The sequence below is a fragment of the Ahaetulla prasina genome, chromosome 16 (assembly GCF_028640845.1).
Source record: "Ahaetulla prasina isolate Xishuangbanna chromosome 16, ASM2864084v1, whole genome shotgun sequence".
NCBI lineage: Eukaryota > Metazoa > Chordata > Lepidosauria > Squamata > Colubridae > Ahaetulla > Ahaetulla prasina.
The window spans coordinates 6670107-6741650 of NC_080554.1; the positions used below are offsets into that span (position 1 = coordinate 6670107).

The 71544-nt window shown below is 44.7% G+C and overlaps 1 protein-coding gene and 2 long non-coding RNA genes across 3 annotated transcripts; all 3 read left to right on the plus strand.

The window, feature by feature from the left end:
• Window positions 1–8177: 8177 nt before the first annotated feature.
• LOC131186284 (uncharacterized) lies at window positions 8178–9120 on the plus strand. The gene is made up of 3 exons (XR_009152334.1): window positions 8178–8230; window positions 8397–8441; window positions 9069–9120. It is a non-coding gene; the product is annotated as an uncharacterized LOC131186284 (long non-coding RNA).
• A 13898-nt stretch (window positions 9121–23018) lies between these two features.
• Window positions 23019–39113, plus strand: COL27A1 (collagen type XXVII alpha 1 chain). Its single transcript, XM_058159566.1, has 17 exons — window positions 23019–23036; window positions 24387–24431; window positions 25645–25752; window positions 27514–27567; window positions 28291–28344; window positions 28890–28943; window positions 30048–30155; window positions 30336–30389; window positions 31655–31762; window positions 33574–33627; window positions 34722–34775; window positions 34972–35079; window positions 37109–37162; window positions 37343–37396; window positions 38211–38264; window positions 38476–38579; window positions 39056–39113. The coding sequence occupies exons 1-17, from the start codon at window positions 23019–23021 to the stop codon at window positions 39111–39113; spliced, it is 1143 nt and encodes a 380-aa protein (XP_058015549.1).
• Window positions 39114–41102: 1989 nt separating this feature from the next.
• LOC131186285 (uncharacterized) lies at window positions 41103–42531 on the plus strand. The gene is made up of 3 exons (XR_009152335.1): window positions 41103–41153; window positions 41947–42000; window positions 42487–42531. It is a non-coding gene; the product is annotated as an uncharacterized LOC131186285 (long non-coding RNA).
• Window positions 42532–71544: the final 29013 nt, after the last annotated feature.

Below are 71544 nucleotides of genomic sequence, written 5' to 3' on the forward strand. Positions count from 1 at the left end.
TATTGGGAGTTTTAAGCTGCCATTGTGGATCCATTTCTCATAGTGGATTATGGGCATTTGAGGGTGGACGGATGATTTTAGTACTAGGCCCTGTCCTTCCTTCCTTCCTACGTTCCTTCCTTCCTTCCTTCCTTCCGTCCCCTCTCCTCTCCTCTCCTCTCCTTTCCTCTCTCCTTCCTTCCTTCCTTCCTTCCTTCTCCTCTCCTCTCCTCTCCTCTCCTCTCCCCTCCCCTTTCTTTCCTCCTCTCCTCTCCTCTCCTCTCCTCTCCTCTCCTCTCCTCTCCTCTCCTCTCCTCTCCTCTCATCTCTTGTCCCCTCTCCTTTCTTCCTCCTCCTCTCCTCTCCCCTCCCCTCCTCTCTCCTTCCTTCCTTCCTTCCTTCCTTCCTTCCTTCCTTCCTTCCTTCCTCCCTCCCTCCCTCCCTCCCTCCCTTCCTTTCTTCTATAGCTGCCCAACTCAACCAAGTGACTCTTGATGAAAGGCAAAACAAGACATCCCTATCATTCCAGAAGGGTAATGAGCTTCAAAATTGCTCTGACTTAAAACCAACAACACTTCCAAAATGATCCTAAAGGGTGTGTGTGGGTGTGGGTTTGTGTTTGATGACTCTGTGCCGTAGGGTCAATGTCAACTCTTTTATCAGTCACGTCAATCCATTTTCTTCATGGGGGAATGAATGAATGAATGATACTAACATTCAAATACATTCCAATGAATGATCTACCTCTACATCTGATCCCAGAAAGGCAGAAGATTAAACAGTCAATGATAAGCAAGAGTTGAAGAGGTTCTACAAACGACACCTTGTAAAACCAGCGCAGCGGGGAGAGGGGGGTCAAATTATCCTCACATCGGGTCTCACCATTGAAAAGGCTGTATTTGCTGTGGTCTGCCAGCAGCCTGCTGAGCTGGCAGTGGAGTCGGACAGTGATGAGGCTGAGGTTGGGCCAGGGCCATCAGGGAGTGAGGTGCAGACTCCAGAGCCTCCAGAGACTGAGAGTAGTGAGGCAGAGGAACAGGAGGAGCCTGTTCCTAATGCACGCATGAGAAGAGCTGCCAGAAGGCAAGAGCAGCTCAAGCAAAAAGGACAACTCGGGAGTAGGGCCAAGAGATGATTGGCCCCTCCCATAAGACTTAAAACAGACCAGCAACGGCATTTGGGCTCTTTGCTGGAAAACAACGTTGATAGCTTCCTCTTCTTGCATTTATTTTGTATCGGCATCTTCTGAACTTTTGCCAAGAAAGGCCTTTGGCAGTTTGCCTAATTGGACCAAGGTTTGCGATAGGACTGAGAAATTTGTGTTGAGAGGAATTTCCTTTAATTTAGTTGAACTACGCTGAGAATGAAATAATTCTCAGCTGTACAAATAATGTTTGTTTGTTTTTACACTGACTGAATTTCCTACTATGTACTTGGGCCTGGCTCACAACAGTATTTCCAGCATCTACCAGAGGGTTCTTGATGGAACTCCATAGGGAAAGAGAATCTCAGCAGACTTCTCTCCCTGTAGGAGGCAGGGTTGGTGGAATGACTCATTACTCATTACTCATTACTATAATGGTTTATTGTTCTCCAGGGCGTGAAAGGAGAAACTGGACTTCCTGGACTCCTTGGCATTATAGTAAGTTAGTTAACCACATCACTTTTTAGTCACCTAAACCATTTTGCAGAGAGCTTAGGTGATGGTGTGTCATCTGAGGACCGAATTGGGAAGAGTATATATTAATACTTGAAACAGGTTATCATTATTATGGTCCTCGTCTTCTACAAAAATATACCGTTTTGTTGACATTTGTGGTTGTTAGTTGCGAAGTCGTGTCCGACCCATTGTGACCCCATGGACAACTTTCCTCCAGGCTTTCCTGTCGTCTACCATCCCTCAGAGTCCATTTCATTGCGTGCCGACTGCTTCGGTGACTCCATCCAGCCACCTCGTTCTCTGCCGTCCCCTTCTTCTTTTGCCCTCAATCTTTCCCAGCATGAGGTTCTTCTCCAGGGAGTCCTTCCTTCTCATTAGGTGGCCAAAGGATTTGAGTTTCCTCTGCAGGATCTGGCCTTCTAAAGAGCAGTCAGGGTTGATCTTCTCTAGGACTGACCGGTTTGATTACCTTGCAGTCCAAGGGACTCACAGGAGTCTTCTCCAGCATCAGAGTTCAAAGGCCTCCATTCTTTGGCGCTCAGCCTTCCTTATGGCCCAACTTTCACAGCCATCCATTGCAACTGGGAAAACCAGAGCCTTGACTATACGCACTTTTGTTGGCAGGGTGATGTCTCTTGTTGTCATGGCTCTACATTAACCCTGAATGCTTTCATAAATCTGGTTGTGTTAGACCTGCCACAACTTGAACCTCCAAATAAAAATGGAGGCTCCATTGTTGAAAAAGGTATAGTTTTATTGCGAATCAAGTGTATTGCAGTATTGCGTAGCCAGAACTGAGAACTGCATGCCAGAATCCCCACTTTTCCACCCCGTAACTGTCCCTCACTGCCCACCCCACTGTAACTGATCAAGTCAATGCAAGATGTTTTCAAAACAGTCAGTCCCAGCACAGATTGATAGGTAGCTCCCTTCTTCTTCCAGCCGGGTGACCTTGAGGCATGGTCTCGAGGTGGTACAGCCTATACTTTCAATTTCCCAAGCCTCGCCTTCCTCATCCCCTTCCCTACAGGGTCACAGCAGTCTATCACTGCGTAACAGCGAAACACAGCAAGCGTACAGTGACAGCTGACAGGGTGATTGCTGAAAGTTAATTGCTATTTATGAGCCATCATCGTTACTGGAAGCACCAGCTCCTAAAATAATAATTACTATCATCACTTCTAAGAGAAACATTTCAGGTTGCTTCTAGCAGGAAATCTCACGGCAATGCTGGTTGTGTTTTACTAGGGAGTCATGGGTGCCAAAGGCCTTCTTGGCGTCCCAGGTTCTCCAGGGCGCATGGTAAGTAGTTCCTCATTCATCTCGGTACTTCAGGAAGGACAACACCTGGGATTATCTTGATAACTGCCCCTTTCAGTTGGCCCTTGAGTATCTTACAACAGGGTTCCTGGAAAGAGAGAAGTAAGTGCTTTGCATTTAGCTCAGGTTGGGCAGGGTTTTCATGGTGCCGGTTCGTTCCCAAGGACCGAAGAATCAAAAAGTACTGATAGAAGAGAATATTTGTAGCTGGAGGTTGAGGTCCTTGATTCTCTCTGAACTTGGTGGTTTTCTTGCAGATATTTCATTACCCAACTAGGTAATATCAGCAGTTCTGATGGTGTTACCTAGCTTGGGTAATGAGACATCTGTAAGAAAACCACCAAGGTGAGGAAGCACCAAGGACCCCACAGTCCTTCTCCTCCTCCTCCTCCTCCTCCCTTTTAGCACTGAGGATGTTACCTAGATGAAAAACGAAATGTCTACAAGAAAACCACCAAGTTCAGAGAGCACCGCGGACCCCCACAGTCCTCCTCCTCTCCTCCTCCTCCCTTCTAGCATTGATGTTACCAAATAGGGTCATGAAACATCTGCAAGGAAACCACCAAGGTCAGAGAGCACCAAGGACGCCACAGTCCTCCTCCTCCTCCTTTCTAGCACTGATGAGTTGGGTATTGAATCATCTGCAAGGAAACCACCAAACTCAGAGGCCACCAAGGGTTCCACAGGATAGAAAAGTCATGGTGTCAATTCAATATTGCTCTCTCTCTCCTGTAGGGAGAACATGGATTTCGTGGCCATCCGGGACCTGCTGGACCCGTGGTAAGAATGTTATAATTTCTTCAGTCTCTCTCCAAATTGCATCTGCTCCTTGTCCAGCAGCGATTTACACAAACCTATGAACTCTGGAGTCGGATCAACCCAGACCATCCTCTTGATGGCAGAGGTGTTTCCGATTAGTAAGTCATTCTGGGTGCAGAATGGCCAGCTATAATAATTATAAGTGGCACAGTGGTTAAGATTGCAGTACTGCGGGCTACTTCTGCTGATCACCGGCTGCCAGCTGTTTGGCAGTTCGAATCTCACCAAGGCTCAAGGTTGGACTCATCCTTCCGTCCTTCCGAGGTGGGTAAAATGAGGATCCAGAGTGTTGAGGGCAAGAGGCTGTCATTTGCACCTCTATAACTGTCTGGTTCGGTTCTGCAACCCAACAAGAAAAACACAGACTTCAGAGGATAATTAGAACTGCAGAAAAAACCATGGCTACCAACCTGCCTTCCATTGAGGACCTGTATACTGCACGAATCAAGAAGAGGGCCGTGAAAATATTTGCAGACCCCTCGCATCCTGGACATAAACTGTTTCAACTCCTACCCTCAAAATGATGCTATAGAGCACTGCACACCAGAACAACTAGACACAAGAACAGTTTTTTCCCGAAGGCCATCACTCTGCTAAACAAATAATTCCCTCAACACTGTCAGACTATTTACTGAATCTGCACTACTATTAGTCTTCTCATCGTTCCCATCACCAATCTCTTTCCACTTATGACTGTATGACTATAACTTGTTGCTGGCAATCCTTATGATTTATATTGATATATTGACCATCAATTGTGTTGTAAATGTTGTACCTTGATGAACCTATCTTTTCTTTTATGTACACTGAGAGCATATGCACCAAGACAAATTCCTTGTGTGTCCAATCACACTTGGCCAATAAAATTCTATTCTATTCTATTCTATTCTATTCTAAACTGCTTAGACAGGGCTGTAAAGCACTGTGATGCGATATATAAGTCTAAGTGCTATTGCTATAAGCCAGTGGTAGTCAACCTGGTCCCTACCGGTCACTAGTGGGCGTTCCAGCTTTCATGGTGGGCGGTAGGGGTTTTCAGGGATACTGAAGCACTTTCCTTTTTTTAAATTTAATTGACTTTTAAAAAAATTTCATAGCATTATTTTAAAACATTTTCATTAGGTTTTCATAAAATTCCCCGGGACAATTTAAATTTCTGAAAATATACTATTTGTATTGCCCGCGCATAAGTTTAGTTCGTGTTACATAAGTGAAACTAAATGGCACTCTAGTGCGACTGCAAACAAAAGAGCCTCGTCTCAGAATAGCTCGTGCATCTCCCCCCCACACCACCCAGCTGTAACAGACAAGCAGAGCGGGTAGCCGGCACCCTCCGCCCCAAACCCAATCCACGATGTGCGAGAAACATGCGCAGATGATGATACACGGCGCATTACTGTGGAACAGGTGGGCGGTTAGAAAATTTTACTACTAACAGAGATACAAAAGTGGGTTGTAGGTATAAAAAGGTTGACTACCCCTGCTATAAACTATAGTAATTACTGTATTATTTTCATGTGCTTTAGGGCAAGCAAGGACCACGTGGTGTGGCTGGATTGCAAGGACCCAAAGGGCTTCAGGTGAGATGAGATGTCTTCAGAAAAAGGGCTGGGGGTTCAAAGCTATGGAGTGGGCTTCTTCTAAATTCCTCGGGGATCATGGAGGCCGGGTGGAGACAGCCCCCATGTTGCTAAACCGCCAGGGAGGTGCAGGCAGAAATATAAAATTAAAGGCTCTTTTGAGTGACACTCAACTTAAGGCAAATTTATGGATGGTCTGTTCTACAGGGCTACAGAGTGTTCACAACTTACAGCAGTTCGTTTAGTGAACTGTATTCAAAGTTAACACAAAAAGTCAGGGTTCTGAGGGATGCCCTAATTAAATCATGAGACTCGAGCCAAGCTTCAAAAGAAATCCAGTTATTTATTAGGCGCTTCATGTCAGCACATTCCAGGTGAAGCCATCTCTGTAATTTACGACCCAGTCTTGACCCTTTTTCCCCCCTCCCCCCAGGCTGTGTCATCAGTCACATTCTTGTTTTAAACAGTCACTTGTTTTAATCTTGTTTTTAATGTGTATTTTGTGTATTTTAAATGGCTGAGTCCTTCGGGAGAAGGGCGGTATAAAAATCGAATAAAATAAAAAATAAAATAAATTCACCAATAAAGCAATTTCGCGGGTGGTAGAAATCACTCCCCTCCGGCCACTGTGGGTAACCTTTGGAGACAGCCTTGAGAGAGATATGTCTGGAATGTGCTTTTGTTTTTGGATGCTGTGTTGCTTCACTGTTTTTCCCATCCCCCTTGCCTATGGCAACTCGAGAGCTGGCCAGGGATGCTTGACGAGTTGACACAAGACTGAAGAAAAGTGACACATGACTGTTTTTTTCACACTTAGCAGCATCCCCACGGTCACGCGATCATAATTCGGCTGTGTGGCCACCGACTCACGTTTATGATGGTGGCAGTGTCCCTGTGAGGGAGTTAACAAGGGTGGCAAGAAAAGTCATAAAAAAGGGGCAAAATTCACTTAAATGTCTCGCTTAGCAACAGAAATATTGAGCTCAGTTGTGCACATTAAATCGAGGACTACCTGTATTATAGAAATGGTTTGCTATTGCCGCTTCCCCCCTCGTTCCATCCAGCCTACATCCTAGTTTCAAATCTAAATGCTAAGCGAATCTAATTCAGTGGATCTCCCTAGTTCAGGCAGGTAATAACATATACAGTACATGGCACCAAATAGCTCTTGAGACACTAAATAAGGAAATAAGAATTGCCAATTTCAGATATATCCTTTTTCTTTTTATTTGTTTAGGGTGAAAAGGGCCCCCCAGGCCTGCCAGGCATCCCAGGGCCTCAGGTATCTCCTCCTTCTCCTCTCCCTTCCTTGCCTTCCTCCTCCTCCTCTCCAGGGGTGAAATCCAGCAGGTTCTGACAGGTTCTGGAGAACTGGTCGCGGAAATTTTGAGTCGTTTGGAGAACCGGCAAATACCACCTCTAGTTGGCCCCAGAGTGGAGTGGGAATGGAGATTTTGCAGTATCCTTCCCCTGCCACGCCCTCCAAGCCACACCCACTAAGCAACACCACACCCACCAAGCCACACTCACAGAACTGGTAGTAAAAATATTTGGATTTCACCAGTGCTCCTCTCCCTTCCTCCTCTTCCTCCTCCTCCTCCTCCCTCCAGAAGAATCTTGATTGTCGGTTTCCCATTGACGCTAATCAGCACAAAGAAATAGTGATTGCTCTCTTTTTCCATTGGTTCTGTCAACACAAAAGGGGTTGAATTTAAAAAAAAGACTAAGAAGCAAATGACTGAAGGATTTCTGCCGCAACATTTCTTACATGTTTTTGCTGAGAGCTCCTTCCTTCCTTCCTTCCTTCCTTCCTCCCTCCCTCCCTCCGTCCCCATCTTGCTTTCTTATGTGGCATTTCTCCCCCCTTAGGGACCACAAGGTTTGGAAGGAAGCTATGGATTCCCAGGTCTTCCAGGTGTGCAGGTGAGTTTCTCAAAGATGTTGATGGCCACACGGAGTTTAATTCATCGGAACTGTCTGTCACCCTGTATCTCTTTGAACCAGTATCTTATCCGTCTAGGGCCCAACTGGGAAGAAAGGATTCCCTGGAGCCAAAGGAGAACCAGTAAGAATATTTCCCTCACCCTTCCTTTCTAAAGCAAACGATTGTGACTTTCAGATGGAATGGTGTTGGGTCTGCCCTGAAGTTGACTTTGATGTTTTGATGCTAGGAATGGGTGACTCATGTTTTGGAAACCTAGTTTGAACTTAATGAAACATTTCAGTGCTCTGGTGTCTTTTGTATGCTTGTACGGTGGCTCAGTGGCTAAGACGCTGAGCTTGTTGATCGAAAGGTTGGCAGTTCAGCGGTTCGAATCCCTAGCGCCACGTAACGGGCTGAGCTCCCATTACTTGTCTGCCAACCTAGCAGTTCAAAAGCAGGTAAAAAAATGCAAGTAGAAAAATAGGGACCACCTTTGGTGGGAAGGGAACAGCGTTTCCGTGCGCCTTTGGCATTGAGTCATGCCGGTCACATGACCACGGAGATGTCTTCGGACAGCGCTGGCTCTTTGGCTTTGAAACAGAGGCGAGCACCGCCCCCTAAAGTTGGGAATGATTAGCACATATGTGCAAGGAGAACCTTAACCTTTACCTTTAGGCCGTACCTGCAAAGGCATTTAACTCATTGTGATTAATTCAGGGAGCCTGTTGGTTCAGGCAAGACAAAACTATACTCAACTGCAAACGTATAAATTTTTCAACCTTACTTATTTAGATTGCTTGTCTCCTTTATTGATTTGACACAGTTGACCTTGTCCAATGCCAGTTGTGGCTTTTGTGTGATCCCTTTTTTCCTCTCTTCCCCCCTCCCCACCAGGGAGCAAGTGGATCTTTTGGTTTACGAGGGGCACATGGACCAGCAGGCCCAAAGGTATGCATTGAAATCTACAGAGAAAACAGAAATAATTTCAAGACGGGAACTTTCTAGATTCCAAGTGTTCCATTGCAACCTTGTTGGAAGCACCACGAAAGAACAAGTTATTCCCGTATTCTGGGCAGGGGCTCTTTCTAATCCTTTTCTCTTTCTCCAATCCAAGGGGGTGACTGGGATTCCAGGATCTCAAGGACTGCCTGGGAACCAAGTAAGTTACTGGGTTTCTACAGATGATCAGTTGGATGACACCTTTCCTAGAAAATAAGAAAAAACAGTTGTAGGCTCTCCAAACCTTCCAGAGATAACTGAGGATCCAGCTATGGCCAGGGATGGGCTGCTGGGGGTTCGTGGGATTCGGGAGAACATCTAGCTAAGATTCTGTGCAGTTCGGAGAACCCCCAAATCCCACTCCTGGCTGGCCCCTCCCTCCCCTCCCCTCCCTCCCCTCCAAGGAGTCCCCACGCAGCCTGTTTTGGATGCAGGTAACTAAGTGGAGGCCCAGGGAGGGCAAAAAACGGACCTACCGGAAGTTCAGGAAGGCTGGAAACAGCCCCATTTCAGGTCTCCAGAAGGCCTCCGGAGCCTGGGGAGGTCGTTTTTGCCCTCCTAGAGGCTCAAGGAAAGCCTCCGGAACCAGGGGAGGGCAAAAACATCCCCCCCCACTGTGGTGCAGGAGGCCAACTAGGGCACACCCACCATGGCCACGCCCACTCAGAAACCGAGCAGAGAACCCCTGGCTAAAAATTTTGAAGCCCACCCCTGGTTCGACTGGATCAGTGTCTTTTCTTCTTCATAGCCTTCGTCCTTTCTTTTTTTTCCTCTCTACCTTTTTTAGGGCGGCCGAGGCTTAAAAGGTGCCAAAGGAGATGCTGGAAGCAAAGGTGAACAGGTAAGAGTTATCATGCCATGTATCAGAGATGATAGCAGGCATCCCAGTGTCAGTTTTCACTCTTAAAATCTCTTTCAAGCAGCAAGAAATTCCAGACATAGGATGGGATTGAAAAATTTCAGCCACCGGTTCGCTGCCCGGTTGCTGGGTGGGCGTGGCCATGGGGGCATAGCTTACACTGCCTCCTGCACCATTGCTGGAGCCTGGGAAAGCCATTTCCCCCCTCCCCAGGCTCCAGAGGCTTTCCTGGAGCTTTCAGGAGGGTGGAAACGGCCTTTCCCGGGCACCGGAGGCCTTCCAGGGGCCAGAAACAGGCCCGTTTCCGGACTTCTGGTACTTCCGGTAGGCCTGTTTTCCCCCTTCCCCATGACATGCCATGCCGTGTACTTACCTGGCATCCAAAATGGGCCACGTGGGGACTCCTGGGAGGGGAGGGTCAGGTTAATTAAAATTAACATCCGGTTCACCCGAACCGGCTGAATCCCACCCCTGGATCTACAAGACCTATTTTCTTCTTTAGAGAAGACAAAGTCTGCAGGTATCAAAGACCACAGTCGGAAGATCAGCCGGTTCCACTTTCTTTTACAGGGTGCCCTTGGTCTCCAAGGGATAAGAGGACCGCCAGGTTTTCATGGACCTTCTGGTTTCCAAGGTTTTCCAGGCCATAAAGGACTACCTGGTTTTCCCGGATCTTCAGTAAGGCCGGTTTGTTTGTTTGTTTTTCCAAATTTAAGAATTAGTTGACTCTTCATTCTGAAGTTTCAAGAGGGGAGTTTAGCGTAAGTAAACTGGGGGGTCCCTGAGAAGCAGTAGAATGAGACCTTGGATGATCCTTTATTAGAGTTTACAAATCGCATTTACACATTTGCATTTTACAAATTTGCCAGGATTTACAAAATTGCTGTATTATTTCAGGTTTCCTGTTTGGAAACATTTAAGATGAAATCTTTTATCTCTTCAGGGAGAAGAAGGTCTAATTGGTTTCTCTGGTCAGAATGGCACCAAAGGAGTTAAGGTTGTCTTGTTTTTTTGTTTTTTTAAAAAAAATAAATTTTATTAAATATACAATTTAAAAACATTAGACATGGTGCGACGTGTCTGGTACATAACTTTTCTAACGCTTTTTCTTTCATGTAAATTACAATATAACATCATCCATATTTCATATATACTTTTTGTACATTCAATCACACTCCAGTTACATACGTATTCCCTTCGTATCTATTCAAATCTTGTTTACTCCTATCCAATATTTCTTATATTATTTTTTTCTCCCCTTTTCTTCTCTTTGTTTCTAATTCTCTAGCCCTGCATTCCTCCTTTTCTCTAGCCATTTATAAAATATCTTCCAGGTTACATAGAATTCCGATTCATCTTTATCTTCGAGCTCCGTTATTAACCTGTCCATTTCTGCACCGGTCAATATTTCGTGGATTATTTCTGCCTCCTGTGGGTTCTCTCTGCATTTCCAATTTTGTGCGAATATCAAGGGTTGCCTTGTTCTTTTCATCTCATTTGGGGACCCCAAAATGCTGGTGAATCCTTAACGGCATCTCCCCTGAAAGCAACCTTTGGAAGGGGCCACCAATTCAAGTATACTGAGGAGGCCAGTGGCTGTTAAGAATGCAATACAAAACTAATTTTGCTTTTGTTTTCTCTCTCTCTCTCTAAACTGCAGGGCAATAAAGGGCCGGATGGCATCCGTGGAAGGTCAGGACCACAAGGTAGCAAAGTAAGGATGATGGGTGATACTTAGGTCCTTGAATTTGGTTCGGGAGTCTTGGGTTCAAAACTGCTTGTCAGCCAAGGTAGAACAGGACTACGAAACCAACACCTTGTAAGCAGCGGTGGGCTTCAAAAAAGTTAGCAAGGGGTTCTCTGCCTGGTTGCTGGGTGGGCGTGGCCTAGCCGGCCTCCTGCACCACGGGGGAGGAGGACGTTTTTGACCTCCCCGGGCTCTGGAGGCTTTCCTTAAGACTCCGGGAGGGTGAAAAGAGGCCCTCTGGAGTCCAGAAATAGGCCCATTTCTGCCCTTCCTGAACTCCTGGTAGGCCTGTTTTTCACCCTCCCTGAGCCTCCGTGTGAACCGTGCACTTACCTACATCCAAAACGGGCCGCGTGGGGAATCCTGGGAAGGGAGGGGAGGGTGGGTTGGGCCAGCCAGGAGTGGGATTTGAGGGTTCTCCAAACTGCACAGAATCTTATCTAGAGGTTCTCCCGAACCCCTTGAGCCCCCAGCAGCCCACCCCTGCATGTAAATCAGTGTTACTTTTATGGCAAAGCTACAATAATAGAATCTTCGGAGTCTGAATGCACCTCTCTTCTCCCTTCCTTCATCTTTGTGTGAAACTAGGGAAGGGCTTGTCTGAGACATTCCTTCACGTTACAGTTTTGCCCTGAACTCAGGTTCCTTTTATCTAACCAATACTTTGGTCATGACTTTTCCTCTTGTCCCTCAAGGTCATTCCGGCTATGGCTGTGGGACCGCCTTAAAACTTTGTTTGACCAACTCCCAGCCTGACTTACGTGTCAGTCTCCAATAAGTACATCCGATCAGGAAATCAACTCCATTCTTTCAATAGTCACCTGCTTGAGCAGAGGGACTCTTACAGCTTCTATTCTATTCTATTCTATTCTATTCTATTCTATTCTATTCTATTCTATTCTATTCTATTCTATTCTATTCTATTCTATTCTATTCTATTCTATTCTATTCTACTCTCTACCCTACCCTACCCTACCCTACCCTACCCTACCCTACCCTACCCTACCCTACCCTTCCCTTCTATATTCTATTTCTATTTCTATTATTTCTATTTCTATTTCTATTTCTATTTCTATTTCTAATTCTATTCTATTCTATTCTGTTCTGTTCTGTTCTATTCTATTCTATTCTATTCTATTCTATTCTATTCTATTCTATTCTATTCTATTCTATTCAATTCTCTACCCTACCCTTCCCTTCCCTTCCCTTCTATATTCTATATTCTATTATTTCTAATTCTAATTCTAATTCTAATTCTAATTCTGTTCTGTTCTGTTCTGTTCTATTCTATTCTCTATTATATTCTGAATGTTACCTTGTTGGTCACAATATAAAAAATGTTTCAACCCTTGTGCCTAGATAACGGTTCTTGTCTACCACTCATGACCAGCGACTGAACTCTTTCCAAAAGCTAGGATGCTATGGGACAATTACAGCAGCTAAACTCCTAGCAGAGAAGGGAAGGTTGATAATCAAACTAGAAACACTAGTTTCCTACCCTGTTTAGGCTAGCTAGTTACCCACAAAGGAAACAAGCATGGCTTGTAGAGAGGGAGAAGTGAGAGGCAACACTCATAGTAACTGCTAAACTGGTTTCTCTTTAGGGCAGGATGGGTCAGCGTGGGCTTGTTGGACTTCCCGGATCTCCAGTAAGTCTGAAGATTCCCTCCTCTTTCTAATGTACTATAGACAACCTTGTGTTTTCTCAGCCACTGGATTTCTTGGTGGTCCCCTTTTCCACAAGATACCCAGAATTCGACAATTCTCCATGCTGTAAAAGAGAGTTGTGTAGAGGAGACAGTTAGCTGACGTTGTACTCCACGCTCTGGAAGGCCTTCAAGCCAACTTCAGATGTGTGTGGGCTGGCTTGCTGGGTTGAGGGAATGACACACGGGGTGTGTTATTCAAGGCGCCGTTGGCTCTTAAACAGAACGTTCCAGAGGTCAAGCTTGGCACTGGACGTGTGTCTCAGGAGCTGGGTAGATGCCTAGACATGAACAGGGGAAGAGAAAAAAAATAGATTATTTTTAATGAAATCCGTAAGTTTTGCCATCTGACTCATCCCACATTTAACCATATCATTCCTTATCCTCTATCATCTTTTCAAAGTGGTTGGCCAAAAATTGTTTTTGCTTTGGCGATAGGTTAAGGGACGTCGCCCGTTTTTCTAACTGGACACATAATTGAATTAATTACACCTCCTAGAATAGAATAGAATAGAATAGAATAGAATAGAATAGAATTTTATTGGCCAAGTGTGATTGGACACACGAGGAATTTGTCTTGGTGCATATGCTCTCAGTGTACATAAAAGAAAAGATACGTTCATCAAGGTACAACATTTACAACACAATTGATGGTCAATATATCAATATAAATCATAAGGATTGCTAGCAACAAGTTATAGTCATACAGTCATAAGTGGAAAGAGATTGGTGATGGGAACTATGAGACGATTAATAGTAGTGCAGATTCAGTAAATAGTCTGACAGTGTTGATGGAATTATTTGTTTAGCAGAGTGATGGCCTTCGGGAAAAAACTGTTCTTGTGTCTAGTTGTTCTGGTGTGCAGTGCTCTATAGCAGAGTGATGCTAATTAAGGACACGTGGATTAATCTTTGGCAAAAATGAGCCAAAAAAAAGTGCCTTGTATTATTGGCTACCACGTTGGCTGCAGTGTTGGGGTAGCTCACATCATACATTTTTTTTTCTTAATGTAAAGTCTGTTCAAAGTATGCATTAGGGGAAGAGAAATATGTATTTAATAGCAGCTTTTAAAGGAGGCTGAGTCACCGCTTAAAAAGTTTATTTAAAGACGTTCGTGTTTTTAGAACAACCATATGAGCCAATCCTGCGAAGATACCACGAAAATATTGTACTGTTGTATCCAGAGATGGTACTCAGCTAGTTCAGACCGGTTCGGTTGAACCGGTAACAGCAGCATAATGCCATTCTATTTAGCCACATTTTTGAGGCCGGGTGCGTGCATGGAAGGCACATCGGGCCTCTTGTGGCTCAACAGGCTAATGCAGTCTGTTATTAACACAGCTGCCTGCAATTACTGCAGGTTCGAGTCCCACCAGGCCCAAGGTTGACTCAGCCTTCCATCCTTTATAAGGTACGTAAAATGGTGGATATTTTTCGGTTTGTGCAGAAACACAAACACAACATCAAGACAGCATTCTGCACAAACCGAAAAATATCCACCATCCTAAGAAACCCCAAAGACAAAATTGAGTTAGAAAATCAAGGAGTATATGAAATCCCATGCACCACCTGCCCCACCACATACATCGGACAAACCAACAGAAGAATAAGTGCACGCATTGAAGAACACAAGAACTCAGTCAAAAAAGAGGAACCAACTTCTTCCCTGGTCCAACACTTTAAAGTCACAGGACATGATATTGACTTTAAAAAGACCAGAACTATCGCCAAAACTGAACACTTTAACAACAGAATAATTAGAGAAGCCATTGAGATAGAAAAACGGCCACACAGCATGAACAGACGAGATGATACCTCCCGCCTACCAGCCATTTGGAAACCCGCCCTTATTAACAAACGAGTCCCTAACACGAGGAATGACACCAGACCCACACTCACGAGGTCCACACAGGATGTCACCACCGCACATCCACCCAGAAAGCAGACCCAAACCCACACTGATCATGAAGCACGACCAAGGACCAGAAGCCAGACCGCAGCTGCAACATTAGCCATTTCAAACCCCTCCAATCCATACATGCAGCAGACTGACACCCACTATGAAGATGTAGCACCACCACAAAGCCAAACAACAGCTATGCAGCTCACCAGCTCAAATCCCCCTGCAACACAGACTAAATTGAGCACAACCAAGCCCCCACCCAAACAGGACACACCCCCAGCCAATCAGAGCACAAAAAAACCTCCATCCAATCAGAGCACAGCCAAGCTCCCACCCAATCAGTTCAAACCCCCACTAGCAGTTAAAAGGAAGAAACAGCTGCGATCACACATTGCTCCCAGAAGCACGAAGCTGAAGCCTGAAGATGACGAATGAGACTTCGTCGAAACGTTGCCAAGACATTTCCAATATGCTTATTCCTCCTAATATTTACTCATATATACGTTTATACACTATATAATCTTTTTTGTATGATACTTATATATATTGCTGTGACAAAATAAATAAATAAATAAATTGTGATCGTAAGTCAAGGACCATCTGTATTTGTACCCTGAGCCCTGTGGAATATTGAAGGAGACCCTGGAGAATTCCTAACAGTTCTTTGTTCTTCTTCTTTTTCCCTTCTCTCCAACTTCCTGCTAGGGCTTACGAGGTGCTCCAGGAATCGTCGGTGCAGAAGGAAAAGCTGGTAGACAGGTTTCCATTCTACGTTATTTCTCTCCTTCTTGGGTTTCGGAAGCCCAGTTTCTTGTTCCGCAAAGCAAGATTGGGACACCAAGACAACAAGACTTGAGTCTAGTTATGGATGCTAAATGACATGGCATCAGGGATGGGCTGCTGGGGGTTCGAGAGAACCTCTTGCTAAGATTCTGTGCAGTTCAAAGAACTCCCAAATCCCACTCCTGGCTGGCCCTGCCCACCCCTCCCCTCCCAGGAGTCCTCACGTTTCCCATTTTGGATGCAGGTAAGTGCAGGGCACGCACGGAGGCTCGGGGAGGGTGAAAAATGGGCCTACTGGAAGTTTGGGATTTCCGGCCTCCAGAGGGCCTCCAGAGCCTGGGGAGGCTGTTTTCACCGTCCCGGAGGCTTGAGGAAAGCCTCCGGAGCCTGGGGAGGGCAAAAATGCCCCCTCCCCTGCCGAGGTTAAGAAGGCCGACTTGGCCACGCCCACCCAGCAACGGGGCAGAGAACTCCTTGCTAAAAAATTCTGAAGCCCACCCCTGCACGTCACCTGTGTTCCTCGGTCCCTTTTAATCAGCAAGCTCGACTGATAGGTTCCCATCTCACAATATGTGGTAAGATACTTCACCCTGAGGTGGATGATTAAGAAAAAGAAGACCCGGTCCTTAGTATTATAGAATAGAATAGAATAGAATTTTTTATTGGCCAAGTGTGATTGGACACACAAGGAATTTGTCTTGGTGCATATGCTCTCAGTGTACATAAAAGAAAAAATACCTTCATCAAGGTACAACATTTACAACACAAATGATGGTCAATATATCAATATAAATCATAAGGATTACCAGCCACAAAATTACAGTCATACAGTCATAAGTGGAAAGAGATTGGTGATGGGAACGATGAGAAGATTAATACTTAATACTTAATAATTAATAAATAATATTTGAATCCTTCATTTCCGCAGGGTCTCGCTGGGAACGTGGGAAATCCTGGTCCAGTTGGTTTGGCGGTGAGTGGAAGCATTAAAAAAAAAAACAGTTTGTAAAGAGGCATGCATGAATTTAAACACTCGGTTTCTCATCACTGATGGGCATTAAAGATGCAGGAAGGAAAACCTGTCTATGGAGATTCTCAATCATCCAGCTCGTGCTTTGGTCCCAAAAGTGGTTTTTCTGAAAGGCAACTGGACTTTTTTTTTTTTTAATTTGCATTTATATCCCGCCCTTCTCCGGAGACTCAGGGCGGCTTACACTATGTTAGCAATAGTCTTCATCCTATTTGTATATTTATATACAAAGTCAACTTATTGCCCCCAACAATCTGGGTCCTCATTTTACCTATCTTATAAAGGATGGAAGGCTGAGTCAACCTTGGGCCTGGTGGGACTCGAACCTGCAGTAATTGCAGGCAGCTGTGTTAATAACAGACTGTCTTACCAGTCTGAGCCACAGAGGCCCTTTCTTGATGTCTATGGAGATTCTCAGTCCTCCAGGTCGTGGTTGTCTCAAAGGTGCTTTTTCAGGAGGCAACTGGACTTTCTGGTTTTTGAAGATGTTGAAGATGTTTCGCTTCTCATTCGAGAAGCTTCTTCAGCTCTGGCTGGATGGTGGCGAATGGAAGGATTGATACTCCTTGCAGACAGCTGGTCATCTGCATTCTTTAAGAGACCCATTGAAGCCACTTGGAGGTTTATCTGTGTCCTCAGGGTCACAGGACTACAGGAACCATGAATACCATTCAGGTGACCTTGAGGACACAGTCAAACCCGCAAGTGGCCTCAATGACCCTCTAGAAGGATGCAAATGACCAGCTGTCTGCAAGGAATAGGATAGGATAGGATAGGATAGGATAGGATAGGATAGGATAGGATAGAATAGAATAGAATAGGATAGAATAGAATAGAATAGAATAGAATAGAATTCTTTATTGGCCACGTGTGATTGGACACACAAGGAATTTGTCTTGGTGCATATGCTCTCAGTCTACATAAATATAAATCCTTCCGTTCCCCACCATCCAGTCAGAGCTGAAGAAGCTTCTCGGATGAGAAGCGAAACATCTTCGAAGAAAAACCAGAAAATTCGGTTGCTTCTTGGGAAGAAAAAAAAAGCACCTTTGTAGACTTTCTTGATTTTTTTCCCTTTCGCTTCTCATCCAAGAAAGTGCTTTGATTGGAGTTGCAACCTTGTTTTGTCTCTCTTCTGCAGGGTCCTCTTGGTTTACAAGGTGCCCAAGGATATAATGGTCCTCCAGGATCAATTGTAAGTAGAATCTGGTGTCTTTCACTCATGTCATGAGTAAGGGCTGGGAGTTAAGTACTAAGAACTAGGTATAGCCAGTCTAAACGAAAAGCAGGAGCGCCATGGTAGCAGTCTTCCAATATTTGAAGGGCTATCACACAGTGACCAGTGGTTGGGTTCAGCCAGTTTGCACCACTTCAGGAGAACCAGTTGTTAACTTTCTGAGCAGTTTGGTGAACTGGCGGTTGGAAGAAATCATTAGGGCAGAGAACCGGTTGTTAAATTATTTGAATCCCACCACTGGGGTTGACCTATTTTCCAAAGCCCCTGAAGGCAGCACAAATGGCTATCCAGTGGAAGATCATGAAAGAGCGATCCAACCTAGTATGAAGGAGAAATTTCCTGACCGTGGGGAAACATTTTTGCCTCCAGAAGTTGTGGGTGCTCCATCAATGGAGGTTTTTAAGAAGAGATTGGAAAGCCATTTATCCAGAATGAGATAGGTGTCAGCCTCCACTCCAATCCTCACATCCTTTCGTACATTTTATATTCAGTAGTTAGATTGCAATGGGGTTTTATGTGTAATGTAAAATAGCTCATGGACTTAAGATGTATTACTATCCTATTCATGTTAAGTGGAGAGGGCCCTTTAAGAGTGTTGTCTGACATGAGATCAAGGGGACGGGAGATTGCGGGTTTGTAATCAGCAAGAATGTTAGAGCCCGGGTTTTCCAACGGACACTGCATTCCTGAGATGATTAACAGCCAGAGACCTGCGGAAGAAGATTACCGAGGTGGGGGGGGGAGAAGGAGCTGGCTTTGGACCAGACCTGCCTGACCTCTTGGGGAAGGAGGGACTAACGAGGGGATATGGAATGTTAGCCATATTTTGTCTCAGATCCAACTTTACCCGGCTGTAGTCAAGATGTATTTAGTAAAAGTACTTTTCTTCATTTCCAAATGAGGTCAAGGTGTTTTCTTTCCTAAATATAATCAGAGACAGCCTGACAATAGGGTCCCCTGCTTGAGAAGGAGGTTGGATTAGAAGACCTCCAAGATCCCTTCCCGAATATCGTATGTTCTGTGTTCTGGAAACTAGCTGTTCATTCGTTCTCCAACTTAACGTTACGCTTTGCGGAATCTTCGTGTAAATGGCTTCTTTTTCCTCTGATAGGGTTGCCCAGGAAAACCAGGGGAAAATGGCAATCCAGGTTTCCCAGGACTGATGGTAAAAAGCCATGTTTGAGATCTATTTATTCCATGGACGGTTACTAGAGAATGGGTGGCTACCTTCACACGTAATGCTTAGTCAGCTTAGAAACTCAATTTGGTCTCATGTTGCATATGCAAAAAAATACTCCACCGAGTTAAGCTAATTTATGGTCATCATCATTATCTTTTAATGACTCCATAATCCCTTGCGAGGTGGAGTCTGGGCAACTGAATGGAGCTAGCAGAGTGGCCGGGTGCCCTTCCTGTCGCCAATGAGGAGTTTTGTTCAGCAGATATATTCTATATTAAAGAAGTTTTTAATTTTTTTTAAACAAACAATACATCCTTAACCATTCAGTGTTTCATCTGAGTACATATTTTGTGTCTTCTACTCCCTCCTCCATCATTTTCATATTATATTTCTATCATACCTTATTTTTTCATTTAGATTGTTACATCATTCTTCCCAAATTTCTTATGTTTATATTAATTCAATTATCTAAATTTTTATATCTCTTATCTAACCATTGATATAATTGCCCCCATACTTTAAATACTCCAATCCTTCCTTTTCTTTAATTACCTGTGTTAATCTATTCATTTCTGCACATTCCAATGTTTTCTTAATTACTTCTCCCTCTAAGGGAGTTTTCTCCGCTTTGCAATTTTGCGCAAATACAATTCTCGCTGCAGTTACAAAATGTGTAATCAAATAAGTATTCTCTTTACTATATTTCTCTGGTAAGATACCCAATAGGAACAGTTCAGGTTTTAAATCAATACGTTGTTGTATCATTTCCTCTAGCCATGTCCTAATTTTAATCCAGTAATTCCCTACTTCTGAACACGTCCAGCACATATGATAATACGATCCTGGAATCTGATGGCATTTCCAGCCTTTAGCCGATTTATCTTTAAACATTTTTCAGAAGCCGTGTGCCATCTATAGAACAATTTGTATTGGTTTTCTTTATATGCTGTGGACATGATTAATTTATAATTTCTTTCCCATATTTGCTGCCATTTGTCTAACTCAGGGGTAGTCAACCTTTTTATACCTACTTTTGTATCTCTGTTAGTAGTAAAATTTTCTAACAGTAGTGGCCACGTAAAATTTTCTTACCAGTTCCACAATAATGTGCCGTGTATCGTCGTCTGCGCATGCCTCTCGCACATCGTGGATTGGGTTTGGGGGAGGCGGGCACCGGCTACTAGCTCTGCTTTGTTACAGCTGGGTGGTGTGGAGGGAGATGCGCGAGCTATTCTGGGACGAGGCTCTTTTGTTTGCGGTCGCACTATAGCGCCATTTAGTTTCACTTACGTAACACGAACTAAACTTATGCGCAGGCGATACAAATAGTATATTTGCAGAAATTTAAATTGTCCCGGGGGATTTTATGAAAACCTAATGAAAATGTTTTTAAATAATGCTATAAATTTTTTTTTAAAAAGTCAATTAAATTTAAAAAAAAGGAAAGTGCTTCAGTATCGGACAAAACCCCTACCGCCCACCATGAAAGCTGGAAAGCCCACTAGTGGGCGGTAGGGACCAGGTTGACTACCACTGGTCTAACTCAATTGTATATCCAAAATTCTTAGCCCATGCAATTATTGTTTCTTTTACCTGTTCTTCTTCTATCTTAATACTCAATAAGTAATTGTATAGTTTTTAAATCAGTTTTTCATCTGTTCCCGTATCTCATCCAGCTCTGTCATTTCCAAGCAAAAACTATATAGTTTAGCATCTTTTTAGCAGATTATATTCTCAGTGTGCCCAGAGAGAGAAATATCTGCCTCTACCTAGGATCGAACTCACGATTTAACTCATAATTAGAGTGAAGCTAATTTATGGTGCAAAAGTGAAAATAGTTCATTAGGTCCGTAAGTGGGCGGTGTATAAACCAAACCATTGTTTATCTGTGCATTTTGTCGGCAGGGCATTCCTGGAAAACCTGGCCCAGTCGGGCCACAAGGAGCTGTTGGCAGCAACGTAAGTGAGGAATTTGCTGCCGTGTGGAAGGAACTTGAGGGACACCTGATTTGGGAAGAGCTGGGTGATCCCACAAGATCTCGCCATTTCCCTCGGCAGTTCTTCTCAAAGGCAGTAGTGATGATATGAAGATTAGGAATAAATAACCTGGCATCTTCCAGATGTTCTCCTCCATATTTCTTTGATCAGAGCTTGTGGAGACATTAGGTTGTAGAAGCAGAGAACAACTCAAGCTGCTTCCCTTGACACTGATAAAACCCTCCATTCAGGGGTGAAATCCTACCGGTTCGGACCGGTTTGGGAGAACCGCTAGGGATTAAGGGCATCAGTTCGCCAAACTGGTAGTAATTGTCCCTTCTGGGCCCCACCCACACCCGGCCAGTTGCCACTCACTATTCCGGCTGCTCGGTATTCCACAGAATTCAATGTTAAATGCAGCAGAGGAATGCTAACTTTTCTCCCTCCATTCACAACGGAGCCTGTCCCTTTAAGGTAGTCCCCAGGAGGGAGGGGGCTGGGAGGGAACCATAAAGGGAGCAGAAGCTCCGTTCTGAATGGAGGAAGAAAAGTTAGCATGCTCTCTGCCACAGAATTCAATGTTAAATGCAGCAGAGAGAATGCTAACTTTTCTCCCTCCATTCACAACGGAGCCTGTCCCTTTAAGGTAGTCCCCAGGAGGGAAGGGGAGGGGGGGAGCAGCTGGAATGGAGCCGTTTTTGTGAAAGGCAGGAAAATGGGGAAGGGGATTTTCCTGCCTGGTCATCCCTTCCCTTCCTCAATCTCACCACAGACTGAGGGAAGGATGGTAGGCAGGAATCTCCCCCTCCCCATTTTCCTGCCATTCGTGACAAGGAGTGGCTGGGAGGGGAGGGATCGGTGAGGAGCCCCTCGATGGGAGTGATGTTGTGTTGGCCATACCCACCCAGTCACATGGCCTCCCCCCCCCGCAACAAGCCACGCCCACAGAAACGGTAGGGGAAATATTTTTTTTTTAATTTCACCTCACCTCTATTCTAGGGGTGTCCAGGATCAATTGGAGACAGAGGCCAACCAGGACTTGAGGGCAGAAAGGTAAGGAGTCTCACCTAGTTCTGGCCGTTCCTTCTGTGAGAGATATCTTGGAGTCTTAGTGGACAACCAGTTAAATATGAGCCAACAGTGTGCGGCGGCAGCCCAAAAAAGCCAAGGCAATCCTAAATTGCATTAACAGAAGGATTCAATCAAGATCATGGGAGATAGTAATACCACACCTAGTGGTAGTGAGACCACACCTAGAATACTGCATCCAGTTTTGGGTACCACAATTATAAAAAAAGATGTTGAGACTTTGGGAAAAGTGCAGAGAAGAGCAAACTTAAGATGATTAAAGACAAAAGCGTATGAAGAACAGTTGCAGGATTGGGGTTTGGGGTAGTCTTGAGAAAAGAAGGACTAGGGGGTGACATGATAGCATCTTCCAGTATTTGAGGGGCTGCCCCAAAGAGGAGGGGGTCAATTTATTTTCCAAAGCATCAGAAAGCAAGACCAGAAACAATAGATGGAAACTACTCAAGGAGAGAAACAACCTGGAACTAGGGAGAAACTTTATAACAGTGAGGACAATTAACCAGTGGAACAGCTTGCCTCCAGAAGTTGTGGGTGCTCCATCACTGGAGATTTTTAAGAAGAGATTAGACGGTCATTTGTCTGAAATGGTATAGGGTCTCCTGCTTGAGCAGGGGGTTGGACTAGAAGACCTCCAAGGTCCCTTCCAGCTCTATTCTGATTGACATGATAGCAATCTTCCAATACTTGAGGGGCTGCCACAGAGAGGAGGAAGGGGGTCAAGCTATTTTCCAAAGCACCCGAAGGCCAGACAAGGAATAATGGATGGAAACTGATCAAGGAGAGATTCCACCTGGAAATAAGTCCAGAATTTTTCTGACAGTGAGAAACAATCAGCTAAATTGCCTTCAGAAGTTGTGGGAGCTTCATCCCTTGAGGCTTACAAGAAGACACTGGACTGCCCTCTGCCAGAATGGTGTAGGGTCTCCTGCTTGGGTGGGGGGGTTGGACTAAATGACCTACAAGATCCCTTCCAAATCTGTTATTCTGTAGTCTAAAGAGAGTTTGGTAGGTTCTAAGTTAACCCTCTCTTCCCTTCCTTCCGACTTTCTGTTTTGCGTAGGGAGAACCTGGAATCCAAGGCCCTCCGGGGTGCCCAGGAACACAGGGGTCCAAAGTAAGTATCTTCTTCCTTGGCTGTGCAAATCTTGGGTTTCTAACGAATCGCCATTAACCAGAATATTTTGAATCTGTAGCCTGCTCCACGCGCAGAACGTAACAAGGAGCGATGAAACGCAACATGAAGGTTTGCAGAGATGCCAAGATCTGAATTAAAAGTGCAAACCAGTTTGGTTCAGGACTGCATTTTGAGGGGTTGGGTCCCAGCTCTCAATTTGCATTGGGCTCTGGACTTTGTGCATTATATAAAGGGAAAATGAATATTTTTATCGAAGAAGTGATCAAAATAGCACTTGGAATAGATTATCATAGAATAGAATTCTTTATTGGCCAAGTTTGATTGGACACACAAGGAATTTGTCTTTGGTGTATATGCTCTCAGTGTACATAAAAAGAGAAGACGTTCTTTAAAAATCATAAGGATAAAGAATAAAGAATCAACACTTAATGCTAGTCAGAGGGTACAAATAAGCAATCAAATCATGCTAGAAAACAATCAATATAAATCGTAAGGATACCAGCGACAAGGTTATAGTCATACAGTCATAAGTGGGGAGGAGATGGGTGATAGGAATGATGAGAAGATTAATAGTAGTGCAGATTTAATGAATAGTTTGATGGTGTTGAGGGAATTATTTGTTTAGCAGAGTGATGGCGTTTGGGAAAAAACTGTTCTTGTGTCTAGTTGTTCTGGTGTGCAGTGCTCTATGGCGTCGTTTTGAGGGTAGAAGTTGAAACAATTTACATCCAGGATGCAAGGGGTCTGTAAATATTTTCACAGCCCTGTTTTTGACTCGTGCAGTATACAGGTCCTCCATGGAAGGCAGATGGGTAGCCATTGTTTCTTCTGCAGTTCTAATGATCCTCTGAAGTCTGTGTCTGTCTTGTTGGGTTGCAGAACCAAACCAGACAGTTATAGAGGTGCAGATGACAGACTCAATAATTCCTCTGTAGAACTGGATCAGCAGCTTGGGCAGTTTGAGCTTCCTGAGTTGGCGCAGAAAGAACAGTCTTTGTTGTGCTTTTTTTTAGCAATAGCACTTAGACTTATATACCACTTCACGGTGCTTTACAACCCTCTCTAAGCGGTTTACAGAGTCAGCCTTTTGCCCCCAACAATCTGGGTCCACATTTTACCCACCTCAGAAGGATGGAAGGCTGAGTCAACCTTGAGCCTGGTGAGATTCAAACTGCCAAATTGCAGGCAAGCCGGCAGGCAGCAGAAGTAGCCTGCAGTACTGCGTTCTGACCACTGTGCCATCAAGGCACACAAAGAACTCTGCTTTATTATTTAAATGTCATTGAAGCTTCAGCGAAATAACTTCTGCTGGTTTGTGTCCTGGCCCTGTCCACTTATGTCTCTCTGCTATTCAAAAGCCAAGCACACCTGTGTTTTCTGGAGCAACCTGGTTGCAATGATGGATGAGGTCAACGGGAATGCCATTTTTATTTTTTCCTGGTCTTCCTCTCTCCGTAGGGTCCACCTGGACTTCCTGGCCTGAAAGGACTTGCTGGCCCCCAGGTACGTTCTCCTTTTCCATTTTTCTTGGGTTTGGGGAGTAAAGAGAGAAGGGTTCTTTTCATCCAGGTCACCTGGATGTGGGGCTCCCATGTGGACCTAATGTCTTCCCCTCGCTCATTCCATGTGATATTTTGCACAAATCATCATCATCTTCTTTTAGTGACCCCATAATCCCTTGCGGGGTGGAGGCTGGGCCACTGAATGGAGCTGAGTGTTTACTGGCCGGATGCCCTTTCCTGTCGCCAGTGCGGAGTTTTTTCCCCACAAATTTTTTGCACAAACGGATTCAAATATTTAAGTGGAGATTTATCTCGCTCTCTCTTCCAGGGCTGGATGGGTGAATTGGGTCCCATAGGATTCCCTGGGCCGTTGGTAAGTGTACAGTTATCTGATTGGGTCATTGAATGCTTGGGTGGGTCGAGGGATTTCCTATTCTTTTTTTGAACCAATGTTGACTGTCAACCGTCCGACTAATGGACCCAATAAAAACAGGCATCATCAGGAACTTTAAACCCCCCCCCAAAAAAACTTTATTGAGTACATCATTTCGGCACTGAAGCAAAGCAAAACCAACTCTAAATTTTCCTGTGCAGCGGGAAAGAGGAGTTTCATCCCCTCCTCCCATGGAACAGGTCATATTGCCCAATTGGGAATCAGTCTTTTGTTTTGAGAAAAAGTCCACAGCTTGGCAGACACCTGCAGAAATGTCCTTGGCTCTCACGGTTGAAGATTGTAGCCTCCCACATTCCATCTTACCGTTCCCTCCCCCCTGTTCGTTGGCAAGCTGAAAAGCAATAATAGCCACAGGAAGCTTAAAGCATTTTTCAAACTTGACATGGTCACAGGTATACATGCTCCCATCATGCAATGGACAACCTATCTCTATCAAACTCACAAGTCTAAAACTGATGGAGTCCGATAGCTCGTATGGTTAGGACGCTGGGCTGGAGATTAGCAAGCTCGTGTTCGAGACCCAAGTGCTGCTATTGGGTGGGATGAGCACTGGTCCTTTGCTTCAGCTCCAGCTGGGGATATGAAAGGGTCCTCAGCTGGGTGTCCCCCAGGCAACGGTGATGTCACCATTCAATCCATTCAACCTTGGTGCTTCTGACACGAGTGTTAGGTGATCTACAGCTGCTTTGTTGTGTTTTATGATACTAGTTTGCATACTTCGGGGTCTTTCTGGACCTTATTTTTACCTTTTACTTCCCAGGGTCCTCCAGGAAGAAATGGGCCCAACGGGGTCCCAGGAAAACCGGGACGAGGAGGGGAACCAGGTTCTCCTGGCCCAAAGGGCATGACTGGTCCACCTGGAAACCAGGTAAATAATACATTTTGCACCTTATCTTAGAGCCTGGCTACACAATCAGCAAATATTTTATTAACCGAGCTAGGTGGGAGTGGCAGAAAACTCAGACTTCCCAGATGGCCTGTAGGAACAACCAAGCTTTGTGTTAAAGTCACCCTGAAATATCCTATGGGCATAACAGAATAGAATAATAGAGTTGGATGGGACCTTGGAGGCCTTCTAGTCCAACTCCCTGTTCAAGCAGGAGACCCTATACCCGTGATGGCGAAACCTACGGCATGCGCACCGTCGTCAGCTGCGTTTCTGGTTTCCAGCATGCGCATGTGCACCAGCCAGCTGGTCTTTGTGAGTGTCGTGTCCCACTCCTCCGCTGACGGCCGGGTCAGGGAAATCCGAATCAGGTGTGCCTCTGCAGCTCTGCCAAAGTCCTAGCAAAGTCCTCAGGGCAGGCAGGAGACCAGAAAGTGACTTCAGCAAGATATGTTTAGACTTTGCCTGACTCAGAGAGTGCCAGAAAGCAGATCCTTTATAAAGGCCATGGGGTGTGGCTCCATGACTCAGCACTTATCCAGGCCTGCCCCTCCCTTCCTTCTGTTGCCTCCGTCTATCAAGTCTTCTGACACGAAGGTCACTCCAGTCGGCAGCTGTTGGCAATTGACCTTCCTCAGGTTCACATGCTGTGGGGGAGGGGGAGGGGTCTAGTTGCTCCGTTTGCCTGGGCATGGAGCCAGAGCTGGGGGCTGGAGGTACTTCTTCCTCCTCAGCCTGTCTGGGCATGGAGCCAGGGCTGGGGCCGGGAGGCATACTAGGACATTCCTCCGTGTTCGGAAGCAGATAAGAAGGCCCCTGCTGCGGTGAAAGCGGACAAGACACAACAGTGAGCGCTGGAAGCCCAAAGACCAGCTGTAAACTGGAAGACCAGCGCAAGTGCCCTGGCCAGCTGGTCTTCGAGTTTGCGGTGTTCCAGCACGTGCACATTTCGGTTCGCCATCACTGCCCTATACAGTTTCAGACAAATTGCTGTCCCATCTCTTCTTAAAACCTTCCAGTGATGGAGCAACCACAACTTCTGAAGGCAACTTCTGTTCCTTTGCTTGATTGTTCTCCCGGTTAGAAAATTCCTCCTTATTTCCAGGTTGAATCTCTCCTTGATCAGTTTCCACCCTTTGTTCCTTGTCTGGCCTTCGGGTGCTTTGGAAAATAGCTTGACCCCCTTCCTCCTCTCTGTGGCAGCCCCTCAAATATTGGAAGACTGCTATCATGTCTCCCCTGGTTCTTCTCCTCACTAGACTAGCCATGCCCGGTTCCTGCAACCGTTCATCGTATGTTTGAGCCTCCAGTCCCTTAATCATCTTGATTGCTCTTCTCTGCACTCTTTCTAGAGTCCCAATATCCTTTACAGATTTACAGAGTGGGAAGGGACCTTGTAGGTCATCTAGTCCAACCCCCTACCCAAGCAGGAGACCTTACACCATTTCTGACAGATGGCAGTCCGGTCTCTTCTTGAAAGCCTCCAGTGATGAAGCTCTCACAACTTCTGTTCCATTGGTTAGATTGTTCTCCCAGTTAGCAAATTTCTCCTTATTTCCAGGTTGAATCTCTCCTTGATCGGTTTCCATCCACTGTTCCTTGTCTGGCCTTTGGGTGTTTTGGAAAATAGGCTGACCCCTGACCCCTCCTCTCTCTGACAGTTTGCTTGCAGATGTTGTATTACCTAACTGCTCATCCTAAATTCTATTCTTTCTCTCAAATACATGTTTTGTATTCACATAGGGAACAGGTGGACCGATTGGTCTTGATGGAACACCGGGGGACAAAGGAGAGAAGGTAAGGGAGGAAAGGCAAGAGAAAGGGAAGCCATGGTGTATGGTGTAGTGTCATTTCTGAACCATGTTAGTGTTAATTACTCAACGAAAGCTGGTTTGCCTAATGCTAAACAAGGCAAATCTGGGCCAGGTGAAAGTATGATGCAAAACCCAGCCATTGCTTAAGAAGAGGTGTAAATTGCGCTATGCTAGAACATGGCTTCTCGGGGACGTGGTGGCTCAGGGGCTAGGACGTTGAGTTTTTCGATCGAAAGGTCGGCAGCTCAGCGGTTCGAATCCCTAGTGCTGCCGTGTAACGGGGTGAGCTCCCGTTACTTGTCCCAGCTTCTGCCAACCTAGCAGTTTCGAAAGCACGTAAAAATGCAAGTAGAAAAAATAGGGACCACCTTTGGTGGGAAGGGAACAGCGTTCCGTGCATCTTTGGCGTTGAGTCATGCCGGCCACATGACCACAGAGACATCTTCGGACAGCGCTGGCTCTTCAGCTTTGAAACGGAGATGAGCACCGCCCCCTAGAGTCAGCAACGACTAGCACATATGTGCGAGGGGAACCTTTACCTTTACTTTTAGAACATGGCTTATTTGATAAACGCACTTCATTGTTTTGGGGAAATCAAGTTTAGGACGTTGTGCGGATGTGTCTTTTGAGAAGAGCTACCCTCTTCAAATTCTATCTGGTGTTAGCTAGGATTTTGCCGATGTGACCGATCTCATCCCCTCTTTAGGGCAAAGATGGAGATCCTGGTGACATTGGCATCCGTGGTTCGGATGGAGAACAGGTGAAATGTTTTATTCGCGATGTCAACGGAGATTCTCAATCATCCAGGTCATGGTTGTCCCGAAGATGTTTTGCTTTTTCCCCAAAAGGCAACTGGAGTTTCTTGGGGTTTTCTTTGAAAACATTTCGCTTCTCATCCATTTTTTTTAAATTTATTTATTTGCATTTATATCCCGCCCTTCTCCGAAGACTCAGGGCGGCTTACACTATGTTAGCAATAGTCTTCATCCTATTTGTATATTTATATACAAAGTCAACTTATTGCCCCCAACAATCTGGGTCCTCATTTTACCTACCTTATAAAGGATGGAAGGCTGAGTCAACCCTGGGCCTGGTGGGACTAGAACCTGCAGTAATTGCAAGCAGCTGCAATGAAATAACAGGCTGTCTTACCAGTCTGAGCCACCAGAGGCCCTTCTCATCCAGGAAGCATCTTCAGCTCCAACTGACTGACCTAGAACTGGATTTATTGGTTTAGTTTATATATTTAAATTAAATACCTAGTAGAGGTAAGAGGTGTTAAAAGCTTTTTTTTTTCTCCTCTAGGGTCCCTTAGGATCGCCTGGAAGGCAAGGTCAGCCTGGAAGGAAAGGGGAGCAGGTCAGTAAACCCCAAAATGCTTTGAAGAATCTATCTTCCTGCTTCTAGTCTTAGTTTGCAAGCAAAGTCACACAATCTCTTTCATTTGGGCTGGTGATTCTGAGCGTCACATGGATCCCTTTGACTGTTTTCTCCCGTAAGCAGAAATATGATCCGTTCTCTTCTACCCTCAAGGAAATCCCACTCAGTTTATTAATTTGCCCTGATTGCAAGTCAAGAGTCTCTTTCTATGAGTTAAAGTCATATCAAGAAACGATGGACAGAGATGTATACCTTTCAGCCCAAAAACTCACTCACTCATCCATCCATCCATCCATCCATCATCTATCATCCATCCATCCATCCATCCATTCATCCATCCATCCATCATTCATCCATCATCCATCCATCCCTCCATCCATCCATCATTCATTCATTCAGGCAATCAATTTATTAAAACAATTTCATATCATCTCATTTTGAAGCATCATTCATTCATTCATCTATCATTCATTCATCCACCGATCCATCATCTATCCATCCATCCATCCATCCATCATCCATCCATCCATCCATCCATCCATCATCCATCCATCCATCCATCCATCCATCCATCCATCCATTCAGGCAATCAATTTATTAAAGCAATTTCATATCATCTCATTTTGAAGCATCATTCATTCATTCATTCATTTGTCTATCATTCATTCATCCACCCATTCATCATCCATCCATCCATCCATTCAGACAATCAATTTATTGAAGCAATTTCATATCATCTCATTTTGAAGAATCATCCATCCATCCACCCATCCATCATTCATTCAATCATATGTTCATTCATTTGTTCATACATTCATTCATTCATGCAATCAATTTATTTGCCACCCATCTCATTTTGAAGCAATTTACAACAGTTTCCATTTCCCCCAAACTGGGAAGTGAAGCTAGTCTTGGCTATGGGATGGCCCAGAAAAATGGGATACCCTGTCCCCATTATTCAGACCTATCAGAGAAAAATAAAACTTCAAGGATGTTTCTAATTTTTCCCCCCTTTGATAAGTCCATCTTCACTACTATTGCTGCTGGGGATGATAAGCTGATTTAGCTGTTGTTCCTTCCCAGGGTGACAGAGGAACCCCAGGAGATCCTGGCATCAAGGGAAGTCTTGGAGAATCTGGAGACAGGGGCTTCCAAGGGCCACCAGGAGAAATGGGAGAACGTGGGAAAGAGGTAGACACACAACCTTATTTGGGGGTTTCCCAGGCCAGTTTAGAAGAAGATGGTTTGGCTGCATCTCTAGAAAAGAGGAACAAAATCTAAGTCATCCAGAAGTCCACCTGGATACATTTTTGAGTCCTGCTTGACATCTCTTGAAGGCCTTTATGTCTTAGCATGTCCTTTCCCCCGCAGGGTGGTGTTGGTGATCCTGGAATCCCAGGCGAGCCAGGAACCAGGGGAGAAAAGGTATAATAGGAAGAGTTCTGGACTGATCTTCTTCTTCTTCTTCTTCTTCTTCTTCTTCTTCTTCTTCTTCTTCTTCTTCTTCTTCTTCTTCTTCTTCTTCTTCTTCTTCTTCTTCTTCTCCTTCTCCTTCTCCTTCTCCTTCTCCTTCTCCTTCTCCTCCTCTTCCTCCTCTTTCTTCAAAACTGTGTCTAGAGTAGGATTGACCCAAATTTTTTTTTTTTAAGATATTGACCAACACATGCATACAGGCCCATCTGTGAAATCTAGTTGAAGTTTGGGTGCTTTGGTCTGGAAATATTTCTTTCTAAAATTGGGGACATTTGGAGAATGTTTTTGCTTTTATGAGAAGTCCAATCTTCAATTTGTTTGTAGGTAAATGTAGGTAAATGTAGGTTTTTTTAAAAATGTTTTTTGTAACATGTCTACAAAGCAGTGAAAAAAAACCCTATCATGTCTTTTCCTTCTCCTTCTCTTTATCTTCCCTTTCTCCTTCCCTTTCTCCTTTTCCTTCTTATCTATTTTTTCTTTCTCTTTTTCGCCTTCTCTTTCTCCCCTATCTTTTCCTTTTCCTTCTCCTTCTCTTTCCCCTCATCTATCTTTTCCTTCTCCTCCTCCTCATCTATCTTGTCCTTCTCCTTCTCCTTCTCCTCCTTCTCTTTCTCCTCATCTATCTTTTCCTTCTTCTCCTCCTCCTCATCTATCTTGTCCTTCTCCTTCTCCTCCTTCTCCATCTTCTTCTTCTCCTCCCCTATCGTTTCCTTCTCCTTCTCTTTCTCCTCATCTATCTTTTCCTTCTCCTCCTTATCTATCTTGTTATTGTTGTTGTTGTTGTCGTCCTCCTCCTCTTCCCCCCTGTGGGGGCTGATGCTTATAAAGCCACGACAGTACCATCTCTACAGAAGAAACACATCAGAGAAGTGGACATAGCTTCTGGTTTCCATAAATATCAACATCATTAGAAATTTGTTTTTAAAAAATGTGGTGGTGGTGGGGAGGTTTCAAAACTGAACCTAACTTGGGAAGGAGGAAAGTGTGACCAAAAACTGTAAAACCAAGGAAATGGAATTGAGCATATTTGGCTTCAGTAACATTTTACATTGCAGTTTTCTGCTGCTGGTCCAAGTAAATGTCAGTCTTTAAGAGTAACATATGGAAAGTTGACTAGATTGATGATAGAAGAACATCTGAATCAACTTTTCCAGATCTTTTGCTGTTCTTTCCTATCTCCTAAAGCGATTCTTCCCCTCACGTTCTTCCTGGAACAGGGCAGCGCTGGCACCAGAGGACTCTTCAGTTGGCCTGGGCCGGCTGGGATCCCAGGCAACATTGGCCAAAAGGGCCTCAAAGGAGAGACAGGTCAAGAAGGCTCTCTGGCAAGTACAAATCTGACTTACCTTCTTCCTGACTTTTGAGTGGGCTCTCTAACCAGCCTCTCAGTTTGATGCCTGAGAACATGATGTAGACCATCATGAGAAGAACCTCACCAATGAGAACAGGAGAAGGAACCTTTGTCCTGGGATTGAGAACCTGGATTTGGGATGAGGAAGATCTCACCACCTTTGCAAAGTTGTGGGGAAGACAGAAGAGGACTCTCCCTCACTCCTTGGAGGTCCAAGGTTATCTTCAGTAGTGGGTTTCACTTACCTTCGCTACCTTGGCAATTTTAAGTTGTGTGAATTCTGGGAATTGAAGTTTACACATCTACAAGTTGCCAAAGTTGAGGAACACCACCCTAGAGCTCCTGATGATGATGATGATGGACCTTTCTTTAGGAGGAAAGAGAACAGGCCAAATAGGATTTCTTCCAGAGAGTTTGTCCTGTTGAAAGGACTAATTCTCTCTCTTTTTTTTCTCTCTTAAGGGACAAGTTGGTGTGATTGGGATGCCCGGCCCAGAAGGAACCCGAGGACATCAGGTGGTATCTAGTGGACCTTTTGGTTTCTTTTAAAGTTCCTTTCATTCTGCATGAATTCCTTGATGTTCTCCTGAACTTCGATGGACCATACCGTAACATGGTCTTTTTCTGCCTTTTGCTTATTCACTTTTGAGTTGTAAGAAAACCTGAGTTGCGTCGTTTCATCATTGGATACTGTATTTTATGTTACAGGGAGAACCAGGAAAATGGGGATTGCCCGGACCGGAAGGTGTTGAAGGACTAAAGGTATAGAAGTAGCCACTGTCATGTCTTGAAGAACCTCTTCTTCCGTTCTTCATTGCTTGGCTGTGACTCTGGCGAGAGAGAAGAATTGTAGAACATTGTCCTCTGTAGATACTTCTTTAATTGCTAGGCTGCTGCTTTCCAAATAAACTTACTGTATTTTTCAGAGTATATTGCACTTTTTTCCCTTCTAAAAGAGGCTGAAAATTTGGGTTATACTCCAAATGTAGCTTTTTTGAAGCTTTTTTCAGCCCTAACGAGGCACTAGCGAGTAAAGCGATCTCCGTGCTAAGCTTTTTTTCAGTGAAGCAACTTCCGTGCTTTGCCTGCTCCCTCAGACTCTCAGCTGTGAAGCTTTTTTTCAGCCCAACTATCAGCTGTGGAGCTTTTTTTCAGCCCTAAAGAGGTGCTAGTGAGTGAAGTACTTTGCATGCTCCCTCCGACTCTCAGCTGTGAAGTTTTTTTCCAGCCCTAATGAGGCACTAGCGAGTGAAGCGATCTCCGTGGTTTGCCTGCTTTTTTCATTGCTTCTCTCGCCAAAGATCAGTTGTGCTTTTTTTGTGCAGAAGCTGTTTTTTATCCCCAAGCAGGGGATAAAAAACAGCAAACTAATGTGCTGAAGCTGATCAGACTAAGGACGCTAGCCAGGTGAATACCTGGTAAGCAGATTTTCCCCCCCCTATTTTCCTCTCCAAAAACTAAGCTGCGTCTTATACTCTGGTGTGTTTTCTACTCCGAAAAATGTGGTAGATTCTTTCTCAGTCAGGCTTTAGACTGGAATCTCTGGAGTTGATGTTCTCCACCTTCAATGTTAGAGTTGTTTTTTGAGAATGCCCTTGCCAATGATGCATGTTGAAAAGTGCAGATCTGGAGAGAAGAAAGAGGAGGTTGGCTTGAAATAAAAATTTTGTGGAGTGTTATAACATGTATGATACTCTCATCTTAGTGTCTTCTTCACTTAAAACTTGCAAGATGGTAAAGTAATTTAAAGCCACTGTTGGGTAACTACCATGCTTTTCTTTTTAGGGGAATCCAGGTCTTCCGGGTCAGAAGGGGTCAAAGGGCACAGCTGGTATGATGGTAAGTTGTGTCAAATGGAGCTGTTCTGTCCTCCCTCACCTCCGTCTGAATTATGGCTTAATTAGCCGTCACTATCAGCTCTGGCAGCAGAATAGCCAGCGTCTGCCAAGAGCCTCCGTTATCTTCCACAACACTGGTGAGTCACTCAGAAACAAACTTCAGCTCGTAATCAGTGGATTTGCCTGTTACAAAGAGACACAGCAGCTCTGGCTGCCTTTTATATCCTGTGGGGTGTGGCTCCATAACTCAGCACTTCCTAGGCCTGTCCCACCCTTGCTTCTGTTGTTCCCTCCTCTCCTGCCTACCAAACCTAGGGTCCAGCCAGGCCTGATTGCCATCAGCTGGGTCTGGAGGCGTGGCCGGGGGGGGAAGAGTCAGGGGATGGAGGCCTCGTTATCTCTTCCACCTGGCCTGTTTCTGGCTCCTGGAGCTGAGCCAGGCAAGCCGGTGCTCCTGAGGTAAGTCCTGACGGCCCTTCCCCCTCACTGTCCAAGTCACTTTCTGGCGCAGACACAACAGGAGCATTTGAACCTCTTGATTGGAATATTGTGAGTTTCACCCACAATTCCTCCTCAAAGTTGACAAACTGAAGTCAGCCTAATCAGGGATGAAATCTACTTACCTTCCTTACCAGTTCAGAAGTTCATGTGCCCCGTGCGCGTCACATGTGCACGCAGACCTTCTGCGCATGCGCAAAACCTTCTGCGCATGCTCAGAAGGTATAAAACACATTACTTCCTGGTTAAAACCAGGAAGTAATGACACCCTGGGTGGGTGGGTGGGCAGAACTTTGCTCCGCCATCGCTACCAGATCGCCAAACTACCGGCCATGATTGCTATTGGATCGCACAATCCGGTCTGATCCAGGAGCATTTCACCCCTGAACCTGATCCAGTAAGTTCCTTTTTAAAAAAAAAATAGTTCCAGTTGCACTTGTCCAGTAGGAGGTAAAGAATTCTCATCCATCACTACCTAAATGCTCTTCCAGAATTAAAGGACTGTTGGGTGGAATCTGAGAATCTGACATATCTACGTGGCCAAACATGGCTTGAAGAGATCCAAATGGAAAATGTATTCCCCTTGATTTTTTGCAGGGACCTCCAGGAGAAAATGGGAAGAAGGGGGATCAGGGATCACCTGGACCTCTGGTAAGGAAAGGCTAATGAACCTATTTGTAAATTTAGAGGGTTTTAAGCTTAAAAATAAGGACGGAGATCGTTAGGAAAACGGTCTTTGCTACCAAGCTGAGGAAGTGATGGGGCGTCTCCTTTACGAGCTTGGTTCATTCTTTTGTGGAGGGTGTTACCATTTGGTATTATATGGGTTTTTTGGTGTGTGTTGCAGGGGTCATCAGGTCCTGTAGGCCTCGAGGGAATTCAGGGACTTCGAGGTCTTGATGGTCAGAAAGGAGACCAAGGAATGACGGGAGAGAAAGGAACTGGTGGGCTGCAGGTATCTACCATCTCTATTGGTTGAACATCAGAGGTGGGTTTCAGCAGGTTCTGACCAGTTCTGAAGAACTGGTAGCAGAAATTTTGAGTAGTTCAGAGAACCAGTAAATACCACCTCTGACTGGCCCTGCCTCCACCTATTCTCTGCCCCCCAAGTCCCAGCTGATCAGGAGGAAATGGGGATTTTGCAGTAACCTTCCCTTGGATTAGAGAGGGAATGGAGATTTTACAGTATCCTTCTCCTGCCACGCCCACCAAGCCACACCCACAGAACCGGTAGTAAAACAAATTTGAAACCCACCACTGTTGAACATGGTTGGGTTCGTCCACCTTCATAACATTTGTTGGTCATTCTTCTCTGCAAGCCAGCTTTGGCTAAATGTTCTGACCTAGGCTTCACAAAAGCATGAAGCAGACTCCTTGTCCCGACAAAGGAACTTTTTTATTAAACTAATGTGAATTCCTCTCATTCACATCCAGCAAAGTCCTGGCAAACAGTCTTCCCAGGGTGAATTTAGAACCACAGACCTTATCAGGCTTGGAGAGCTGCCAATCCGATATCTTCCAAATGCAATGCTGTACAAGAAAAGACTTGGCAAGGAGTGTCTGAGAGTCACGAACCGATCTTCACACTAATGAAATGAACTAATTGTCTCCTGCAAACTCCACTCCCCTTTCGCTCCTCTTTATTCCCTGTGGGAGGGACCATTCACTGTCCACCTGTGCCTTTACTCCCGAGTTGACCCTTGTTCCTTAACTGTTCCCTTCTCCTGGCAGCTCTGTGCATGCGCACTCTGGGAACAGGCTCCATCTGTTCTTCAGCCCTGCTTATCTCCAACTTCGAAGGTAGCTGATAACTGTCGGATGGCCCTGGCCCCCTCTCTGCCTCCAATGCAGAGCCCTCATCAGAGCCTTCCCCAGATTCCAGGACTGGCCCATGTTCCTCCACAACCTCCTCACTGTCCAAGTCTGCTGCCAGCTCCGCTGGCCACTGGCAGGCCACAACACTAAGTGAAAAGAAACTGAATGGTTGAATCTCCTCCTCCTTTAGCAAGTTATCCTATCATAAAACCAAGAGTCTCCCACCCCTCCCACCCACCCCCGGTCTGCAAAGCCGAAAAGGGTGGGGAACTCTGACCTAGTCAACAAATGGTCAGGACTAAATTGGTGCTAGGTAAGATTCAACAGAATTCAAGAGTGGCTGGATTTAAGACCATTTATGGCAACATAATGATTCCAGGCTAATTCCTCTCTTTTCCACCCTATGCTCTGCCTTTCCTTCTCCTATAAACCTTTCACATTGTCATCCTGTTGTGGCCTGCCGGTGGCCAGCAGAGCTGGCAGCAGAGTCAGACAGTGAGGAGGTTGGGGAGGAAAGTGGGCCAGTCCTGGAGTCTGGGGAAGGCTCGGATGATGGTTCTGAGTCAGAGGCAGAGAGGGGACCAAGGCCATCTGGTAGTTCTTTGCTGCCTCCGGAGTCTCCGGAGTCTGACATCAGTGAGGCAGAAGAACAGTGTCAGCCTGTTCCCAGTGTGCGCATGCGCAGAGCTGCCAGAAGACAAGAACAATTTAGAAAACAGGGTCGACTTGGGAGTAAGGCTTGGAGATGATTGGCCCCTCCCATAAGACATAAAAGAAGTGAACGGGATGTGAGCTTTTGAGGAAGCAATTAGTTCATCTGGTCGGTAAAAGCTCTGGAAAAGTTCTGTTTGACCAAGTTTGGCCTTGCCCTGCGTGTGGCAATTAGTTCTCTGGCAGCATTCCAAGGGAGATAAGTTGGGTGTTTGTAAAGACTCCCCTGAAAGACTGTTTGAGAAGCCTTTCTGACTGGGAATGACAATAATTCACTGCCGTATGAATTAAAGAGGTTTGCTGGGACTAAGATTGTGCCGTATACTTTCTAAGGAAGCCTAGGTCAGAACACATCCCACTTCGTTGACTTCAAAACATAGAATGCCTGGCCTAATTGCATTTGTCCCCAATGTTTTGCAAAATTTCACACACGTGTCTGTTTATTCTTCTGATTTTAGGGTGACGCTGGGCCACCAGGTCAAAGAGGACTGCCTGGAGAAAGGGGAGTGGGTGTAAGTAGATTCTACCTGCAGGATTTCCCCCCATTCTGGTGTGGAGAACTTCTAAACGGACATGCAATTGAGGGTGTCAAAATGTTTTAAATAAATTGCTGGGCCCTGGTCTTGCTTCTCTCTGGCAGCTCAGTAATATGATACTTCAGATGTCTCTTAAACTCCAGGTTCTCATTTTAGGGTCCTCCAGGGGGAAAAGGAGAACCCGGATCAACAGGAGATTTTGGTCCTCAGGTAAAGTACCTAGATTAGACATCATAACACCTTTTAAGCTTTTTTTATTTCTAGGTTCCCCTGCCCTTTCTCAGCATGCTGAAAAGTCCATCTTCTCTTCCCCATGGAAGGTTTGCAAGCATTGTCAGACTTCTTAAATATCACAAAGGGGACTGGGAATTGTTGAGCTGTGATAGTTTGTAAGAGTGAATGAAGAGTTGAGATTTGTTAGTAACAAGGCTTAGACAAGGGGTGCCCACCTTGGTACCATTGGCTAGCTAACCTGAAAACTTTACTAGGGACAATAAAACAGCAATAATCCACAACTGTATGTCACAAATACAGAAATCATTGCGTGGTCAAGAACAAAGGAGAGGTAAATTACGGAAATGCCCTTGCATTTAAAAAAGTGGAATAATCAGGTGCAATTAAAGGATATTTAGCATGTAGGAATGAAAGATAGTCCTTGAAGGTCTAAAACAACTTGGTGTGGCCAACTTACCTTGGCCAACTCACCGTGGCCAACTCATCATGGCCAACTCACCATGGCCAACTCATCATGGCCAACTCATCACGGCCAACTAATTCGCAGCCAACTCATCATGGCCAACTCACCATGGCCAACTCATCATGGCCAACTCCCAGAATTCCCCAGCCAGCCCAGAGACTTTCCCAAAACATCTTCTTGGCCAATGATGGAACTCTGGTTTTCTGGGATGCTGAGGGCCAGACTCTACCGGCTGGGGAATTCTGGGAGTTGAACTCCACAAGTCTTCAAGTTGCCAAGGTTGGACACCTGTGTGTTAGACCTTCTTGCTTCATCTCTGTCTTTCAGGGGGCTCCAGGACCACCAGGTGTAGCTGGCCAGAAAGGAAGCAAAGGGACAAAGGTACGAATGGACCAGCTTTTGAAACTGTTCTAGAGTTGGTTTTTTTCTTAAAATGGGGAGGGAGGGGAATCCATCCGTAGCCAGATCTTATTTCCTGACGTAGAAAGATGCTTTCGCCCTGTCCCAAAAAATGGATACATCTTTTAGAACAGGGCTACACAAAAAGATTATCTTTTTTCCCCCATTTTCATTTTGTTCTTCTCCTCCTTAGGGTGAACAGGGGCACGAGGGGAGAATTGGAAAGATGGGTAAAGCTGGCAGAAAGGTAAGAAGAGGTCTCTGTTCTCTCCCAAGGAGCCACCTTCCTCTGAGACGGTTTGAAGAGTTGAGGTTCAGATGTTCCTTCTCTTTCTCCATCTGCTGAAGCTAATAGAATTGTGTCTCTGTGTGTGTGTGTGTGTGTGTGTGTGTATGTCCCAGGGCAAGCACGGTAAAGCTGGTTCTCGATCCCCAAGAGGGTCCAGAGGCCACAAGGTAGGTGGACTTCCTAGTCTTCTTCTTCTTCCACTGGCCTGCGAGACTTTTAAGACAGTGAGGTAAGCCCAGTGATGGGATTCAAGTAATTTAACAACCGGTTCTCTGCCCTAATGATTTCTTCCAACAACCAGTTTGCCAAACTGCTCAGAAAGTTAACAACCGGTTCTCCCGAAGTGGTGCGAACTGGCTGAATCCCACCGCTGGGTAAGCCCTGCTTTGCTCGGTCGCCAGCCTGCAAGCGAGGGGGTCCTAGCTGAAAAACTGGTTGGGAGTCTACGATACGAGTCGCAGGTGTTTTTTAATCTCTCTTCCAGGGTTCTCCAGGTGAAAAGGGTCTCCCAGGTGTCCGTGGACCCCAAGGCATTTCTGTGAGTCTGGCATGAATGCAAGGGGGGTGGTGGTGGACCCAGTAGTGGGTTGCAAAACCCGTCACTACCGGTTCGCTTGTGCACGCGTGCAATGCTTCTGCACATGGCGTGGGTGGGTGGAGCCTCCCAATCCAGGTAGAACCGGTAGCAACACACCACTGGGTGGGCCAGTGGTGGGTTGCCCCCTGTTCGGACCGGTTCTATAGAACCGGTAGTAGAACCGGCGCCCACTGACCCAAACATCCTCAAAAGCGATCTGCGCATGCACAGAAGAGTGCGCGTGTGTGCGAGCACAATGCGAATTCGTAGTAAAGATAAGTAGAACCCACCCCTGGGGTGGACCCTTGGTTCTTCTCCTTCCTAGGCTCCTGCCCAGCCTTTCGACAAACTCCAGATGCTGAACTCCAGATACCAAATTCTAAAGCTGAAACTGAAAACTTTCAATGTTTTTCCAGATGGTGTTTGTTTCAGCAATTATTTTGTCTGAACTTGCTCGCACTCTCCCCTTGTTTTTTTAGTATCAGTAGTCAAATCCTGGTAACTTTACTCTCTTAGCACCAGAATCCCTTCCCTTCCTCTCTTCCCTTCCTTCTCCCTTTCCTTCTTCTCTCTTTCCTTTCTCCTCCTTCTTTCCTTTCATCCATCCATCCTTCCTTCCTTCCTTCCTTCCTTCCTTCCTTCCTTCCTTCCTTTCTTCCTTCCTTCCTTCGCCTCCTTCAGATCAGTCAACCATGTTCAGAAGCCAAAAAATATTAGACGAGAATACATCCATGGTTGGAAAAGATGATACAACAGCATGTTTATTTATTTTATTATTTATTTATTATTTAAATTTTTATACCGCCCTTCTCCCGAAGGACTCAGGGCGGTTTACAGCCAGATAAAATGAACAGTACTATTACAAAATAAATACTATTAAAATAATATTTGACTTAAAAAGTCAAATGTTGACTTAATGTTGACTTAAAAACCTGAAATATTTCTATTGGGGATTCTACCCGAAATCTATAGTAATCTATATTTAATTATCAATGTATGAACTGCAGTTAGAATTGTATTCGCACAAAATTGGAAAAATGAAGAGATTCCGATGGACGAGAATGTGATCAGAAAACTATTAGAATGGGCAGAAATGAATAGATTAACGCTTGCAATCAAAGAGAAGGACCAAACGGAAAATTATATGATATGGGATTTATTTTATTTATTTATTTATTTGTCATAACAATATATGTAGGTATCATACAAAAAGATTATATAATATATACACATATATGGGTAAATATAAGGAGGTATAAGCATATATATAGGAAGAAGAAAAGAAAAACAATAGGACAGGAACGGTAGGCACGTTTGTGCGCTTATGCACGCCCCTTATGGTCCCCTTAGGAATGGGGTGAGTTCAATAGTAGACAGTTTTTGGTTGAAGATTTTAGGATTATGGGAAGAGACCACAGAGTCAGGTAAAGTATTCCAAGCACTGATGATTCTGTTACAGAAGTCATATTTTCTGCAATCTAGATTAAAGCGGTTGACATTAAGTTTAAATCTATTGGTTGCTCTAGTATTATTGCAATTGAAGCTGAAGTAGTCTTTAACAGGAAGGACATTACAATAGATGATTCTGTGAGTTAAACTTAGGTCTTGTCGTTATTGATGGTTAGAGAATAAACATGAAAGCAAAAAACAAAAAGATTAGTAAAATATAAGTTAAGATAGAATTAGATATGTTAAGATGATTATTGTTATTATGATTAGGTATATTAAGTATATTAGTATTAAGATAAGAAATAGAGAATTAATACCAATGTAATGAATATGACTGTATTCTATTGCACTAGATATTTGTACACAGATGATACACTGTTTAATGGAAGATGAACCGTTTGTATTAAAATAAAATAAAAAACTTATTAAAAAAAAAAGATCAGTCAACCTTCCTAGCCTCAAGGACTTACACTCTTTCTTCCTCCTTCTTCCCCAATTTTAGGGGGCTTCTGGACATCGGGGCATGAAGGGTACAAAAGGGCCCAGAGGGCATAAGGTGAGTGCTGATGGCTAGTGAATATACATATTAGCTACCCCTCTTTACCCTCATAATGATCTGGTGGTCATAATTCTTCTTCAAGCTACCGTATTTTTGGGAGTATAAGACGCACCTTTTTTCCCCCCAAAAAGAGGGTGAAAATCTGGGTGCGTCTTATGTAGCCCCACCCAGCTTCTCAAAAGGAGGTTTCAGTGGCTGAAAGAAGCTTCAGAAAAGAAGCCCCCAAATAGAGCTTCAGAAAAAAAAGCCTCCAAACAGAGCTTCAGAAAAAAAAGCCCCCAAACAGAGCTTCAGAAAAAAAAGCCTCCAAACAGAGCTTCAGAAAAGAAGCTCCCAAACAGCGCTTCAGAAAAAAAAAACCCAAATAGAGCTTCAGAAAAGAAGCCCCCAAATAGAGCTTCAGAAAAAAAAGCCTCCAAACAGAGCTTCAGAAAAAAAAGCCCCTAAACAGAGCTTCAGAAAAGAAGCCCCCAAACAGAGCTTTAGAGGCTTTTTTTCTGAAGCTCTGTTTCGGAGGCTTTCAGAGGCAGAATTTTTTTTTTCTGAAATGGAGTTTCAGAGGCAGAAAAAAAAAGCAAGGCACGGAGCTCACAACCAAGGAACCCGTTGCTAAAATTCACCTCTGGGAACAGCTGATTGGGGGTATCCCAGAAGGCCAATCCACCTGCCAATCAGTTTTTTTCTTCTTTTCCTCCCCCAAAACTAAGGTGCGTCTTATACTCCGAAAAATACGGTAATCCCCCTTTTGCATGCCGTGAAGGCTTCCCGATCTCTTGGTCCTTTTTTCTAGGGTGACAGAGGCAGCAGAGGGCTTCTTGGACCCCAAGGTGATCCTGGCTTTAAGGTGAGGATGAGAATTGCATCGGGGTGCTGATGTTCATCCTAGAATTTGAACGCCCCAAATTTGCCAGCAGGAGGTCTATGTAGGAGTATCTGTTGCCTTCAGACAGAATCTTGCCAGAATGAAGCGAGGATCTACATAACTATAGATATTGTCACGGCTGACGTCCTGCTAGTATCGCTTCGCATCCTGCCGCCTGACATTTTTGCAATGGGGGGGGGGGAAGGGGGGAGAATGAAATGTGGGAAGACAAGGGGGGTCTGGGAGCCAGGTAGTGCCACCCCAACAAAGGGGGGACGTGCAGGGGTGAAATTCTCCCGGATTGGACCAGATCGCGCAATCCGGAAGCGATCATGGCTGGTAGTTCGGCGATCTGGTAGCGATGGTGGAGCAAAGCTCTGCCCACCTGTCTGGGTGTCATTACTTCCCGGTTAAAACTAATGTTAAGCAGGAGCGCAGTTCTCATGGAATTCCCTTGGCCTCTTTTAGGGAGAAGACGGCCCTGTGGGACTACCTGGGGGGCTAGGACCAAAGGGGAAACAGGTAAGCTGCTTTCGAGCTAACTTGAACGGACGCTGACATTGCACTGGTTAAAATCCTTCCTTTCACACACCTAGGCACCATAATATCGTACCGTTGCATGCCTGTAGGAAAGTGCAAAGAAGGAAGAAAGAATCCCTGATGATACACTTTTGAGGGAGGGGGTGCATGAAAGCCATTTCTGAATTATTTACTCCTCCCCCCCCGCCAGGGTGCTGTTGGCCTTCTCGGGGCCCAAGGTTACGCCGGATATCCTGGTGTTCCAGTAAGTATCTTTATTTTCCTGTGTAGATTTTTGGGGGTTAAGGAAAAAGGAGAAATGAAAACCATCATCTTTGTCAGGATTACGACAGATGAGCCAAGACCATCATGAGTCTCGAGCCAAGCTTCAAAAATAATCCAGTTATTTATTAGGAGCTACATGTCGGCAAGTTCCCAAGTGAAGCCAGCTCTGACCCTACATAATTTACGCTCCAATGTGACTCTGTTTCCCCCCTCCTCCCCAGGGTGTGTCATTAATCATATTCACCAACGGAGCAATTTCACAGGCTGTAGGGGTCACTCCCCTCAACTGCTGTAGGTAACCCTGGGATACAGCCTTGAGAGAGATAAGCGTGGAATGTGCATCTGTCTTGGGCTGTTGTGCTATTTCATCGGTTTCCCATTCCCCCCCACCCCCAGCCTACGGCAACTAGAGAGTAGGCCAGGGTTGCTTTGCGAGTTGACAATCTTCTTTTAATAACCCCATAATCCCTTGCGGGGTGGAGCCTGGCCAATTGAACAGAACCACCAGAGTGTTTTTTTAATGGCCGGATGCCCTTCCTGTTGCAAGTCCGGAGTTTTGTTCAGCAGATATATCTGCATTGTGCCCAGAGAAAGAAACATCTGCCTGTACCTAGGATCGAACTCACAGACTCCTGATTGCGAGGGGAGAGTTCCACCTCTCTAGGCCACCGCTCCGCTCTTAAAAAGGAGAGATGAAAATAAGAGAAGGAAAACATTGAAATGGTTGCATGTTAAATTCCTCATCTGGATGTGCCAGTTCTCCTCTAATGCTTTGTAAACATACCTCTTACTTTATGGGTCAAGCTGGACCTACCTTCTCCTCCTTTCTGCTTTCCAAAAATATGTATTTTCCTAATTTTCCCCAGGGCTACCTTGGATCAAAAGTAAGTATTTTTCCTCCTCTACCTTGCTTAGATTCCATCCACCCACCCCTTGCACTTCCCTGGAGTTTCCCTAAGCTGCCCCCACCCCAATCCACCCCATAGATCTTCCTCCAAATGCCAAATTTTGCAGTTTGGCGCCTTTGCAATTTGCCAGAGGCACCGTGGCCTTCTGTTGACCAGGTGTTGTGTTATGGTTTTTTCAACAGTGGATACTGGGCAGCAGGTAAACATTTCTCTACATTATCCAAGTATTGATAATTCTCTTCCCCACTTTTTTTTTTTAAATAGGGCCTGAAAGGATTAGAAGGTAACCAAGGACCAAAAGGGAAAGTAGGCTTACCTGTGAGTTAAATCCCCTTTTCACCTTTCTTAGCCCCGTTCTTCCCCTCTTTCCTCCAGGAGGACTAGAAACACTCCATGTCTTCATGTGAAAACTGCTGTATATTTTCTTCAAGGTGCCTTCTTTTCAACAAAATCAAGGCAAGCCTGAAACAGTGTAGTGCCAGATAGACAGACAGACAGACAGAAGATAGATGAGAGAGGGATGGATGGATGGATGGATGGATGGATGGATGGATGGATAGAAAGGTAGACAGACATAGATAAATAGAGAGAGAGAGAGAGAAGATGGATGAATGGATGGATGATAGATAGATAGATAGATAGATAGATAGATAGATAGATAGATAGATAGATAGATAGATAGATAGATAGATATAGACAGACAGACAGATAATAGATGAGAGAGGGAGGGATGGATGGATGGAAAGGCAGACAGACAAAAATAGATAGATAGATAGATAGATAGATAGATAGATAGATAGATAGATAGATAGATAGATAGATAGATAGATAGATAATAGATGAGAGAGAGAGGGATGGATGGATGGAAAGGCAGACAGACAAACATAGATAGATAGATAGATAGATAGATAGATAGATAGATAGATAGATAGATAGATAGATAGATAGATAGATAGATATAGACAGACACAGATAATAGATGAGAGAGGGAGGGAGGGAGGGATGGAAAGGCAGACAGACAAACATAGATAGATAGATAGATAGATAGATAGATAGATAGATAGATAGATAGATAGATAGATAGATAGATAGATAGATATAAACAGACAGACAGATAATAGAAGATAGATGAGAGAGGGATGGATGGATGGATGGAAAGGCAGACAAACCTAGATAGATAGATAGATAGATAGATAGATAGATAGATAGATAGAGATAGATAGATATAGACAGACAGATAATAGAAGATAGATGAGAGAGGGAGGGATGGATGGAAAGGCAGATAGACGGATGGATGGAAAGGCAGATAGACAGACAGACAGACAGACAGACAGACAGACAGACAGATAGATAGATAGATAGATAGATAGATAGATAGATAATAGATGAGAGAGAGGAATGGATAGATGGACAATCATGAGTCTTGAGCCAAGCTTCAAAAATAATCCAGTTATTTATTAGGAGCTACATGTCGGCAAGTTCCCAAGTGAAGCCAGCTCTGACCCTACATAATTTACGCTCAATGTGACTCTGTTTCCCCCCTCCTCCCCAGGGTGTGTCATTAATCATATTCACCAACGGAGCAATTTCACAGGCTGTAGGGGTCACTCCCCTCAACTGCTGTAGGTAACCCTGGGATACAGCCTTGAGAGAGATAAGCGTGGAATGTGCATCTGTCTTGGGCTGTTGTGCTATTTCATCGGTTTCCCATTCCCCCCCACCCCCAGCCTACGGCAACTAGAGAGTAGGCCAGGGTTGCTTTGCGAGTTGACAATCTTCTTTTAATAACCCCATAATCCCTTGCGGGGTGGAGCCTGGCCAATTGAACAGAACCACCAGAGTGTTTTTTTAATGGCCGGATGCCCTTCCTGTTGCAAGTCCGGAGTTTTGTTCAGCAGATATATCTGCATTGTGCCCAGAGAAAGAAACATCTGCCTGTACCTAGGATCGAACTCACAGACTCCTGATTGCGAGGGGAGAGTTCCACCTCTCTAGGCCACCGCTCCGCTCTTAAAAAGGAGAGATGAAAATAAGAGAAGGAAAACATTGAAATGGTTGCATGTTAAATTCCTCATCTGGATGTGCCAGTTCTCCTCTAATGCTTTGTAAACATACCTCTTACTTTATGGGTCAAGCTGGACCTACCTTCTCCTCCTTTCTGCTTTCCAAAAATATGTATTTTCCTAATTTTCCCCAGGGCTACCTTGGATCAAAAGTAAGTATTTTTCCTCCTCTACCTTGCTTAGATTCCATCCACCCACCCCTTGCACTTCCCTGGAGTTTCCCTAAGCTGCCCCCCACCCCACCCCAATCCACCCCATAGATCTTCCTCCAAATGCCAAATTTTGCAGTTTGGCGCCTTTGCAATTTGCCAGAGGCACCGTGGCCTTCTGTTGACCAGGTGTTGTGTTATGGTTTTTTCAACAGTGGATACTGGGCAGCAGGTAAACATTTCTCTACATTATCCAAGTATTGATAATTCTCTTCCCCACTTTTTTTTTTTAAATAGGGCCTGAAAGGATTAGAAGGTAACCAAGGACCAAAAGGGAAAGTAGGCTTACCTGTGAGTTAAATCCCCTTTTCACCTTTCTTAGCCCCGTTCTTCCCCTCTTTCCTCCAGGAGGACTAGAAACACTCCATGTCTTCATGTGAAAACTGCTGTATATTTTCTTCAAGGTGCCTTCTTTTCAACAAAATCAAGGCAAGCCTGAAACAGTGTAGTGCCAGATATAGATAGACAGACAGACAGACAGAAGATAGATGAGAGAGGGATGGATGGATGGATGGATGGATGGATGGATGGATGGATAGAAAGGTAGACAGACATAGATAAATAGAGAGAGAAGATGGATGAATGGATGGATGATAGATAGATAGATAGATAGATAGATAGATAGATAGATAGATAGATAGATAGATAGATATAGACAGACAGACAGATAATAGATGAGAGAGGGAGGGATGGATGGATGGAAAGGCAGACAGACAAAAATAGATAGATAGATAGATAGATAGATAGATAGATAGATAGATAGATAGATAGATAGATAGATAGATAATAGATGAGAGAGAGAGGGATGGATGGATGGAAGGCAGACAGACAAACATAGATAGATAGATAGATAGATAGATAGATAGATAGATAGATAGATAGATAGATAGATAGATAGATAGATAGATATAGACAGACACAGATAATAGATGAGAGAGGGAGGGAGGGAGGGATGGAAAGGCAGACAGACAAACATAGATAGATAGATAGATAGATAGATAGATAGATAGATAGATAGATAGATAGATAGATAGATAGATAGATATAAACAGACAGACAGATAATAGAAGATAGATGAGAGAGGGATGGATGGATGGATGGAAAGGCAGACAAACCTAGATAGATAGATAGATAGATAGATAGATAGATAGATAGATAGAGATAGATAGATATAGACAGACAGATAATAGAAGATAGATGAGAGAGGGAGGGATGGATGGAAAGGCAGATAGACGGATGGATGGAAAGGCAGATAGACAGACAGACAGACAGACAGACAGACAGACAGATAGATAGATAGATAGATAGATAGATAGATAGATAGATAAGAGATGAGAGAGAGGAATGGATAGATGGACAAATGGATAGACAGATAAACATAAATAGATAATAGACAGACAGACAGACACAGATAGAATAACTGTACTGTCACTTTGAAGGTACACTAATCGACGTACAATAAAATGAAATTTTGTTGCCTGCAGCTCTCAAAGGGTCACCACCTCCAATGTAGACTACATAAATATTTCAAAATCCATCCCAGGACAGGTAGAGCGTTTGTACTCCATGATGCATGGGTGGAATTATCAATATCTCCTGGTTTCCTAGGGCAAACCTGGTTCTCCTGGACCACCCGGAGCTTCTCGGATTATCTTCAAAGAAGATCTGAAGGTAGGTTTAACTCTGGGTTGATATCGTCAGTGATCCATTTGTTTGTTCTGTACACGCCATTCTTCGGAGCCTTCACTGACACCAAAGAGCATCCATACTTCTGTCCTGTCTTCACTTCTATAGATCTATTCTTCCCACAAGAATTTCCGCCTGGTGTGGGCACTTCTGGAGAACTTACGGCAGGAGCTGAAACGCCTGACTGATGCCCCTGATGGCACCAAGGACCGCCCAGCCACTACCTGCAAAGAGCTTTTGATAGTTCACTCCCACCTATCAGATGGTGAGGAAAAACTAGGGTCCTTCCTTCATTGGATGGTCCTGAAAATGTCCAGGTCCTCCTAGATTTTTGGAGCTTTGTCTTGTGATGGAGGATGCAGAAGAATGGAAGGACACCCAAGATTGCATATTCTTTGCTCTCGTTTGAACTGGTTCTGATAAAGGTGCTACTCAGGAATGGATTGGGACATTATCCTTGGTTGCCTAAGCCAGGGCTCTCCAAACTCAGTAACGTTAAAGACTTGTGGACTTCAACTCCCAGAATTCCCAATGGCCTGCTGAGGAATCCTGGGCGTTGGAAGTCCACGAGTTTTAAAGTTGCAAAGAAAGATGAGAAGACTTGCAAAGGGAAAAAGGAAGGAAGGAAGGAAGAAAGAAGGTGGTACGGAGAAGACACATCCCTCCATCGATTCAGCTCATTGTTAAAAGCCACTACTGTGACTCAAGACTGCACAGTACAATTTTCCATACTTTCTTCTGATGGAAGGAAGAATATTATGTTTACAAGGATGTTATATCTATACCTCTATATTGTATATCTATGTCTGTGTGTGTGTGTGTGTGTGTGTGTGTGTGTGTGTCTGTCTGTCTGTCTGTCTGTCTGTCTCTATCTCTCCCTCTCCCGCTCTGGCTCTCTCTGTCTCTGTCTGTCTCTGTTTCTCTCTGTCTCTCTCTCTGTCTTTCTCTCTCTCTCTCTGTCTCTGTCTCTGTCTCTGTCTCTGTATGTCTCTCTCTCTCTCTCTCTCTCTCTCTCTGTATGTCTCTCTCTCTCTCTGACTCTGTGTGTGTCTCTGTCTCTCTGTGTGTGTGTCTCTCTGTCTGTCTCTCTTTCTTTCTCTGTCTGTCTCTTTCTCTGTCTCTGTCTCTCTCTCTGTCTCTCTCTGTCTCTGTATGTCTCTGTCTCTCTCTGTATGTGTCTCTCTCTCTCTCTCTCTGTATCTCTCTCTCTCTCTCTGACTCTGTGTGTGTCTCTGTCTCTCTGTGTGTGTGTCTCTCTGTCTGTCTCTCTTTCTTTCTCTGTCTGTCTCTTTCTCTGTCTCTTTTTCTGTCTCTCTCTGTGTGTCTCTGTCTCTTTCTTTCTCTCTTGTATATCTATCTATCTATCTATCTATCTATCTATCTATCTATCTATCTATCTATCTATCTATCATCTATCTTTCTTTCTCTTTCTTTCTTTCTTTCTTTCTCTCTCTCTCTCTCTCTCTCTCTCTCTTTACAAAAGAGGTTAATTTAAGTAACTAGGAAGAGATGGTTGAGTTGCCTTCAGGAGAACTATATTCTGCAGAAAGGAGAATCAGCTCCTAAACTGGGATTTGGGATATAGAAGAAGCAGATGGAATCACAACTCACAACAACTCCCAATTCCAATTGGGACTGTTCCAAATTGGATGTGCCTTTGAAATAATGCACCTCTTCATCTCTGCATTTCGCATGGCCTAATATATATATATTTCTCTCTTTCATTCTAAGGGTATTATTACATCGACCCCAATCAAGGCAGCCCCCGAGACTCTTTGATGGCCTTTTGCAACTTCACAGCAGGAGGAGAGACTTGTATTCCTCCCGTGCAAAATCAGGTAAGGTGGGGGAGGGGCTCGTCCTGCAAACTTTTCCATAAAGTTTCAAGCAACCTCTCTTTTGGACTCCACTTTCTCTTCTAGGGTGGAAACGGTGAACGAGGAACATAGGAAGCAGCTCCATTATATATATATATATATATATATATATATATATATATATATATATATATATATATATATATATATATATATATATATATATATATATATACTGTATATATATATATATATATATATATATATATGTATGTATGTATGTATGTAGATAGGTAGGTCGGTCGGTCTTTGGTTATTCGGGTTTTCTCCCGCGTAAAATTAGAAGTGTCTTGGCAACGCCTTGACGAAGTCTCATTCATCATCTTCAGGCTTCAGCTTCGTGCTCTATACTTCTAATTTTACGCGGAGAAAACCCGAATAACCAAAGACCTACATACAAACACTCATGAAAACCTCAGAAAACATTTATATATATATATATATGTGTCTCTCTGTCTCTGTATGTCTCTGTCTGTCTCTTCCCGTGTAAGGTTGAAAGTATCTGGCGACGTTTGACGAGGTTCCACTCGTCATCTTCAGGCTGATGCTTCGGCTTCGCTTGTGTGAGCAAAAGCCAAAAGAGCACGGCGAAAGCACCAGCCTGAAGATGACGACTGGGACCTCGTCGAAACGTCGCCTAGATACTTTCAACCTTACACGGGAAAAGACCTGAATACGCCAAGACCTACATACCTATACCCGTGAAAAGCTACGAAAACCTAAAGTCAAGGTTTTTGAAGAGAACTCGGCATTTTCTTTAACCTTGCAGGTGCCGCTCAAGGCTTGGTTGAGATCGTATACATCAGAAGGCAAGTTTGAGTGGTTGAGTTCCCTTCCCGAGGGTTTCCCGGTAAGTTTGGCTGTAGTGGCGGGGTGTCAGGCTAACCCCAAGAACAACAAAACTATCTGGGCCAGAGATCGGTTCTTTCATTGCTTACATACAGTAGACAGAATCTTGCCGGATTTAACCCTCAGTATTCTTTCTTTGATGAATAAACCCTGAGAAGAGTCTAAGGCAGTGATGGCAAATCTTTTTGGCACGGAGTGCTCAAACCAGAATGTGCATGCGCTGGAGCACTGGAAACGAAGACCAGCTGGCTGGTGCGCATGCGCTGGTCTTCCAGTTTACAGCTGATCTTCGGGTTCCCGCCGCATGGAAAGAGCAGCTGGCCGGTGCACATGCATGTGCTGAAAACCAAAAGAGCAGCTTACGATGGCGCGTGTGCCCACAGAGAGGGCACTGCGTGCCACTGGTTCGCCATCATGGGTCTAGGGAGCCGCTATACTACTTCTATGCTCCAAACACTGAAAATTTTTAAGAAGATATTGGATAACCATTTGTCTGAAGTGGTGTAGGGTTTTCTGCCTAAGCAGGAGGTTGGACTAGAAGACCTCCAAGGTCCCTTCCAACTCTGTTCTTCTCTTCTCTCTTCTTTCTCTGTCTGTCTCTCTGTCTCTGTCTCTCTCTCTGTCTCTCTGTCTCTGTATGTCTCTGTCTCTCTGTGTGTGTCTCTCTCTCTCTCTCTGTATCTCTCTCTCTCTCTCTGACTCTGTGTGTGTCTCTGTCTCTCTGTGTGTGTGTCTCTCTGTCTGTCTCTCTTTCTTTCTCTGTCTGTCTCTTTCTCTGTCTCTTTTTCTGTCTCTCTCTGTGTGTCTCTGTCTCTCTTTCTCTGTCTCTGTATGTCTCTCTCTCTGTATCTCTCTCTCTGTATCTCTCTCTCTGTATCTCTCTCTCTGTATCTCTCTCTCTGTATCTCTCTCTCTTCTCTCTTCTCTTCTCTTCTCTTCTCTTCTCTTCTCTCTCTCTCTCTCTCTCTCTCTCTCTTTACAAAAGAGGTTAATTTAAGTAACTAGGAAGAGATGGTTGAGTTGCCTTCAGGAGAACTATATTCTGCAGAAAGGAGAATCAGCTCCTAAACTGGGATTTGGGATATAGAAGAAGCAGATGGAATCACAACTCACAACAACTCCCAATTCCAATTGGGACTGTTCCAAATTGGATGTGCCTTTGAAATAATGCACCTCTTCATCTCTGCATTTCGCATGGCCTAATATATATATATTTCTCTCTTTCATTCTAAGGGTATTATTACATCGACCCCAATCAAGGCAGCCCCCGAGACTCTTTGATGGCCTTTTGCAACTTCACAGCAGGAGGAGAGACTTGTATTCCTCCCGTGCAAAATCAGGTAAGGTGGGGGAGGGGCTCGTCCTGCAAACTTTTCCATAAAGTTTCAAGCAACCTCTCTCTTTTTGGACTCCACACTTTCTTTTCTAGGGTGGAATCGGTGAACGAGGAACATAGGAAGCAGCTCCATTATATATATATATATATATATATATATATATATATATATATATATATATATATATATATATATATATATATATATATATATATATATATATATATATATATATACTGTATATATATATATATATATATATATATGTATGTATGTATGTATGTAGATAGGTAGGTCGGTCGGTCTTTGGTTATTCGGGTTTCTCCGCGTAAAATTAGAAGTGTCTTGGCAACGCCTTGACGAAGTCTCATTCATCATCTTCAGGCTTCAGCTTCGTGCTCCTATACTTCTAATTTTACGCGGGAGAAAACCCGAATAACCAAAGACCTACATACAAACACTCGCGAAAACCTCAGAAAACATTTATATATATATATATATATGTGTGTCTTGGCGTATTCGGGTCTCTTCCCGTGTAAGGTTGAAAGTATCTAGGCGACGTTTCGACGAGGTTCCACTCGTCATCTTCAGGCTGATGCTTTCGGCTTCGCGTTTGTGTGAGCAAAAGCCAAAAGAGCACGAAGCCGAAAGCACCAGCCTGAAGATGACGACTGGGACCTCGTCGAAACGTCGCCTAGATACTTTCAACCTTACACGGGAAAAGACCTGAATACGCCAAGACCTACATACCTATACCCGTGAAAAGCTACGAAAACCTAAAGTCAAGGTTTTTGAAGAGAACTCGGCATTTTCTTTAACCTTGCAGGTGCCGCTCAAGGCTTGGTTGAGATCGTATACATCAGAAGGCAAGTTTGAGTGGTTGAGTTCCCTTCCCGAGGGTTTCCCGGTAAGTTTGGCTGTAGTGGCGGGGTGTCAGGCTAACCCCAAGAACAACAAAACTATCTGGGCCAGAGATCGGTTCTTTCATTGCTTACATACAGTAGACAGAATCTTGCCGGATTTAACCCTCAGTATTCTTTCTTTGATGAATAAACCCTGAGAAGAGTCTAAGGCAGTGATGGCAAATCTTTTTGGCACGGAGTGCTCAAACCAGAATGTGCATGCGCTGGAGCACTGGAAACGAAGACCAGCTGGCTGGTGCGCATGCGCTGGTCTTCCAGTTTACAGCTGATCTTCGGGTTCCCGCCGCATGGAAAGAGCAGCTGGCCGGTGCACATGCATGTGCTGAAAACCAAAAGAGCAGCTTACGATGGCGCGTGTGCCCACAGAGAGGGCACTGCGTGCCACTGGTTCGCCATCATGGGTCTAGGGAGCCGCTATACTACTTCTATGCTCCAAACACTGAAAATTTTTAAGAAGATATTGGATAACCATTTGTCTGAAGTGGTGTAGGGTTTTCTGCCTAAGCAGGAGGTTGGACTAGAAGACCTCCAAGGTCCCTTCCAACTCTGTTCTTCTCTTCTCTTCTCTTCTCTTCTTTTCTCTTCTCTTCTCTTCTCTTCTCTTCTCTTCTCTTCTCTTCTCTTCCCTTCCCTTCCATTTCACAGTCTCTATTCTATTCTATTCTATTCTATTCTATTCTATTCTATTCTATTCTATTCTATTCTATTCTATTCTATTCCATTCCATTCCACATTCTCTATTCTATTCTATTCTATTCTATTCTATTCTATTCTATTCTATTCTATTCCATTCCATTCCATTCCATTCCATTCCATTCCACATTCTCTATTCTATTCTATTCTATTCTATTCTATTCTATTTCTATTCTATTCTATTCTATTCCATTCCATTCCATATTCTCTATTCTATTCTATTCTATTCTATTCTATTCTATTCTATTCTATTCTATTCTATTCTATTCTTCCATTCCATTTCACATTCTATTCTATTCTATTCTATTCTATTCTATTCTATTCTATTCTATTCTATTCTATTCTATTCTATTCCACATTCTCTGTTCTGTTCTGTTCTGTTCTGTTCTATGTCCTATCTAACTCTGGACTGTGCTGTCTCTGGTCTTCTCTCCCCTTTCTGGAACGTGTTCCTTTCTTCCTGGGATATTATCACTTCATTTAGTCCATCATAACAGCTCCCTCTCTATCAGGGTCTGTCACCATCTATCCATCAGGAAACCTTGATCCTCTTGATGTATTTATAATGTAATGCCTGGCATCTTTCACCCCCACCATGTTGACTGTGACTGATAGATGTTGTAGTTCAGGACATCCAGTGGCCCATGTTCTCCATCCCTTGGATGGAAGACCATGGAGCTTCCATCCTTAAGATGTCTTCTGTCTGGAACTCAAGCCAGGACGAGGAGCTTCCCAAGAGAGCTCCAAAAGTACTAACCCTTGGATTATTGTTCACAGTGGGAAGACTCTTAGGAGAACTTTTCTACCTAGGCTTTGAAAACGTTGGAGAAATTGTGGTCCACTGAGTCTGGAGTTGGCCAACCTGGTTTTCTAAAACAGAAGGACTTGCACCAGGAGCACTCAAATTTTTGGAGAGCCACTGCTTTCTAGATCAATTGGGATGCTAATTTAGAAATAACCAGGAATCTCAGGGCTGCCCCTGGGTTAGGGAGCCTTTTTTGCTAGTTTTCTGCAAGCCGAGATGAGAATCATTTCAAAAATAGCAATATCTCAGCCAGCTTGATGCAGTTTGACATTCTGCTTTTTTGTGTGTGTGGTTGTTCCAGCTTGAATATCAGGGCCTGAACACCGTCCAGCTCCGTTTTTTGAAACTTCACAGCAGTCTGGCCACCCAGAAAGTGTCCTATTCCTGCAGGCCCCACTCAGATGGAAGCACAAAGCATCTGGAGAAAGAAGTTAAGTTTCTTACCGATTCCCGGGACCAAAGCTATTTGAGTATTCTCCAGGGATGTGAGGTAAGCAAGAAAAAAAGGGAGACTTGGTCTGTCTATCCTTTCCTTCCTTTTTCCTTCCTTCCTTCCCTTCCTTCCTTTCCTTCCTTTTTCCTTCCTTCCTTCCCTTCTTTCCTTTCCTTCCTTTTTCCTTCCTTCCTTCCTTTTTCTTTCCTTCTTTCATTTCCTTCCTTCCTTTTCCTTTCCTTCCTTCCTTTCCTTTCCTTCTTTTTTCTTTCCTTCCTTACTTTTTCTTTCTTTCCTTCCTTCCTCTTTCTTCCTTTCCTTTTTTCATTTCCTTCCTTCCTTCCTTCCTTCCTTCCTTCCTTCCTTCCTTCCTTCCTTCCTTCCTTCCTTTCTTTTTCTTTCTTCCTTTCCTTTCCTTCTTTCCTTTCCTTCCTTTCTTTCTTCCTTTCCTTCTTTCATTTCCTTCCTTCCTTCCTTCCTTCCTTCCTTTCATTCTTTCCTTTCCCTCCCTCCTCCTCCTCCTCCCTCCCTCCCTCTACTTCTCTCTCTTTCTGCTTGGAGTTAGATAAGGGTCGACAGAATTCAAGGAAGGTTGGACTTAGTTCACTTATGGCTAAGTAGGGATTCCAGGCTGATTCCCCTCTTAACTCTGCCCCCAGTTTCTGCCACTCCTTCTCCTACAGTAGATAAATTATGCGGAAAGAAATAAAAGAAGCCAATTCTCTGTCTCCAGATAGCACAGCATCTTCTTCTTCTTCTTTTTTAAAAAAGTTTTTATTAAGCTTTTGACTTTTAAAAACAGAATAAAGCAAAACATTTAACACAGCGTCTCCTAACCTCTTTGGGCTTCTTTTAGCTGGACAACGAATCTTCGGTCATGGATGCTGTCTTCTTTTTCTCCACCGGCGATCTCTCCCTGATGCCTCTGCGCGATCTCGCGGTGTTCCACAATGGTGACGTCTCCCACCAGTTCGGGTTTACCATTGGGCCAGTTTGCTTCAGCTAAACTCACCTTTGAAAGGAGCCCTCCCCTCCCCCGCTCCTCCTAGAAGAGAAAGACGAGAAGACTTGCAAGAGGAAAGGAAGGAAGAAGATAACAGGGAAGACGCATCCCTCCATCGATTCAGCCCGTTGTTAAAAACAGTACAATTTCCCACACTTCCTTCCGAAGGATGAAGAATATTGTGTTTACACACACACACACACACACATACACATATAAGGTAAAGTTTCCCGTCGCACATATATGCTAGTCATCGTTCCCGACTCTAGGGGGCGGTGTTCATCTCCATTTCAAAGCCGAAGAGCCAGCTCTGTCCAAAGATGTCTCCGTGGTCATGTGGCCGGCATGACTCAACGCCAAAGGTGCACAGAACACTGTTCCCTCCCACCAACGGTGGTTCTTATTTTTCTACTTGCATTTTTTTTTACCTGCTTTCAAACTGCTAGGTTGGCAGAAGCTGGGACAAGTCATGGGAGTTCACCCCATTACGCAGCAGAAGGGATTCGAACCACTGAACTGCTGACTTTTCGATCAACAAGCTCAGTGCTTTAGCCACTAAGCCACCTTGAAAAATACATACATACATACATACATACATACATACATACATACATACATACATACATACGAGAGGTTAAAGAGGTTAATTTAAGTAACTAGGAAGAGATGGTTGAGTTACCCTCAGGAGGACTATATTCTGCAGAAAGGGGAATCGGCCCTACCACTTGCAGGAATGGGGCAGTAACCCAGAGTGGTACATTTTGGAAAGTAGCAGTAGGATATTGGAAGAAAGAGCTAGGTTGAATTACTTAACCTACTGTCTTCAGGTGTGACATCTCTATTTTTCTTACATTGGGCAATGAAGAACCTCAGGCTGGCTGTACTGCCAATAATAGATAACCTCACCTCTCCATCTCATCGATACACCAATAAGAACATAGAGTAATTGAGTTGGAAGGGACGTTAGAAGACCTCAAGCAGGAGACGGTATACCATCTGAGACAGGAAGGATAGACGGACAGAAGGATGGAGGGACAGAAGGATGGACAGACAGAAGGGAGGGAGGGAGGGAGAGACGACAAAGTTGGAAGGGACCTTGGAGATCTTCTAGCTAGCCCAACCCCTGTTCAACCAGGAGACCCTGCACCACTCCAGACAAATGACTATCCTAAGAAGCTAATTCTCAGCACACCCAGTCCAAGGAAAGAGCTGAGTCAGCTGTGAGATTCCTGTTTTTTAAAGAACAGCAATTTAATTCTTGGACACCAGAGAGCAATGCAGAGTCAATTGAAGACTTCCAGAGTGAGATATAGATTGCAGTCAAGGTTCAAAAGAAGGCATGCCATGAAGTCAAAAGATTACGCTATCTATTGCAATTTATGTCTGTCTGTCTACCTACCTTATCTATCTCTACCTACCTACTTACCTACTTAGCTATCTATCTACCTTATCTATCCATCCATCTCCTACCCACCTACCAACCTTCTCTCTCTCTCTCTCTCTCTCTATATATATATATATATATATATATATACCTACCTACCTACCTGAACCATCTATCCATCCATCCATCTCCCACCCACCTACCTACCTTATCAATCTCTATCTATCTATCTATCTATCTATCTATCTATCTATCTATCTATCTATCTATCTATCTATCTATCTATATCTACCTACCTACCTAAACCATCCATCCATCCATCCATCTATCTCTACCTTTTATTTTTTTATTTTTTTATTATTTAGATTTTTATATCGCCCTTCTCCCGAAGGACTCAGGGCGGTGTACAGCCAGATTAAAGCAGTGCAATATACAAATTAAAACAACAGATTAAAATAACATATTATATAATTGGCCGAAAATTAAAACCGTCAAATTTGACCCAAGAATAAAATACCCCAGTTAAAATTATTAAATTCAAAAAATTTAAAAAGTTGAAAAAGTTAAGCCAGTCCTGCTTGAATAAACAAGTGCGTTTTCAATTCACGGCGAAAGGTCCGAAGGTCAGGTAGTTGACGCAAACCAGGAGGAAGTTCGTTCCAGAGGGTAGGTGCTCCAACAGAGAAGGCCCTTCCCCTGGGGGCCACCAGCCGACATTGCTTGGCGGACGGCACCCTGAGAAGACCCTCTCTGTGTGAGCGTACGGGTCAATGGGAGGCATAAGGTAACAGCAGGCGGTCCCATAAGTACCCGGGCCCTAAGCCATGGAGCGCTTTAAAGGTGGTAACCAATACCTTGAAGCGCACCCGAAAGACCACAGGTAGCCAATGCAGACTGCGCAGGAGCGGTGTTACCCGGGAGCAACGTGTGGCTCCCTCAATCACCCGCGCAGCTGCATTCTGGACTACCTTATCTATCTATATCTATCTACCTATTTACCTGTCTACCTACCTTATTTTTCCATCCATCCACCCACTCACCTTATCTACCTACCTACCAACCTACCAACCTAATCTCTCCCTCTCTCTCTCTCTCTCTCTCTCCCCCTCCCTCCCTCCCTCCCTACCTAAACCATCCATCCATCCAGCCATCTATCTATCTGGCAGTTTGTTTGAAGTGGGAAATTGTAACAAACAGAATTTGAAAGGAAAACCATTGTTCTCTTCTCCTCCCAATCATCAATTGTTGGCAACAGGAAAAAAGAATGGCAAAGAATTGTTTGCTGATGGCGAGATAGTTTTGCACGCCTCCCTCCCGCTTCCTCTCAGATCTTTGGCGAGAAAAGAACGTTAAAAGGAAAACCATTTTTAATTCAGAACAGAGAGCTGGAAGGGACCTTGGAGGCCTTCTAGTCCAACCCCTTGCTCAGGCAGGAAACCTTGTACCATTCCAGACAAATGCCTGTCCAACGTCTCCTTAAAAACCTCCAGTGATGGAGCACCCACAACTTGGAAAAGTGTCGTCGTAACTTTGAACGGTCACTAAATGAACTGTTGTAAGTCGAGGTCTACCTTTATGGAAACCCCTGTCTTTGAGCACGTAAATACAGAAAGTCCTTGACTTCCAACAGTTCATTTAGCAAAGTTACAACCGTTTTTAGAATAGAATTCTTCATTGCCCAAGTGTGATTCGACACACAAGGAACTTGTCTTTTTAAGTGTTTCACTTACAACCACTGCAGCATCCCTATGGCCACACGGTCCAAATTCAGACGCTTGGCAACTGACTCAAACTTACGACGGTTGCAGTATCCTCTCCCCTTTCGCGGCCTTCCAACAGGCAGGGATTCCCTTAACAACTGTGTTACTCCCTTAACCAACGTTAATGATTCTCTTAACAGCTGTAGCAAGGAAGATTGTTAAAATGGGGCAAACTCGTTTAAAAAGTGTCTTCACTTAGCAACATCGGTCTTGGGCGTCAATTCTGGTCGTACCTCGAGGGCTTTGCACGCTCACATTTTCTGTCTCTTCCCCGTCGCCGCTGATCGCAGGCAGTTGGGACATCCGCAACGCTCGCAATGCACTCGCACGCCGAGTGTGTCGCTTGCCGTAAGGAAGCAGCTGCACCCAGATCTTCTCAGGACATCGTGGCGTAAAACTGGTTGCGTTCTCCACCCTTCTAATTCAGGGTTGTGAACATCTAATTGCAAAGGGGAGGCAGTTTCTTGTCAATAAACGCGATGGTTGGTCTCCGCCGCGGGTCTAAACGTTGCTGTGCTGCTGGTTTTGTCGCAAGTTGTGGGAGCTTCATCCCTGGAAGCTTTCAAGGAGAGACTGGACTGCCATCTGTCAGGAATGGTGTGGGGGTCTCCTGCTTGGGCGGGGGGTTGGACTAGATGACCTACAAGGTCCCTTCCAACTGTTCTGTGCTGTGCTGTGCTGTGCTGTGCTATTCTATGCTATGCTGTGCTATGCTACGCTATTCTATTCTAGTTTCTATTAATATATTATCCTATCTTATATTCTGTTCTCTATTATATTCTGTACTCTGTACTCTCTTTTCTTCTCTTGTTTCTCTTTCTATTATCCTATCTTCTATTCTCCTCTCCTCAACTGGTTGGACAGCCATTTCTCTAGAATGGTATCAGGTCTCCTGCTTGAGCAGAGGGTTGGACTAGAAGACCTCCAAAGGTCCCTTCCAACTGTCCTATTCTATTCTATTCTATTCTATTCTATTCTATTCTATTCTATAATCTATATTCCATTCCATTCTACATGATCTATTCTATTCTATTCTATTCTATTCTATTCTATTCTATTCTATTCTATTCTATTCTATTCTATTCTAGTTTCTATTAATATATTATCCTATCTTCTATTCTATTCTCTGTTCTATTCTGTACTCTATGCTCTCCTCTCCTCTCCTCTTCTTTCTATTTCTATTATCCTATCTTCTATTCTCCTCTCCTCTCCTCTCCTCCTCAACTGGTTGGACAGCCATTTCTCTAGAATGGTATCAGGTCTCCTGCTTGAGCAGAGGGTTGGACTAGAAGACCTCAAAGGTCCCTTCCAACTGTCCTATTCTATTCTATTCTATTCTATTCTATTCTATTCTATTCTATAATCTATATTCCATTCCATTCTACATGATCTATTCTATTCTATTCTATTCTATTCTATTCTATTCTATTCTATTCTATTCTATTCTATTCTATTCTATTCTAGTTTCTATTAATATATTATCCTATCTTCTATTCTATTCTCTGTTCTATTCTGTACTCTATGCTCTCCTCTCCTCTCCTCTTCTTACTATTTCTATTATCCTATCTTCTATTCTCCTCTCCTCTCTCTCCCCCTCCCTCCCTCCCTCCCTACCTAAACCATCCATCCATCCAGCCATCTATCTATCTGGCAGTTTGTTTGAAGTGGGAAATTGTAACAAACAGAATTTGAAAGGAAAACCATTGTTCTCTTCTCCTCCCAATCATCAATTGTTGGCAACAGGAAAAAAGAATGGCAAAGAATTGTTTGCTGATGGCGAGATAGTTTTGCACGCCTCCCTCCCGCTTCCTCTCAGATCTTTGGCGAGAAAAGAACGTTAAAAGGAAAACCATTTTTAATTCAGAACAGAGAGCTGGAAGGGACCTTGGAGGCCTTCTAGTCCAACCCCTTGCTCAGGCAGGAAACCTTGTACCATTCCAGACAAATGCCTGTCCAACGTCTCCTTAAAAACCTCCAGTGATGGAGCACCCACAACTTGGAAAAGTGTCGTCGTAACTTTGAACGGTCACTAAATGAACTGTTGTAAGTCGAGGTCTACCTTTATGGAAACCCCTGTCTTTGAGCACGTAAATACAGAAAGTCCTTGACTTCCAACAGTTCATTTAGCAAAGTTACAACCGTTTTTAGAATAGAATTCTTCATTGCCCAAGTGTGATTCACACAAGGAACTTGTCTTTTTAAGTGTTTCACTTACAACCACTGCAGCATCCCTATGGCCACACGGTCCAAATTCAGACGCTTGGCAACTGACTCAAACTTACGACGGTTGCAGTATCCTCTCCCCTTTCGCGGCCTTCCAACAGGCAGGGATTCCCTTAACAACTGTGTTACTCCCTTAACCAACGTTAATGATTCTCTTAACAGCTGTAGCAAGGAAGATTGTTAAAATGGGGCAAACTCGTTTAAAAAGTGTCTTCACTTAGCAACATCGGTCTTGGGCGTCAATTCTGGTCGTACCTCGAGGGCTTTGCACGCTCACATTTTCTGTCTCTTCCCCGTCGCCGCTGATCGCAGGCAGTTGGGACATCCGCAACGCTCGCAATGCACTCGCACGCCGAGTGTGTCGCTTGCCGTAAGGAAGCAGCTGCACCCAGATCTTCTCAGGACATCGTGGCGTAAAACTGGTTGCGTTCTCCACCCTTCTAATTCAGGGTTGTGAACATCTAATTGCAAAGGGGAGGCAGTTTCTTGTCAATAAACGCGATGGTTGGTCTCCGCCGCGGGTCTAAACGTTGCTGTGCTGCTGGTTTTGTCGCAAGTTGTGGGAGCTTCATCCCTGGAAGCTTTCAAGGAGAGACTGGACTGCCATCTGTCAGGAATGGTGTGGGGGTCTCCTGCTTGGGCGGGGGGTTGGACTAGATGACCTACAAGGTCCCTTCCAACTGTTCTGTGCTGTGCTGTGCTGTGCTGTGCTATTCTATGCTATGCTGTGCTATGCTACGCTATTCTATTCTAGTTTCTATTAATATATTATCCTATCTTATATTCTGTTCTCTATTATATTCTGTACTCTGTACTCTCTTTTCTTCTCTTGTTTCTCTTTCTATTATCCTATCTTCTATTCTCCTCTCCTCTCCTCAACTGGTTGGACAGCCATTTCTCTAGAATGGTATCAGGTCTCCTGCTTGAGCAGAGGGTTGGACTAGAAGACCTCCAAAGGTCCCTTCCAACTGTCCTATTCTATTCTATTCTATTCTATTCTATTCTATTCTATTCTATAATCTATATTCCATTCCATTCTACATGATCTATTCTATTCTATTCTATTCTATTCTATTCTATTCTATTCTATTCTATTCTATTCTATTCTATTCTATTCTAGTTTCTATTAATATATTATCCTATCTTCTATTCTATTCTCTGTTCTATTCTGTACTCTATGCTCTCCTCTCCTCTCCTCTTCTTTCTATTTCTATTATCCTATCTTCTATTCTCCTCTCCTCTCCTCTCCTCTCCTCTCTTTAACTGGTTGGACAGTCATTTCTCTAGAATGGTATCAGGTCTCCTCCTTGAGCAGAGGGTTGGACTAGAAGACCTCCAAAGGTCCCTTCCCCCCCAGGGATGAAATCTACTTACCTTCCCTACCATCTCGGAAGTGCGCACGTCATTGTCATGTCCTGTTTTTGACTCTCTGCGCATGCGCAGAGGGTTAAAACCAGAAAGTAATGACGTCCGGGCTGCCGCAACTACCGGTTCGCCGAACCACACGCCGCTGCCGCTACCAGCTCACGCGAGTCGGGCAGAACCGGCCGGATATCACCACTGCTTCCAACTCTGGTTATTTCGACTGTTCAGGAAGTGGTCAACCCACCACATTCTTCCTGGAGTAACTTCTCCTTGGTGGCTCTGTTGCTTGGAGAAAAAGTGGCTTGTTCTTTTTCTTTCACAAAGTTTTTTCTTTGGGCAGGGGGTTGGACTAGATGACCTACAAGGTCCCTTCCAACTCTTGTTGTTCCCTTCTGTTCGGTTAGCTGAGGGTGCCGAATCGGCGAGGCTGGTCCTCTCGACTTTTCTCTGTTCCCTCGGGGTGGCAGGAGCGTGGTGAAAGCGGTCACGATTTCAATCACGATTTCAACCGACTTGATTGAAATCAAACCCATCTTGTTGGAGATGCTGAAACTCATAGAAATAAACGGGAGACCGGGAAGATATTCATGTACGATTCAGTTGAGTTCTTAGTGACGTGTTGCTAAATTTGACATTTCGCGCCAAGGGCTATTTCTAGGAAAATATTTTTCTCAGGAAAGTGAGAAGCAAATAGCAAGAGCCAGCTACATTCTTCTTCCTGGCAGTCGCTTTATTTCTGCCTTCGTTTAACACAGGAAGGCAGCCTCTTTGATCTAGCACGATGGATGAACCAGGGTTTCAGAGCTACCATGGTTCCTTCGACAAATTATTCAGGGGTGAAATCCAGCAGGTTATGAGAGGTTCTGGAGAACCGGTAGCAGAAATTCTGAGCAGTTCAGAGAACTGGCAAATGCCACCTCTGGCTGGTCCAAAGTGGGGTGGAAATGGGGATTTTGCAGCATCCTTCCCCTGGAGTGGGGTGGGAATGGGATTTTCCAGCATCCTTCCCCTGGAGTGGGGAGGGAATGGAGATTTTGCAGCATCCTTTCCCTGGAGTGGGGAGGGAATGGAGATTTTGCAGCATCCTTCCCCTGGAGTGGGGAGGGAATGGAGATTTTATAGTGTCCTTCCCCTGGAGTGGGGAGGGAATGGGGATTTTGCAGCATCCTTCCCCTGGAGTGGGGAGGGAATGGAGATTTTGCAGTATCCTTCCCCTGCCATGCCCACCAAGCCACACCACGCCCACTGAACCGGTAGTAAAAAAAAATTGGATTTCATCCCTGCCTGGGTCCTTTTCAGAGTCTCAAAAGAGCGAATGCATCTCCCTTCGCCAATAAAGCTGCAATTTCAAATGGCCATCTTGGCTTCCGTCCTTCTTTTGATTCTAGCCAAGCTCATCTAAAGAGTCCTGGCCCCTCTCTCTCAGAATAATTCGAAGGTTTTTGGGCTCGAAAGATGCACGCCTCCCCATCGGTGCCCCAAAGAGCTGTTTTGAAAAAGGAGCTTGGAATTTATTTTGGCTTTTTTTTTCCTCCCCCCACCCCACCCTCTCTCTTTGCCAAGGGTGCAAATGAAATGGCTCTAGTTTGATTCCAGCTCATCTAGAGCAACCCGGAAGCGTTCTTCGGGGAGACGTGTTTCAACAGGAGGAAGAGGAAGGGAGGGAGGGAGGGAACAATCTCAGCCAAAACTGGCAACATCTCCAGCCTGTTTCTCCAGCCTTCGCTTGCCAAGCCAAACAAGGATGAAGTGAATAAAACAGGAGACCTTTGTGTACAAGACAGCTTGCATGGGCTACGCTTCTCGCCCAGGGAGTTGAGATGGGGGGGGGGGTAAACCTCTCGCTTGGGGAGTTGAGATGTGGGGGTAAACAAAGCACCAGAGCAAAAACAAACTGCCTTTAGGTTAGTGCTCAAAAAATATTGCGGTTTAGCGGCTCCATGTCTGAGGATGATCTTTCTCTCTCCTGTCTCTCCCTCTGTCTCTCTTTGTTTCTCTGTCTTTCTCTCTCTCTCTCTGTCATTTCTCTCTGTCTCTGTCTCTCTCTGTCTTTCTCTCTCTTTGTCTCTGTCTCTCTCTGTCTCTCTGTCTTTCTCTCTCTCTGTCATTTCTCTCTGTCTCTGTCTTTCTCTCTGTCTCTGTCTCTCTCTCTCTTTCTCTCTCTCTCCCTGTCTTTCTGTCTCTGTCTCTCTCTGTCTTTCTCTCTCTTTGTCTCTCTCTGTCTTTCTCTCTGTCTCTGTCTCTCTGTCTCTCTCTGTCTTTCTCTCTCTTTGTCTCTGTCTCTGTCTCTGTCTTTCTCTGTCTCTCTGTCTCTCTCTCTCTCTCTCTCTCTCTCTCTCTCTCTCTCTCTCTCTCTCTCTCTCTCTCTCTCTCTCTCTCTCTGTGTGTGTGTTAAAACTGCTGTTGGGGTATATCTTCTCCCTATGTGTCAAATCAAACACTGGTGTTTCTCCTTGTTGGCAGTTGTGAACATCTGAGCAAAACGTGTGTGGCTTTTCTTTCTGATAAGCCATCTCTTCTCTTCTGTCCTCTTCCATCTCTCATCTGTCCTTCTTCTCTTCTCCTCCCTCTTTTATTTCCTCCTCCCTCTTTTATTTCTTTTCTTCCTTTTCTTTTGTCTTTTCTTCTCTCTTTTCTTCCCTCTTCTTTCTTCCTTCTTTTATCTTATCTCTTCTTGCTTCTCCTGTCCTTTCCCTTCTCCCTTTTTTCTTCTCTTTTTGCATCCTTTCTTTCTTCTTCTCTTTTCTCCCATCTACTTTCTTCTTTCCTTCTGCCCTATCTCTTCTTTTCCCTCTTCTCTTTCTTATTCTCTTCTCCCCTAGCCAAGAAGAGTGGGGAAAAAGAACCCGGTCACTGAAAGAGACCAAAAATCTTGTTTCCACACACCCCCATTCCTCCATCCCAGGGGTGAAATGCTACTGGTTCACACCGGTTCGGACAAACCGGTAGTAAAAAAAAGCTACCAGTTAGCCTGAACTGGTATTTCCGACGATCAGCTGTGCCGTGTGATTTATATTTGCTAGAAAGCAAATATAGAGAGATCCTCCTTTCTAGCGAATCTAAATCGTGTGGCACAGCTGTTCCCCTGCCCCTCGCTGTTCTACTTACCTTCTCAAACCTTTTTCCACGCAAAGCGCGCGTTTGGTGCGCATTGCGCATGCGTGCCTCAGCATGCGTTTGGCGTGCACTGCGCATATGCACGCAGGATGCGTTTGGCGCGCACCGCGCATGTAAGGGCAGCAAACTGGTGGCAACCTATGAAGGACTTCACCACCGCTCCATCCAGATTAAGCACATCAACTGTAAGGATTGCACACGGTTAGATCCCTGGGAATGAACCAAGTTGGGGGTTTAGTCAGGGAGACGCATTGCTTTGGAAATCCCGGAGAAACTTTTTCTGACCTTTGCAAGCTGACCTTTTATTTTACAGATGGTTGGGCCAACGGAGACCCATTCTCTTCCCCCCACTCCATCTCAAACAAACACCGGCCTCTACAAAGTGCTGAGTCAAACGATTGACATTAATCAGAATTGTTTTCTGTTTTTGAAGACCGAGTGTGTGTGTGGGGGGGGAGGTGCACTAGAGGCAGCTGCTATTTTCTAAACTGCCTCTTTGGGGTGAGGCAGGCCTTCAGTTTTATGGGTTTCTGGACAAACAAATAAAAATAAGTAAATAAAAGCAGAGGAGGAGCACCCAGCTGTTCCTTTTTCAGCCAAGGGAATTCTGAACTCTGCTGCTTTAACTCCTCGGGCTCACAAGTAACAGCAGGTGCAGTGGCTAGATTGCTGGTAGGCCCCAGCTATCTAGGTTTCTTGCAAAACAGCTTCTTGGGAGAAAACAATAGCCGGGTCTGTTATTTACAGGCGGCAAGCAAATCCTTGAAGCAAGCAATTAACCCCAAACCTGCAAGGAGCCAAGGTCACTTCCTACTATTAGTAAACCAGCATTGTTTGCTGTCTAATTTAATGTCCTGCATTACAAGCAGATTGCAGGATCTCTTTTGCATAAAATCCAGATTGATTCGGTTCTCGCCGGTCGCAGAGCACCGCGGGTTTCTGAATTCCGCGCAGTCCCTTGAGTTTCTCACTTGCTCTCAAGTTCAGATGTTACCTAGCTGGGTCATGAAATGTCTGCAAGGAAACCACAGAGAGCACCAAAGACCCCACAGTCCTCCTCCTCCTCCTCTCCCTTGTAGCATTGATGATGTTACCTAGCTGGGTCGTGAAATGTCTGTAAGAAAGCCACAGAGCTCAGAGAGCACCAAGGACCCCACAGTTCTTCTCCTCCTCCTCCACAAACCCTTCTGCCTTGCAGCATTGATAATGTTACCTAGCCGGGTCTTGAAACATCTGCACGAAAACCACCCCGCTCAGAGAGCACCAAGGGACACCCCCACCCCCGCTCATTTCAATCTCACAAAATTGCCTCCTTTCTTGGTACTCAGAAAAGCGGCAGTGTGTGAACTAGTGGTGAAATCCAATTTTTTTTACTACGGTTCTGTGGGCGTGGCTTGGTGGGCGTGGCAGGGGAAGGATACTGCAAAATCCCCATTCCCCCCCACTCCAGGGGAAGGATAACCATTTCTCTGAAATGGTGTAGGGTTTCCTGCCTCGGCAGGGGGTTGGACTAGAAGACCTCCAAGGTCCCTTCCAACTCTGTTGTTGTTGTTGTTGTTGTTGTTAGGATACTGCAAAATCCCCATTCCCTCCCCACTCTTGGGGGAAGGATACTGCAAAATCTCCATTCCCTCCCCACTCCAGGGGGAAGGATACTGCAAAATTCCCATTACCTCCCCACTCCTGGGAGAAGGATACTGCAAAATCCCCATTCCCACCCCACTCCAGGGGAAAAATATTGCAAAATCCCCATTCCCTCCCCACTCCAGGGAGAAGCATACTGTAAAATCCCCATTCCCTCCCCACTCCAGGGGAAAAATATTGCAAAATCCCCATTCCCTCCCCACTCCCGGGGGAAGGATACTGCAAAATCCCCATTCCCACCCCACTCCAGGGGAAAAATATTGCAAAATCCCCATTCCCTCCCCACTCCAGGGGAAGGATATTGCAAAATCCCCATTCCCCCCCCATTCCAGGGGAAGGATTACCATTTGTCTGAAATGGTGTAGGGTTTCCTGCCTGGGCAGGGGGTTGGACTAGAAGACCTCCAAGGTCCCTTCCAACTCTGTTGTTGTTGTTGTTGTTATTAGGATACTGTAAAATCCCCATTCCCTCCCCACTCCAGGGGAAAGATACTGCAAAATCCCCATTCCCTCCCCACTCCAGGGGAAAAATATTGCAAAATCCTCATTCCCTCCCCACCCCAGGGAGAAGAATATTGCAAAATCCCCATTCCTCCCACTCCAGGGAAAAATATTGCAAAATCCCCATTCCTCCCACTCCAGGGGAAGGATACTGCAAAATCCCCATTCCCACCCCACTCCAGGGGAAAAATATTGCAAAATCCCCATTCCCTCCCCACTCCAGGGGAAAAATATTGCAAAATCCCCATTCCCCCCCCCCATTCCAGGGGAAGGATTACCATTTGTCTGAAATGGTGTAGGGTTTCCTGCCTGGGCAGGGGGTTGGACTAGAAGACCTCCAAGGTCCCTTCCAACTCGTTGTTGTTGTTGTTGTTATTAGGATACTGTAAAATCCCCATTCCCTCCCCACTCCAGGGGAAAAATATTGCAAAATCCTCATTCCCTCCCCACCCCAGGGAGAAGAATATTGCAAAATCCCCATTCCCTCCCCACTCCAGGGGGAAGGTTACTGTTTGTCTGAAATGGTGTAGGGTTTCCTGCCTGGGCAGGGGGTTGGACTAGAAGACCTCCAAGGTCCCTTCCAACTCTGTTGTTGTTATTATTATTATTAGGATACTGCAAAATCCCCATTCCCTTCCCACTCCTGGGGGAAGGATATTGCAAAATCTCCATTCCCACCTCATTCTGGGGCCAGCCCGAGATGGTATCTGCCGGTTCTCCGAACCACTCAAAATTTCCGCTACCGGTTCTCTAGAACCGGTCAGAACCTGCTGGACTTCACCCCCTGGTGTGAACCCCCCCTCCTCTCCCAGTTTCCACTTGAAAGCAGCGAAGGGGCAGAGAAAGTCCCGACCCCTCCCTGCGCAAAAAAGCAAGTGCATAAGAACACAAAAGTGCCTACCGTTCCTGTCCTATTTTATTTATTTATTTTGTCACAACAATATATGTAGGTATCATACAAAAAGATTATATAGTAAATAAACACATATATGAGTAAATATAAGGAGGTATAAGCATATATATAGGAAGAAGAAAAGAAAAAAACAATAGGACAGGAACGGTAGGCACGTTTGTGCGCTTATGCACGCCCCTAATGGTCCTCTTAGGAATGGGGTGAGGTCAATAGAAAGTTTTTGGATAAAGCTTTTAGGATTATGGGAAGAGACCACAGAGTCAGGTAAAGTATTCCAAGCACTGATGATTCTGTCCTATTGTTCCCTTCATTATATAGAATAGAATAGAATTTTATTGGCCAAGTGTGATTGGACACACAAGGAATTTGTCTTGGTGCATAGGCTCTCAGTGTACATAAAAGAGAAGATACCTTCATCAAGGTACAACATTTACAACACAATTGATGGTCAATATATCAATATAAATCATAAGGATTGCCAGCAACAAAGTTACAGTCATACAGTCATAAGTGGAAAGAGATGGGTGATGGGAACGATGAGACAATTAATAGTAGTGCAGATTCAGTAAATAGTTTGACAGTGTTGGTGGAATTATTTGTTTAGCGGAGTGATGGCCTTGGGGGGGGGGAACTGTTCTTGTGTCTTGTGTTAATCAAATTAACATAGAATAGAATTTTATTGGCCAAGTTTGATTGGACACACAAGGAAATTGTCTTGGTGCATATGCTCTCAGTGTACATAAAAGAAAAGATACCTTCATCAAGGTACAACATTTACAACACAATTGATGGTCAATATGTCAATATAAATCATAAGGATTGCCAGCTACAAAGTTACAGTCATACAGTCATAAGTGGAAAGATATACATATTTTTCTCTCATGATCTGTTGTTTTTATTTACCACGATGTTTTGTGTATACTGTGTGACAAAAATAAAATTAAAATTAAAATAAATAGGACCATTAAGAAGAAAAAAAAAGCAAAGCAAAGCAAAATAAACTAAAAACAGGGACGGAATCCCGGCGGAGGGAATGGGAAGGCAAAGAAAGGCGTGTCGGAGGAGGAGGAAGAAGCAGCCAGCGAGTGAGCAAGCAAGCAAGCAAGCTGCGGGCGCCAGAGCGAACCCGCCTCGCTGGCTCTTTTTCCCCTCCCTCTGGCTCGGCCCCGGCCGCCCCATGGAGTACATCGCCCGGCGGGGCCCTTCTCCTCTCCTCCTTTAGCCCAACAGCCTCGTTCCTCCCTCCGCCACCTCTTCCTCCTCCTCCTCCTCCTCCTCCTTTCTCCGCCGTCCGCTGGGCCGCCATGGGCGACGTGATCTCGGCTCACCTGGACGAGAACAGGCGCCAGTCCATCGCAGGTAAGAAGGCCAGGTAGAGGCGGTGGGGAGGGGGAGGGAAAGGGGGGCGCCTGGGCTGCAGCGAGGATCTTGAGAGGTGGGGTCGGGGTGGGGGCTGCTGCTGCCTTGGGGGTGAGAATAGGGGAGGCAGAGGGGGGTCCTTTCCTTGGGAGGAAGAGCTTCAGCTGAATTGCGGGGGATTTAGGGATTTGGCTTCGTTTGCAAATTGTCTCCAGCCTGACAAGAAACCCCCACTTCCTGCTGGGGACTGGGCAGCTTTGCTTTTCTTCTTCTTCTTCTTCTTCTTCTTCTTCTTCTTCTTCTTCTTCTTCTTCTTCTTTTCTGCTCATTATCTCCTCCTCCTCCTCCTCTGCTCATTTTCTTCTTCTTCTTCTTCTTCTTCTTCTTCTTCTTCTTCTTCTTCTTCTTCTTCTTCTTCTTCTTCTTCTTCTTCTTCTTCTTTTCTGCTCATTATCTCCTTCTCCTCCTCCTCCTCTTCCTTCTCCTTCTTCTCTGCTCTTTTCTTCTTCTCCTTCTCCTCCTTCTCTTTCTTCTCTGCTAATTATCTTCTTCTTCTTTTCTGCTCATTATCTCCTTCTCCTCCTCCTCCTCTTCCTTCTCCTTCTTCTCTGCTCTTTTCTTCTTCTCCTCCTCCTCCTTCTCTTTCTTCTCTGCTCATTATCTTCTTCTTCTTCTCCTTCTCCTTCTTCTTCTCCTTCTCCTTCTCCTCCTTTTCTAGGTCTGTTCACAAGCAAGAAGGCATAGATAGGATTTAAAGCTTTCTTTTAAGTGGAGGGAGAGAAAAATCCCAGCAAAAGCGAAGGAAAGACCTCCGCCTTTCCAAGCTCCTGCGTGGATTTTTTTCCCCCAGGTTTTGTGTACTAGGGGAACTTCAGACGTGTAATTATTATTATTTTTTGGTGGTTGTTTTTTCCCCAAAAATTCTTTTTTTCCCTGTCTCTCTCTTCCCTCCTTTTTCTTCCTCTTTCTTTTTCCACTCCTTTCTTTTTTCGCCTCGCCCTTTTCTCTTCTCAGCCTGGGAGGGAAGGGCAAGGTTCCAGGGTAGTTAGTTGTTTGGAAAGGGGGAGAAGAAGACAGTTGGGAAGAGAAGGCAAAAAACAGGATTTGGAGTAAGCTGGGCGCAAACCTCTCTTTCTCTCTCTCTTTCACACACACACACACACAAACTCTCACATAATCTCTCTCACACACACATACACACAATCTCCCTCCCTCTCTTTCTCACAGACAGACAATCTCTCCCCCCCACACACACAATCTCTCTCTCACACACACATACACAATCTCCCTCCCTCTCTCTCTCTCTCACACAGACACACAATCTATCTCACACACATACACACACACAATCTCACTCTCCCTACACACACAATCTCTCTCTCCCCCAATACAATCTCTCTCTCTCACACACACACACACAATCTCACACATACACACAATCTCTCTCTCACACACAGTCTCTCTCTCTCACACACACACACACAATCTCTCTCACACACACAATCTCTCTCTCCCCCACACACAATCTCTCTCTCCCCCACACACAATCTCTCTCTCTCACACACACAATCTATCTCACACATATACACACAATCTATCTCCCCCCCCGCACACAATCTGTCTCTTTCTCTCTCACACACACACACACAATCTCTCTCACATACACATACA

Coding starts and splice junctions, on each gene's coding strand:
- COL27A1 (XM_058159566.1), top strand. Junction 34,776..34,971: donor AGGGATCACCTGGACCTCTG/GTAAGGAAAGGC, acceptor TGTGTGTTGCAG/GGGTCATCAGGTCCTGTAGG. Junction 35,080..37,108: donor AAGGAACTGGTGGGCTGCAG/GTATCTACCATC, acceptor TTCTGATTTTAG/GGTGACGCTGGGCCACCAGG.